Here is a 71,559-nt window from a genome sequence, read left to right on the forward strand (position 1 = left end):
TGTGGAAACAAATGCCAAAACCAAACTTAGAAGCCAAGTTCAGTAGACATATCTCAGACAAGCTGAATGTGGAGTTGACCTTACAGTTGTAATTATCCATGTTATTTGCCATATTGACAAGAAAAGACAAGAATCATGTAGTCATGACATAAACGCAAAACTGATGTTAACAAAAACTCAGTATCGATTATTTAGGAAAAACTGTTAGTGAACTAAAAATAGACGACAATGTACTTCATCTGATGGGAAAATGTTGATCAAAATGCTGTGCTATGAAGTGAAATGCCTCTCACTGGCCCGGGTATTCGGACATGTGTCCCCAGCTGGTAGCACTTGTGGGGCAGATCTTCGAGGACTGTAACCCAGAACCCCAGGCTGAAGCTCCCTGCCACCCAAACACACCGGGGCGGTGTACTCAGGCACAGTTCTCAAGAACTGCAAACACACCGGGGCAGTGTACTCAGGCACAGTTCTCAAGAACTGCCGGCTGAGGCCATCCAGCTGCAACTCCTCCCCACAAGACTCCTCCCCTTAGTCTTTCATCTGAAGTTGCTTCCGTCGGGTATTTGGTCTCAGCAAGGAGAAAGGCGGCTGCAGGCTTGCTGACTTAGAAGCCTTGGGTGCTCTGGATGAGAAAGTTGGCTGATAACGTCCGTGGGCTGATAGGAAGCCTCTGATAGAGCCGACATCCACCACTGTGAGACGGCATCGGAAGAGACGTGCAGGCAGACTTCCGTCCCAGCCCTTTTCTGCACACAGCCTCTACCCCCACGGAGACTGTGGCCCTTCAGTTCTCATTAAAGGAACAATTCTGCTTCTGGGGATGCCTGTCTCTTTTATTTCCAAGTCGCCTCTGTCAGTCTCAGTCTAACAGTTACTAATACACTCACTGTCCTTGACTGAGGAAAACTATAGCCGAATTCAGTACAGAAGGAAACTGACGCAAGTTAATGAAGAGTATCTGCCAACAGCACTTTCAGAAAACATCGCTTTTAATGGTGGGATAGTAAGCGCTTCTTTCCCTGTGAAACCAAGAGGATGCCTGGTACCGCTGCTTCGGCACCAGGCTGAAGTTCGTTCTCAGAATGACAGTCGGTGGGAAAGGGGTTTTTATTTACAACGTAACAAAATTGTCAATGTTCACAGGTAATAGGACTGTGCATGCAACAAATCTAACAGAACCCAGGATGTAGAATGAATCATATTTCAGCAAGTCCAGCTGCATGAAGAGTCCAAATCATAGCTTCTTAAGCTTTGTTTACTCATGACCCCAGGTATTAGGTATTTAAGCCAAATATATATGTCAAACATTTACTGGTAATAAATCATAAAGAAATGTATTTTTAAAGCAATTCTTTTATACATATATTATTTTACCATTTACTAAATTAAAGCAAGTTTGAATAATAATGAGAAGGGTGTGCTTATTTGTTTTTTACATAAAGAATTACCTCCCGGCTGAATATTTACACACATTCAATATTTTTCAGAGCTTGTTAATAATTTTATAATCGTTAGTGTAGAAAACACTGCTTCACATAACTATGTCATCCAAAGTGTCAGAAGTATTTTGGTGTGAATTCAGAACCTGGAAATCCTGTACTGATCCCAAGTGGACGTTCATTCAATGAACCAGCAACTCAAGCGGCCATTTAAAAAATATGTGTTTACTTCTGGGGGCCATGGAGCATGCATGGAGACCACAGAGCAACCAGCAGGGCTTGGTGCTCTCCTGCTACGTGGGTCCCATGGATTAAATTAGCTCTTCCTATTGGGTATAAGTACCTCTCTCCACAGAGCCACTTGCCCGCTCCTTTAAACAACTTTGGGTTTTGTTTTGGTTTCATTTTGGTTTGGTTTGTTTGTTTGCACATATTTAAATATGTGTAAACTTCCCAGCACAGTACAGTCCAGATATGTGTTAACCTGACGCATGCTGAGGAATGATAGCAGGGCAATGCTATCTTTGTTTTCCATAACTAAACCATTACTGATATACAGTAAAAGTAGTGCAGTTTATAAGATATAACAGTCTAGTTTCTGAGCTTCAGGAAAAGCTTATTGGTACTGGGTGGATTGGTGGCATACACAATGTAAAATACACAGGATGTATTTTAAAATACAGGGTGTTCAGGACCAAGGCTACACCATGCAACACAGGCAAACACTGCCAGAAATGTTCTGTATTCATTACATGTTGGTTTTATTTTGAATTAATTTGGAGTCAGCACACATTCAAAAACATTTTGCTGTTGCCAAAGTTCTTGCAATCTGCACCACCAGTTACATGCTCCTATTTGAAAGGTGTGGTACAAATCCCATGCACTAAACGTAAACAAACATGTTCATTTATGATGCACATGAAATTAGCTATAATGATATTATAGATATCTAGAGACAAGCTGAGAGTACCCTCATAACCTTGGTGTATACAAAGTTTATGAAAGGGTTGTAAAAATCCCTAGCCATACAGAGGAAGACAGATGAATTGTTCTATACCAAATCTGAAATGATAATTCATAAGAAGGCACTACCAATGACCAAGAAGGGAAGCCAGAGTAAAGAAGGACATTTCACACATATGTCCAGAATTTGAAAGAACTACAAAACAGTATGAGAAAGACTGAGAAACTTGAACAAATATTTCACATTCTAGAAATGATCTAAAATACCACGTAGATATAAAAAAAAGTCTTTTAGGTATAGTGGTTCACACATTTAATCCCAGAACTTGGGAGGCAAAGACAGGCAGATCACTATGAGTTCAAGGCTAGCCTGGTCTACAGAGCAAATTCCAGGCCAGCCAGAGATATATAGTAAGACCCTGTCTCAAAAACAAATTAATAAACCTCACAATATGAAAAAGTTCAGATGTCATAATTCATCAGAATGGCTAAAATGTATAAGATGAGCACAGAATCTGCCGTGGGTAGAAGGGCAAACGAGGCTCTCATACGCTGCCTAGTGGAGTTCCCACTCAGCCGTCTCAGAAAATTGTTGCAGAATATTACTTTAACTATGTAAAGGTGTGTGACATTTGCTCATGCTGCATTTGTTTAATGATGTAAAGATGTGTTGCTTTGCCTGCCTAAGACACATGATTGGTCTAACAGAAAGCTGAATGGCCCCTAGCTAGGCAGAGAAGGAATAGACGGGGCTGGCAGGCAGAGAGAATAAATAGGAGGAGGAATCTAGGCTCCAGAGAGAGTGAGAGGGAGACGCCAGGGGCCAGTCAGCCACTAGCCAGGCAAACATGGAGGAAACAGTGCAAGTAGGACATACAGAGTGAAAGAAAGGTAAAAGCCCTGAGGCAGAATGTAGATGAAGAGAAACAGGTTAAATTAGTTATAAGAGCTGGTGGGACAAGCCTAAGCTAAGGCCAAGCATTCATAACTAATAATAAGTCTCCATGTCATGATTTGGGAGCTATTGGTAGCTCAAAAGAAGGCCTGCTACAGAAATCAGCACTCTCTGGATACAGTACTACATAGTCTACAAGCCAGGAATTCCACCCCCAAGTGTGTGCACAGTAGGAGTGGGTGTGCACATCCACAGGAGGGCATGCAGAATGTTCACAGCCATGCTGTCTGTCTCAGCTCCAAAAGCGTATTAACACACTTCCCTTCGAGAGTCTCCTCCTGACCTGGGACAGATTAATCTGTTTATCCATATATGTTTTTCTCAGGGCACAGTGTGATTGATGTGACATAAATGCCTGAGGCACTGATACATATGGAATTAGTTATGTTTTGGGGAAGACCAAGGTCTGAGACCAATAAGAAACTAAGGGAAAAGTTGTCTGTAATAAAGAAAGAAAAAAAAAAAACCTCACTTCTTGTTTCAGGGAACTTTGTTGACCCACTGTCAGACTGGAAATTCAACTTTTAAAAAATTAAATTTAAATTTAAGGGCCGGGCAGTGGTGGCACACACCTTTAATCCCAGCACTCGGGAGGCAGAGGCAGGTGGATCTCTGTGAGTTCGAGGCCAGCCTGGTCTACAAAGCGAGTTCCAGGAAAGGCACAAAGCTACACAGAGAAACCCTGTCTGGAAAAAAATAAATAAATAAAATTTAAAAGCAATCTGCTCCCATAATAATTTGAAGGAAAAAAAATAGTACAGAAAGACGTAACACAACTGTTGGTTTTGTGCACTCTCTGAGGAAAATGTGCCCTTAGAGGTTTTCATAAACACGTTCATTCCATTTCTTACCTCTGCCCTGGAAGGGCCGCACTACAAATACCAATCCACACCTCGTTTTCTCTCTCCCTCACCAGATGCTCTTGCCCTTTGCATACGTGGGGCTTCACTTCACCATTAATGGTGTCGTTGTACAGTCCCACAGCCATAATCGTGTGTGATGCCTCCCTGTTCAAACAGCGATGAATGACAGACATCTTTCATAGAACTGTCTTCTAGTAGTTTCCTTAAGGTGATTTCCCAACAGCAGAAATGTGCGGTTGGGAGCACGTGATTGTTAAAAACCTTAACTTTCTCACTTTGGCTGTAGGGGAGGAAACTAATTAATAGTTAAATTTAGGTACTCCTACTTCCTTTTTCTGATCAAGATGCACTCTGCTGTCTTAGAAGAGCGGTGTCCCAGATAGTCTCACTGGAGCCGGTGTGAGCTGTGTACTGACTACCGTGAGATCAAGAAGAAGAGCTAACTGCTATGTGAGAAAATGCCGGCTTCAGTCTCTCCCTGGGTGGTCTTCACGCTGCTGTGGCTGACTCCACGGGTTGTGAGTGAGTAGAAGGCTCAGTGTGGGTCTGGAGTGGGTCGGGCAGCATCCATCTCTCTCCAGCACAGGCCTGGTTGTCTCTTGAGTATCAGCACCTCAGAGTTTCCCCACAGGAGGCTGTATTCCCCAAGTTTACCGCGCAGCAGCTCGGGATTTCCTCTCCTGAGCCCAAGGAAAGGAGTCACAGGTGGGAAAATCCTTCAATCGGCAGGGGAGGAAACTGTAACAAGAGCAATAACTCAAGTTTCACTTGTTTTTTTTTTTTTTTTCTTTAACAAATACTATATGAGGCACAGACAATGAATCACACTTGTTTGGCCACACTTTTTTATTCAAATGAGAGCTACATTTTAATCCCTCGTGTGACGGACTACTCCCGGTCACATAGAGGGAAGCTCCTTCTGCACACGTGTGCCAGCCACAGCCGGACTGCGGAAGTCAGAGGTGGACACACGGTTTCCCAGAGGGAAGGTGCCTGTAGCAGGCGATTGTGTCACTGCCCGGGGACATGCGTTTCTGTCAGTTCATACCTGCAGTGTTTGCTTTTCACTAACTTTTAAAGGTTGGAATTAAATGTGGGTCCACCTATTCCAAAAAAAAAAAAATCTTAGAGCCATCTATGTGCAACATTGTACCCAATGCTGAGGATGACGGGCTGTTTCGCGCCCACAAAGACAGCTGCCGAGGAGCTCTCAGCAAAGTCAGAGCACAAGAAGCAGCTCGGGAGATGCAATTCCAGTGGAGGACACAGACAGATAATCCCGGTGGAGGGCACAGACAGATAATCCCGGTGGAGGGCACAGACAGATAATCCCGGTGGAGGGCACAGACAGATAATCCCGGTGGAGGGCACAGACAGATAATCCCGGTGGAGGGCACAGACAGATAATCCCGGTGGAGGGCACAGACAGATAATCCCGGTGGAGGGCACAGACAGATAATCCCGGTGGAGGGCACAGACAGATAATCCCGGTGGAGGGCACAGACAGATAATCCCGGTGGAGGGCACAGACAGATAATCCCGGTGGAGGGCACAGACAGATAATCCCGGTGGAGGGCACAGACAGATAATCCCGGTGGAGGGCACAGACAGATAATCCCGGTGGAGGGCACAGACAGATAATCCCGGTGGAGGGCACAGACAGACAAGTTCCAGGGGAGGGCACAGACAGATAATCCCGGTGGAGGGCACAGACAGATAATCCCGGTGGAGGGCACAGACAGATAAGTATCCACACACATGACAGCTGGTAAATAGCTCTGCAACTCAGGAACTGAGCAGCGGATGGGGCAAGGACCCCAAAGCTGCAAGGAACTGTTACTGCAGAAAGAGAAGCACAGCCAAGCACCGCACAAGAGGAGCAGGAGAGGAGAGGGGGAGGGGAGGAGAGTGTCAGTACAGTGCACAGGGTCGGGGGTGGGGGGTCAGAGTTTGGATTCCAAACCATTGTGCTGCTACCTACTGGCCACTTAACCAGCTTCCATTTCTCTCTCTCTCTCTCTCTCTCTCTCTCTCTCTCTCTCTCTCTCTCTCTCTCTCTCTCATCTTTTTTCTCACATAGCATATCCTGATTATGGTTTCCTCTCTCTACTCCTCCCAGTTCCTCCCCACCATACGAATCCCCTCTCTTTCTGATTCTCATTAGAAAAGAACAGGCTCCTGAGAGATAATAATGAAGTATAATAAAATAAAACACAATAAGATAAAACAAAAACTATTACACTGAAGTTGAACAAGAAGAAAAGACCCAAGAGAAGGCACAAAAATCAGAGCCCCACTCATTTTCACGCTCAGGAATCCCATAAAAACACTAAGCTGGAAGCCATACTATAGACTCAGAGGACTTACACACAGTGCAGACCCATGCAGGCCCTGTGCGTTCTGCCTCAGTCTCTGTGAGGACACACGCGCTCTGCTCACATTGATTCAGAGGGCCTTGTTTTCTGGTGTCCTCCATCCCCTCCGGCTCTTTCACTCTTTCTTTCTGCCTCCTTTTCTACAGGGTTCCCTGAGCTCTGAAGGGGAAGGATTTAATGGAGACATCCTATTTCTTTCTTTCTCTCTCTCTCTCTCTCTCTCTCTCTCTCTCTCTCTCTCTCTCTCTCTCTCTCTCTCTCTTGTTCTCTCTCTCTCTCTCTCTCTCTCTCTCTCTCTCTCTCTCTCTCTTTCTCTCTCTCTCTGCATAATGTTGGCCTGTAGGTCTCATTTGTTCCCATCTATTGCAGGAGAAAGCTTCTCTAATGATGACTGAACAATGCACTGATCTATGAGTATAGCAGATTATCATTAAGAGTCACTATATTCTTGGTCACTCAGGCAGTGCAGTGCAGTGCTGGGTATGGGTTCTATCTCATGGAGTCAGCCTTAAGTCAAATCAGTTACTGGGTGCCACCCTTGCCCTAGCATGTCTTTCAAGCAGGACACCATGGTAGATCAGAAGGTTTGTGTCTGGGTTGGTTTACATTTCTCTTTCGGTAGTGTGCAGAGTACCTTCCTTTACCAAAGATGCTAGAACCTAGGAGTAAAGGCTCTACATAGGCACCCGCTCAATGTCTCCAAATTCAGTGGGCTGTGTGGGTGTTGTCTCCATCAATGGGGCCTTGCAGCCAGTTTGTGGAGAGCAACCTATAGTCTTGTCAACAGCCTGGGTTGTTTTGGGGATTCCCATGGGACCCCTTTGGCCAACAACTCAATTAGATGTAACCTAATCCTAGTACTAGACACTTTGCTTGGTGACAAGAGATGGCCTGTAGGACTCTGTCTCCCCCAGTATTTGGTGATTTCATTTAGACTGCCTCCATATACACATATATTCTAGGAAGTTTCTAGTTACTAGTTTTCCATACTGGCCCTCAAATGCCACTTAATTATAGCCTCTCCCTGTATTCCTTCCTTCAACTTCATCCCTCTCCCCCTCCCCACTTGGTCCTCCCATTCCACCCCCCCTTCCACCTCTCCATAATTATCTATTCTACTTCCCTTTCCTAATGAGACCTACCTGTACCCTCTAGTTCCATACTCTATACCTGCACACTGTGGTTCTACAGATTGTAGCTTGGTTATCGTCGACTTAACAGCTAATATCCACATATTAATGAATATATACCATATTTGTCTTTCTGAATCTGGGTTACCTCACTCAGAATGACTTTTTTCTGGTTCCATCCATATGCCTGCAAATTTCATGATGTGTTTTTTGTTCTGTTTTGGTTTGGTTTTGTTCTTGTTTTTAATGGCTGGGTAATTCTTCATTGTGTGAATGTGCCACATTTTCTTTATCCATTCTTCTGTTGAGGGATCTCTAGATTATTTCAAATTTCTGGCTATTATGAATAGAGCAGCAGTGAACATGGTTGAGCAAGTGTCTCTGTGGTAGGCTGAAGCCTACTTTGGATGTCTGCCCAAGAGTGGTATAGCGAATAGTGAAGTAAATTGATTCCCATCTTCCTAAGGAACGACCACACTTATTTCCATAGTAGCTCTACAAGTTTGCACTCCCACCAGCAATGGATGAGTCTTCCACTTATTCCACATCCTCACCAGCACGAGCTGTCACTCGCTTTATTGATCTTAGCCATTCTGACAGGTGTAAGATGGAATCCCAAAGTAGCTTTGATTCGCATTTCCCTGATGGCTAAGGATGTTGGACATTTCTTTAAGTTAAACAGCTTTCTTATCTATGAAATGGTACCTAAGTTACAGTGTTGCTGACAAGATTCCATGAAATGATCTGGGTGGTAGTGGCACACGCCTTTAATCCCAGCATTCGGGAGACAGAGCCAGGCGGATCTCTGTGAGTTCGAGGCCAGCCTGGTCTACAGAGTGAGTTCCAGGACAGGCACCAAAGCTACACAGAGAAACCCTGTGGGGGGAGGGGAAATTCCATGTAAAGACATGTGTAATTGCACACCAAGTAGAAAGCCCTCAAACACAAAGCCATAATGACCATGATATGTTGGTAATGGTGATTAATCACACAGTCTCAATAAAGCATTTGGGTTTAAGTTCCTCTTCTATCATCTCCAGGTAGACAGGGGTGATGTGTTCCTCACTCACAGATGGATTTTCATTACATTGCCCAGTGAATGGCTGGCATTACAGAAATGTCTTTCAAGAGAAAGAATCAAATCCATCCTTTCTCTGGATAATTTATAAGTTAATAAACCTGCTGAGTTTCGCCACCTTTCTCTCCTCATTACTCACATCTCCAACCTGACCTATTTCTCCTAGTACCAGCCTAGTTTATTTGTTTGTTTGTTTAACTGATTCATTATTCAAAAAAGCTCACAGCTCTTCCATTCCAGAGCAGGCCTTCCAATCGAGAGCAGGCCTTACAAATGAGCAGGAAGGAAGCACGCACACAATTCAGATAAACCTGGATAAACACTCTGAAGAAAGCTAACCTTTGCCATCACCCAGTTACGATATTCCCCATCTTCTCCGTGGAAGGCTTCTCTCTACCAGAACACTCCATCAAAGCTTCAAGTTCTGACTTCATCACACTCCCTGAGCTCTTCCTATGGCTCCCTGTGACTTCTACAAGAAAACTGGAGCTACTCACTTGGCCCTGCATTCCTCCCCAACTGTATTTCTCCCATCCTCCTCAGACCACTCCACCACACCTGCCAGACCCGCTCAGTCCACTTCCGAACACCAACGTCCCTTCTTCTTCTCCTTCTTCTCCTTCTTCTCCTTCTTCTCCTTCTTCTCCTTCTTCTCCTTCTTCTTCTCCTCCTCCTCCTCCTCCTCCTCCTTCTTCTTCTTCTTTTTCTTCTTCTTTTTCTTCTTCTTCTTCTTTTTTAGTTTTGCACCTTTCCTGGAACTCACTTTGTAGACCAGGCTGGTCGAACTCACAGAGATCCGCCTGGCTCTGCCTCCCGAGTGCTGGGATTAAAGGCGTGCACCACCGCCGCCACCACCACCACCGCCGCCACCACCACCACCACCCAGCTAACGTCCCTTCTTTTGTGGCCCTCTTGCCTGGATCACCCTCCCTGGGCTCTCATGCCAGACACAAGTATTAATCTTCACTTGGATGGTTCCTGTGGTTCTTGGTCATAATTTCCTTCAATTATCATCCATGGTATTCCCATCTCCTTGGCACGTACACACAACACACACACACACACACACACACACACACACACACACATTCTCTCTCTCTCTCTCTCTCTCTCTCTCTCTCTCTCTCTCCACATTAAGCTGGCTAGCCCATGTTTCTTGCTATCATTGCATCTTACCTCTAGTATTCTACTTTTTGCCAGAAAGTAGCATTTTAAAATTTATCTTTAAAGTTCATGGGCAATATCTTCATACATATAGACATTTGACAAACAATTGTCAACATTTTCATAAATGAATTTTTAACAAGAAGTAGTAAAATGGACATGGAAATACATTATCTTTTTGAATAAGAAAAACAAGTCCTTACTCTGTGCTTTCATCTCTAACTCTTGGTTTTTAATGTTTATTTTTGTTTCCAGCTCCTGTCAGGAGACAATATGGTGAGTCCTTTCTTCTGCTTTATGAATCCTTAGTAAGAGTTTCTCCCTAGTGTCTCACGTTTTCCTGCTGAGGCCAATAGGGACTGGAGAGTGAAGTCTGACCCCCTGGCACTGCTCCAAGTCAGAGCAACTTCGCGATGTCCTCTAGCACTCCCTGGGTGAGACGGTGAATGCACAGGCGGGGGACCGCTCTGAGGCCTTGCCTTGGATCCTATTGCCAATGGGCCCCACTTAGCAATGGAAATCATCTCTGCTTCTGACGTAAATATGAAGGACTCAGGAAGGATTCCTCTCCAATCACTCAACTATGAAAACTATGAAACATTACACTACGAAGCCTACTGTAAAACTGTTTCCTCGGCTCCTTTAAGAGTAAAATCCTCCAGGAAGTGCATGGAAGGAAGAGTGACCAACAGTTGGAGCCTGACAAGGGCAAGTGCAGAGTGTTCTAGTCAGGGCTCTCTAGAGGACTGGAACTGTTATCTCGGAATATTAATGTATTAATTGTGCTGTAAAATAGTAACAACAGCTAAATCACAGCTGAGACGCTGAGAACCCAGAAGTTACACAGTCGGAGTAGTCCCAGGATAGCTGTCCCTTACCAGGGTGAGGAAACCAGCAGTTACTCAATTGGTAAGGCAGGGTGCCTCAGGAGTCCCAGTCTGGCACCCAAAGTCTGGCCAGTCCCTGGAGCCTCTGGTCCCTAGTCCACGACAAAAGCTTGGAACATTGGTTCTACTCTCCGGAAAGGCAGTAGCAGCAGCAGCAGCAGAGCAGATCCACTCAGAGGGGAGGGCCGAGAGAGCCAAAGGCAGATGATCTTCCTCCTGAAATACCCTTTCTATCTGAGCTGCTACCTCAGAGTGCTGCCCACAATCCAAGTGGGGCTTCTTACATCAATCAAGACAATCGAGACAGCTCTTCAAGTGAAGTTCCCTACTCAGGCGATTCTAATTTGTGGCAAGTTAACATTAAAACACATGTTTTCTCAGTACTGACTCATTACCAGTTTCCTGTGTCAGAGGGGTTGGATCCAAAGTAATATCAAGAAGTCTTCCCCTTCTCTCCACACCTGGCCACTCAGTCATGCCTTATCTAATTCCCCTGGGGGGTGTCAGCAGATGACTGTCTATATCTTGTTCTGACAACTAACGATGATGGGTTTTCTAGTCATTTAAAGCATCCTCTATGAAACAAGGCAGTTTGTGTTGATCTCTCGGGCTTTTCTAGTGTCAAAACCTAATAATAAAGTTATTTATTCTTTTAGGGAAAATGCAAAGTTGCGACTTTAATGATTCTGTAGTTCTTTATGGGCTTATGAATGATGAGATGGCAAAGGATGAGATGACTTTATCTAGGACGGACTTCCAGAGCAGGCTAGCTAACCATCAGTGTTACAGTAAACCCTGCTGTCTTTGCCCCCAGAAACTGTCTTGCTCGTTGCCATCAATGGACAATCACTCTTCCCTGTGGGTGATGAGTGCTCCTGGATGACATGCAGCCTTCAGCCATCAGTGAACTTGGGGGTGGGACCCTTCAACAGTCCAAAGCCAGGTCCTTCCTGTCTATCCCACAGGGCCCTTCTGGAGCTGAAACTCGGCTATAGACTCATTTCTCTCATCCTCAGAAACTGCAACCGAATCTGTGATTTCTCTGAATCCTCCATGGACCGCTTTCTTTCAAGGAGAGACAGTGACTCTGACGTGCTATAGATATGGCTTCAAGTTACCCCAGAAAACAAAATGGTACTGGAATGGCGAAGCCTTAAGAGAAACCAAAGTTCACGCCGTAAAGGTCTCTACGTCTGGAAAGTACCGATGCCAAGCTGATGACTTACATCTAAGCATCTCTGTGCACTTACACTTTTATAAAGGTGAGATGGAAGAGAAATAAAGTTTCAGACACCATTTCAGTCCAATTTTCTCTACAGATTTAATTATTACTCACCACAAATGAACAAACCATTTTTCACAATTATCTTAAATTAAAACATAAAAATTAATGAAATTTAAATTGTCTATATAAAATCTATTCAGCCTAGTAGGCAGTAACTTCAACTAGTATATATAGAAGGTCATAATTGTTACTAACAGCTAATTTAGTTCTGGATGAGCCAAATACACCCACCCATTTCTATTAATGTAGTCCTTAAAGTTAGGCCCAAAGCAGAAAGATCTTTGTGACTACACAGAGACTTGAGACCTACCCTGTGTTTACAGACTCCCAACTTGAGATTCTTGAGCCCCAAGATACGTAGTGTTTATAAACTGCTCATGGAGAAGCAATTTATTTGCATGGTTCTTGAATCCATTTTGCTTACTAGGAATAATAAGTACCGTGGGGACTTTCATGTTTATAAACACATGTAACTGTTAGATAGATAGAAATAAATTGATTGATTTTTATAGATACACAAAGAGAGTGACAAGGGAGGGAGGCACTTTCTCTTTCGGTTATGAGACCTCCTGAAGTTGAAGTGGTGTCAGCCTCGTGATAACTGCCTTTGAGTTAGTGAACACGAAGAGATACTATTAGCAAGGAAAGGGGGAAAAGCTCTGCTCTTTGGTCTAATGAGTTCCTTGAACATTTACCTACTGAAGCATACAGATCTACACACCCCAAAATGAAGGTCCCTAAATGAACAGGAAACCTCATTAAATGATGTCGCTGGTGTTGAGGGAAAGCTAGGGCTACCAGAAATCAGCTTCGGGGGTGATGCAACCTGAGAAAGCCCTAGTCAAATGAAAGGCAAGCTAGCGAGTAGACAGTTCATTAAAATCCCCTAGGAGAGAAAAAACACATGGGAGAAGGAACGGGAAGACTGCATTCACGATGATGATGGGGGCTTTTTAACTTACCTTCTGCTGTCCAATTTTATCAAACTGCAGGAATTTATTTTAAACTCAGAAAAAGAACTAAGGATACTTTCTCCGATCCTGTAAAGCCTACTTGGGATAGTAATGAAAAGGAGAACCAGGAGAATGAACCAAGTGATGGGCCTGGTTTGTTTTACAGGTCCACTGGTGCTTCGAGCTCCACCTGATGTGTTTGAAGGAGAGCCTGTGACTCTGAGGTGCCACACAGAGGAAAGTATAGCACAAAAGACCTTGACATTTTACAAGAATAATGCCATTCTGAAACCATCTGATCAACGTTCTGAGCTCCTTATTCTTCATGCAAATCAGAGGGACAATGGTGAATACCACTGCAGGGGAAAGAAGGAGTGGCATTTGCTCAGCACTTCTTCCAATTCTATCAGTATCCAAGTCCAAGGTACAACTTTAATTATTCTGAATGGATTAGTCAGAGGCAGCCTCTCTACAGTTGTAGAGGTAGAATAGGAAGAAAGGGTGGACTGGAAGTCCACTGAGAGAAAACACAGTCTTTTGGAGGAAGGATGCTGGTAACCAAAAGCAGCACCTCTCTCTTGCTGGCATTTGGTGAGCAGCACCAATCCACATGCTGGTACTCAGGATGAATCAGGGTTTTCTGCAGAGTACTTAACTGCTCAGTGGATGATTGTGATCCTTTCTAGAGTTATTCCCACGTCCTGTGCTGAGAGCCAGACCATCTCAACCCGTAGATGGAAGCCCAGTGACCCTGATCTGTCAGACTCAGCTCCCCGCACAGAGGTCAAATGTCCAGCTCCAGTTCTGTTTCTTCAAAAACTTCCAGGCTCAGGCTCTGGGGTCAGGCTGCAGCAGCTCCTCAGAGCTGCACATTCCTGCCATATGGACTGAAGATTCAATGTCGTACTGGTGCACGGCAGAAGCAATGGATGCCCAAGTAAAAAAAGGAAGCCTGGCAATTAAAATTCCTGTGCAGAGTGAGTATCATTCTGAGATTTCCCAGGTATGAACTGGAAGTTATGCAGAAGCACACACCAATTTGGGTCACTGGTCTCTATAGAAAGTATTTTCTCATGCCTGTGGAAGTTGTATGAGAGAAAATATTCAACTTACATGAATATCCTTAGATCCAAGGGGGGGAAAAGTTTGTTTGTTTTTTTTTCTCTCAGTGCCTTTAGATAAAGCCGCTCCTCGTCCCTCCCTGCCATGTTTTCCTTCCAGTGCTGTAGTCCTAAGCTGTGGACTATTATCTGACCGGGATAAATGTTCTGCTCAGCCAGACAGGTTTCTAAAACACTAGGTGCCTGATACAGACGGCTTAAGGACAAGAAAGACAAAGGGTGAAGTCTTGGGGATAAGCAAATCCATCCTGATGCCCTTAGAGAGATGCTGCTACACACTCGACCACTTTTTCCTAAGGCTCTAAAATAGCATTGCTTTCTTAGGCATGATCGTTGGCCAATAGCTTTGCCTGACTGAATTTGGCCCATCACACAGGGAATCTAGTTGAGCACAGTAGGGGACACATGGTCTAGAATACCCAGATTCTGAGTGAGGAGGGAAGAAAAGTGATCGTTACCCATGAATTTGCTCCCATTCCCAAGAAAACAATGTTTCTCCTACACTGACTAAACTCAGCTCTTCAGTTCCTGTGGCTACTGGTTTAAGGATGGATAGTTCAGAGAAATCAGAGCAGTGTTATCCAACAGTCATGTCACAGTGGTCCCTAGCACAGCCTCTCCTTCAACAGAATGGTTAAACCATACACGCTTCCCACCCTCTCTATTCAACTATCAGACTGTGTTCTTCAAGACCGGAGAATGGTTCAAAAGGCACCGTCCTAAGCCAGTATACCTAAAACTGTTCCCAGCACAGACAGCCCTTCCTTGTCAGTCTGTCCTGGACTTACTCTCTTTGTCCACCTGACCAGTTAAGAAGTTAAGAAGTGCTGACTCGAGGCCAGCTTATTCCCCATGTCAACTGTCATTTCCAATCAACTGTGCTGTCACTGGACTCGCGACAGTCATGTGTGATGCCAAGTCTCCCTTTTCCCTTCACGTCTCCACCACTTGTCCTAAGTGTAGAGCACTAGGTGACATCTCTGGAACTGCCCTGTCAGGATGGGTAGACACAAGGTCAGGTTGGGCAGAGTCACCTATATTCCTGGTCCATAATCTTGACCAAGGCCATTGAGGAATCAGGCAGAAAACACAACCTCCACCCTCTTCCCACTTCCCAGAGAGAAGTCTGACTCTACTCTCAGGCCACTTCCCACATAATAGAGCAGCTTTTGTCTTCCCCACCCTTCATCTATGAGCATCCCATCACCAAACGTCCCACACAAGTCATTCTTATTTATTTAGGGGCTTCTGCGGACTTCCAAATACACAGTGTGCCAGCCTTGACGTCGGTGTTTGAAGGACAGTTGCTGTTATTCAACTGCTCAGTAAAAGGGGTCCCAGGGCCCATCAGATTTTCCTGGTACAAAGGGGACAAGCTGAATAAAGAAACAAAGACTCCTAAGTCCTCAGAAGCAGAATTCAAGATCTCCGCAGTGAGCAGCAGTGACGCGGGGGATTATTACTGTGAAGCCAACAACGGCCGCCGAAGCTTTGTCAGCAAAGCCGTGCCCGTGACCATAAAAGGTGCGTGTTGCCAGGCATCATCTGAGGAATGGACCCCCCAAACTGGACACAGAGATCCTTAGTGGGGACTCGAGACAGTCGGGTGGAAGCAGATGTTGTCAGTTACCAATACTCAGTGCTCTGAATCCTACAACCATTACTCAAGGGCTAACAGGAAAGACTTAGAAATAGATAGAAGGGGCTGAGCACAGTGGGAACTCTCAGAGAGTGGGGTGGAAGAAAATGCTCAGTGATTAGGAATACACCCTTTGTAAATTACAAATTCCTTCTCAGTTGAAAAGAAAAGGCTCTTTATAAGGGAAGAACAGATGGGATGCTAGAACCAATGCACCTTGGGAAGTGCCTCCTGAACAAAGCTTCTTACTGTAAGCATAAGGGTTTTCAGTGACCCGTGATGACCACACTGCTGCATCTTCAAGCCTCCGTGGCACGCTCTTTTCCTACCCTCAGGCTCCTACAGTGAGATTCTGTGGAGACTGTAGTAGAGCTTCACCAGGAGGCCAAGAGAGCCCCTCCCTCTGGCCCAACCTCCATCTATTGGTTTTACCATGAGACTGAAATCCTAAGGCCCCCAGCCCTCAACACCTCTCTCTGTTCACTGAACATGTGATTTATTATTCCTGTGCCCAGGCAATGGAGCAAGGAAAGGCTGCTGTCCATCAGAGTAAGCAGCAGCCTCCAGAATCCGGTTATGTCCAGAATTAGGTTGCATGCTCCTAACAAGAGCTCCCATCCACAGCGACGCCTTACCTCTTCCTGCTCACCTTCTCACCTGTAAATAGAGAGGGTCATTCTGGGTACCTTGGAGAAGGAAGGACCTAAGAGAGCACCCTGGAAGAGCATGAGAATTCAGAAGGGAAAAGCTCCTGGAGCAAAGCACAGGCATTCCCCTGAGAAGAGAAATAGAGAACAGACTGCCACAGAGTCTTAAAATCAGGAAAGCAAATGAGTCACAAAGGAGCAAAGAGTTGATCAGGAAAAGGGTGTTAGTCCTGTGACAGCAAAATACAGAGGTCTCCCCTGAAGGTATCATTTCTTAAAATGGAGACGAGTCATCCAACAAGAGGGCCAGGAAGGACAAGGCCAGAGGATGGACAGGAAAGGAACAGATGAAGGACCAGTGTGGAAGGCAGGAGATTGCTGATGACAAGTCTTAGAGGTTGAGCTGTCCCAAGATCTGGTAGACTGGAGACTAGGCATCTGTACTAGCCATGCATTGAGATCTACAGAACCAAACAGGAGTAACTGTCAACCCACTTTCTCTCCTTCAGTCCCGGTGTCCCAGCCTGTCCTCACCCTAAGCACTGGCAAGACCCAGGCCCTTGAGGGAGACTTGGTGACACTTCACTGTAGATCCCAGAGGGGTTCTCCACATATCCGGTATGAGTTCTATTATGAGGATGTCTTCCTGGAGATCAACTCTACGCTTTCTGGAGGAGGAGCATCCTTCAGTTTCTCTATGACCACAGAGCGTTCTGGAAACTACTACTGCACCGCTGACAATGGCCTGGGGCCCCAGCGCAGTGAGGCTGTCTGGATCTCCGTCATTGGTAAGACCTGGGTTCCTGCTGATTCCCACTGCTGCACAGATCTCTCTCTCACCAAACTCTTTGGAAGTCTGCCCCGACACCTCTATTCCCTACCATAACCACCCTAACTCTGCTTTAGACACCTTCTCAGCCAACTCATTGTCTGTCGGCTTCAGTGCTTACCTAGCCCAGGCTAGACCTGACTTCTACCTAGCTCAGAAGCCTCCATCCATAGCTTTCAATAAATGTGTATGGTCATCTCACACTATCCCCTTGTGCCCTGTAATGTTTAGTCCCCAAGCTAACTTCTCTTCATCGACAGAGGCACCCACTTCTCTACAATCACTAAATAACTTCTCAACAGTGGCATGAACAATTATTATACAAGACCTTAGTTTTTTCAAAGAGTTCCAAGCAATCACAGCTCTCAACATAGGGTGGGAAAGGACTAGATTTGAAAGAAAAGGAGGGAAGGGCTTTCTGGGGAATTTTCTGGGGAAAATCCATTCCTGAATTTTCTAGGATTTTCATGACCCTCTTTCTAGAAGCCCATTTAGGCAAATGAGCTTGCATTATGTAGTTTTCTAGACCTTTATTGAAGGGTGGCAGAAAGGGATATGTCAGGTCCAAAAGAAACCAGGACAAATGGCTAACCGAGATGCCTATTAGCATACCAAAGTGCATGCTGGCCTCTAGGCTTTCTCAGCAAGCTCCTCTTGCAGAGTCCTGTGCGGGCATCCTGGCTCCTCTCAGCTCTTCTCACCCTGCCCCCTACCTTAAACTTCTCTATGCCCATGGCTTCCCTTCCCCCCAGCTTCTCACCCTGTATACCCCTGCTATTGGGGCCATGCACCCTCTTGGTTCTCTTTGCCCTTTTGGCTCTTGGCCTCTCCTGGTCCGCTTGCCCCGTTCTCTCCTGTTCTCTCTCTCTCTCTCTCTCTCTCTCTCTCTCTCTCTCTCTCTCTCTCTCTCTCTCTCTCTCTCTCCCCGTCCTACTCTCTTGCTCCCTGCCCCTCCCCCCTTGCCTTCCTTGAATGGCCCAGTTCACTCTGATGGCCATATTCAGTCCACTCCTTTCTCTTCCTGCTCTGAACTCTTCCAGATGCCTCTGGCTGTATTATCCCTCATACCAAAAACAAAAACAAAACAAACAAACAAAACCACTTTCTCTTCAACTATACCTTAGAGCGAGTGGCCACGTCCTCATTTCATTCAGTATACAGATCATGGTTGGTAATTATCAAGGCCACTTGTTAACATCACCAAGGAGTCACTAGAGGAACAAATTTGCTGCTATTTGTACTTGGATCTTTGTTTAGGAGAAAGTAAAAATCCAGTTGTTGTTGTTTTTCAAAGCAGTAGGACATACTGTTGAAAAATACTGAATCACTTGTATCACAAGGAAAGGGGCCAGGAGTCCTAGGTGGGTGAGAATTTGTGGCAAGGCTGTCTTGAGAGTAAGAAAAATAAGAAAGACAGCATAGCCAACTCAGGGAAGAACTGGATTTCTCACAATGGAATATGTTTCTCAGCATAGCATTGTTGTTGACAATTTTGACACCCAGTGAGGTAGACGTTCCCAATGCCCTGTTCTTAAGTCCTCCAATGATCTCCATCCATATTTTCCTGTCTCTGTTGCCCTTGGTGCTGAGTGCTCTGATTCAGCTTCCCCTGCCTCATGACTTCTGCCTCATAACACTTCTGCTAGCCCCAGAATCTACTGCCCTGGGCCTCTACTGCACTGAGTTCTCTGTGTATTAGTTAGCATCTCATCACTCTGATAAAGCATGGTCCAAAACCGACTTGGGGAGGGAAGGGTTTCTTTCAGCTTACAGTCTACAGTTCATCCTCCAGAGACGCCAAGGCAGAGAGAGGCTTGAAGTAGAAGCCACAGAGGGATGCTGCTTATGGGCTTGTTCTCCACTGCTTGCTCAGCCGGCTTTCTTTAGTAGCCAGGTACCACTTACCCAAGCACAGTACCCCCGCCTGTGGAATAGGCTCTCCGCCATCAATTATCACAATCAGAACAACGCTTCAGTAGGGGCTTTCACACTGCTAAGAGTGAAAGCAGATTATAAACCAGTGTGTACATTGTGATCTCACGTATGTGTTTGTGTGTTTGTGTGTTGATATGAGTGTACTCATACAGAGGAAAGATGCAAAAAAAATCTTGTTGTAGTGGTGCAGAGCTATAATCTCAGCACTTGGACTACAAGCTAATGTTTCAAGGGCAGCCTGGGCTACCTAATCAGACTATCTCAAAAGAAAAAAAAAGTGGAGGGAAGGAGGGAAGAAAGAAAAGGAACGGACAGAAAAACATGAAATACTCAACAGATGTGAGCTCTAGAAAATGAAAATCCATGATAAGAATTCTCAATGATAATTTATTTTTTAATATATTGGGGTTCTTTTTATTTAAAAATAAAAGCCAGGCAGCGGTAGAGCAGGCCTTTGATCCCAGCACTCAGGAGGCAGAGCCAGGAGGATCTCTGTGAGTTCCAGGCCAGCCTGGTCTACAGAGCAAGATCGAGGACAGGCACCAAAACTACACGGAGAAACCCTGTCTCAAAAAAACCAAAAAAAAAAAAAAAATTAATATTAAAATAAATAAATAAATAAAAGACACTGGTGTGAACTAACTCATTCTCTCCCTTAGTTCCAGTGTCCCGCCCTGTCCTCACACTCAGGGTCCCTGGGGCCCAGGTTGTGGTGGGTGATATGATAGAGCTTTGGTGTGAGGCTCTGGGAGGCTCTCCTCCAATCCTGTACCACTTTTATCACCACAATGTCACCCTGGGGAGCAGCTCAGCCCCCTCTGGAGGAAGAGGGTCCTTCAACTTTTCTGTGACTGCAGAACATTCTGGAAACTTCTTCTGCGAGGCTGACAATGGCCAGGGGCCCCAGCGCAGTGAGACACTGGCTCTGCGTGTCGTAGGTAAGTGAGCTCTTCAAAACTAGCAGTCCCGGGGGCAAACCGTCTCTCTGCCGGGGCCCAGGAGGCGAGGTTGGGTATTTTGCACAGAAACAGCTGTTGTGTGACGTCACAGCAAGCCTTCTGCCTGCCTGGTCTCTGTAGGGAGCTTTGGGTTTTACGTGTCGGTGAATTTGCCCCTTTCCTCCATTAGCTGTGACGGTCCTAAACTTGTGTCCCTGAAGACCTCCCCCTGAGGACCTGTGTGTGTCACAGCCCACCCTTTCTGAAAGCTCCTCAACCGGACGTCTCTAGAAGGGAACTACTGACATTCCACTTGGCTTGGTCTTCTTCAGGCTGTCTCTGCCCTGTGAGACACTTCCTTTCATCCAGACACATAGGGAAGAGTCCTAGGGGTTTTCCCTGACATTTCTCCCCCCTCCTCACCGTCAGTCCTATCGATGGTCCCTCCCAGGTGTTCCTTAGATCGTCTCTCTCTCTCCTGCCAATGTCCAGTCAAATTCACCATGAATTCAACTACTGAAGGGCCACTCAGTGACCCACCTGCCCCGCTCTCACCCCACTTCAATCCATCTTCACGTCTTTCCACGGTTTGATAAAGACAGATCAAACCTCTAGTGGGAGAGTCCTGACCGGACTCTCCGGGCTCCTATTTCATCACACTTACTGGGCCCTTCTGACTGCTACCCTACCTGTTGCAACAACTCCAGTGGACCAGCCTAGTGCCCATCTTCAGTCTGCACACGCTACCTGCCTCGTCATTTACTTCTTCATTTGGTCCCTCTGTACTAGCTCTGGCCCCCTATTCCACAGCAGGTCCGGGCATTTTCTGTCACATCCACTTTTCCTAGAAACCCTCTCATTTCTCAGATGCCCAGCTTTCAGTTGTGGCTTTATTTTCAGATTCCTCAAACGTGTTTGTGTTGGCACTTCAAAATATATACAGCATTACACAAACATTCTCATTTCCCAAGGTTGGAATACATGATAGATGAGTCCTGAGGAATCTGAGAAGGCCACTAAAAACTAATATAAAACGTTTTGCAGTCGGAAACGCCTTTAGTGTGGAGGGCTGTGTTCAAACAGAAGGAACCAAGGGCTGGTTTTCCTCCCTCAGTCCCAGTGTCCCACCCTACCCTAACCTTCAGGGTCTCGGGACCCAAGCTGTGGCGTGGGGCATGGTGAAGCTTCACGGTGAGACCCTGGAGGGCGCCCCCCTCCCCAATCTTGTACCATTTTATCATGAGGATGTCACCCTGGGGAGCAGCTCAGCCTCCTCTGAAATGGGAAGTCCTTCTAGTTCCTTCTAAATATGGAATGCTTAGGGAGCTACTCCTGTGAGGCTGGCAATATCCTGGGGTCCCAGCACAGGGAGGCAGTGACAGTCAGTGTCACAGGGGTGTTGGACCAAGCAAACACTGGTCAGCACCTACTCCTTCCAGCAGCTGAAGGCAGGGGCTGTTTCCTGACTTGGTATCTCAGTGCGGTTCCTTTCACAGAATATCCTTTCTAATCTTTTGACCCCTCTTCCTCCACCCCCACTTTCTTTTTCCCAACGAGTCACCTCCTACTTTCATATCTTTACTTATTTTTTTGCCCCACTGCATTAAATTAGGGTTGCCTGTATAAACATTAGTTGGAGACATTTACTTAAACAAGGGTAACTTACCAGATGCTGCACTACTGGGGAATGAAGCATAAAGTATTTTTATAGCAGGATCATATTGTGCATTTAGCTATAAAACCTCTATTATTTTTAAGTTTAAAATAAATTCTATGCATCTTGTCTGTCTTTTCTACTTCTTTACCCAATCTATCAGGTTGTCTCTAGTTTTCATTGTTACAGAAACATTACCATAGACATCCTGCATGAACTAGATACATGTAGTTTTATATGTGTGTGTATGTGTATATATATATGTTATATAATATGTTATCATATTGTATATATAATATGTATATTATTGAAAACAATTTTTTCCACACACATACCAAAAAGAAAAGCCATAAAAACACAAAATCAGAAACCATAATATACAAGCAAAAGACCAGTAAGACAAAAAAAAAAATTGCCCAAGCAAAGCAATTTGAGATGGTCTACAAAACACCATTGAGTTCTTGTGTGTTGGTCGTCCGCTGCTGGGCATGGGGTCTGTCCTTGAGTATGGTTGCCTTAGTCACTGCTCTGTTGCTGGGAGGAGACACCATGACCAAGGCAGCTCTTACAGAAGAAAACATTTCATTGAGACTTGCTTACCATTTCAGAGGCTTAGTCCATTTTCATCAGGGTGGGGAACACAGTGGTGGGCAGACATGGTACTGGAGCAGCAGCTGAGAGCTACATCCTGATCTGTAAGCAGGGAAGTGTGGGTGGCATGAGCTTTTGACACCTCAAAGGCTGACTCCAGGGACATAACTTCCTCCAACCCCAGTGACGCTCAGCCTCCTAATCCTTCTAACCCTCTCAAATAGTGCCACCCCCTGCTGAATGAGCTCTCAACTATGTAACCCTCCCGATAGGGGCCGTTCCTACTCAGACCACCACAGTGCGCAATGTATCTACGGAGACTCCTTTGGAGAAAACTAATTTCCCTTTGCAAGCAAATGTCAGTTGGAGATAACGTCTTGTTCAGGGATGGAAGCCTGTGTCCATTTCCCCCTTCTCAGTGTGGGCCTCTATCTGGCTTAAACTGTGAGGCCCTGTGCACGCTGCCAGGGTCTCTGTAAGTTCATCAGTCCTGTTGTGCCTGGAAGACACTGTTTTCTGGGTGTCACCCACCCCCTCCGGCTCTCACAATCTTTCTACCTCCTCTTCCCCACAGCTCCCTGGACCCTAAGTGGCATGATGAAGACATCCCACTTAGGAATGAGTGTTCCAGAGTCCCTCATTCTCTGCACATTGGCTACTTGTGGTTCTCTGTGTTTGTTCCCGTCTACTGCAGAAGGAAGTTTCTCTGGTGGTGGATGAGGGAGGCACTGCTCTATGTGCAGAGCAGAATGTCATTGGGAGTCATTTTATTACTGTGTTACTTTAGCAGAACAATAGTGTCTGCTTTTCCCCCATGTTCATGGCCTGTCTAGACTCAGGTTCTCGGCCACCAAAGCAGTGTCAAGTGTGGGTTCCACTTCATGGCATGGGCTTTAAATCCAATCAGATAGTGATTGGTTCCCCCACAAAGTTTGTGCCAATTTTGGACCAGCCTATCCCGAAGGCAGGTCACCATTGTGGAGCTCGGGTTTTGTAGGTGGGTCGGTGGTCACCTTTTTTCCTCTGGAAGCCCTGAATACACATTTTTTTTTTACCCACCTGGTCCTCCAAGCAGATTGTGAGCTCAAAGTTTATGTGTTTTTAATTTGTTGTTGTTGTTGTTGTTGTTGTTGTTGTTGTTGTTGTTGTTTCAAGACAGGGTTTCTCTGTGTAGTTTTGGTGCCTGTCCTGGATCTCGCTCTGTAGACCAGGCTGGCCTTGAACTCACAGAGATCTGCCTGGCTCTGCCTCCCGAGTGCTGGGATTAAAAGGGTGCACCGCTGCCGCCACCTGGCGTATTTTTAATTTTTTAGATATTGTGAAACTGCCATTCAAAAAAATGCCTTCAGTTTGCATTGCCACAACTTCATCATATTATCAATGTGTTTAAGCATGAAAGGAATAATAGTTTATAGCTGGGTCTAATTGTACATTTAATTAACTATGAAGATGACTCTTTTATATATTTTTTTTGACAGATATTTTCAGTGATTCATATAACACATTTCACTTTTCTGTTGAATATTTTTGTACATGAAAATCTCCTTGTGGGTCAAAGTAATTAGCTTTTAAATGCATCAAATGTTTTTATCTATTTTATTTGCTTGTAATACCATTTGTCCCTTGTAAGGATAGCACATATGTTAGAAGCAGATGCTTCTACTGAAGTTTTATTTTAACTCAGTTCCAGTGTCCTGCCCTATCCTCACACTCAGGGTCCCTGGGGCCCAGGCTGTGGTGGGTGATATGGTGAGGCTCTGTGAGGCTTTTCTCCAATCCTGTACCAATGTTATCACAAAAAATGTCACCCTGGGGAACATCTCCACTCCCTCTGGTGGAGGGGTGTCTGCCAACATCTCTCTGACTGCAGAACATTCTAGAAACTTCTTCTGTGAGGCTGACAATGGCCTAAGGGCCCCAGCACAGAAAGAAAGTGACTTTTTTTTTATTCAATCCCTGGTAAATTTCATATGCTCAAGCCAGAGGGGCAAGAATATATACTTCAACACACAGAGCTCACGATGGCTGATTAGGAAAGTGCTTCTCAAAGACAGGTAAGTACTTTGAGCTCACGGCTCTCCAAACCGTTGTGTTCTGAAGTGGTTCTTAATTGGTACATGGGAGCCAGGCTTTACAGGGCATCTTGGAATTTACAGCTCATCAGGCGTCTGCCTCCTCTCTCCAACCAATCTATCTTGACTCTCGGCCTTTCCTTGGGCACAAGGATGAGGCACCGAGACACACTTCCCCACAAACAAAGCCATCTCTACTGTGCCACATCAATCACTACCAAGCCTCAGGACTTCTGGTCACAGAGCTTCCTCACCTCATGCCAAAAGCCCTGCACACCTCTTCCTGGCCTTATGCCTGGGTATCCTCTGCCCCCCAGACACAACCAAGAACAGAAGTGTTACTGTGGCTGCTGGAATCGCTGGCGGACTGCTCATTGTGGCTGGCGCGGCTGCTGGAGTACTGTTTTATCGCTGGTTCTCTAGAAAAGCAGGTGGGTGGCTCCCTAGGCATGCCCTTCCCATCTCTGCTCCTGCATGCTCACACTGACCATGTGACCATCCCTAGGCTCTCATGAGTGCCTCCTCCTCCATCACATGATCCCCTACCTTTCCCTCTGGGTCCTTCAGAAGTCCTGTTTACCAAATACAAAGCTGCACCAACAGCCACATCGAGAGCAACATGCCTTGATGAGATGCTGTCTATCTAACCTCAGACAGGGCAGAGGCTCTCCTCTGGGTGTTCATAAGATTTCCCAAGGAATGAGAAGAAGAAGAAAACTCTAAGAGATGGGAATCAAACAGAACCCAAATAAGATTTGGTCACGGGCCGGGCGGTGGTGGCGCACGCCTTTAATCCCAGCACGCGGGAGGCAGAGCCAGGCGGATCTCTGTGAGTTCGAGGCCAGCCTGGGCTACCAAGTGAGTTCCAGGAAAGGTGCAAAGCTACACAGAGAAACCCTGTCTCGAAAAACCAAAAAAAAAAAAAAAAAAGATTTGGTCACTTACTGATTTTTAAAATATATAGCATTCTTATTGATGATCAAATCTATTTTCCTGTCTGAGGCTATTAAACTATCTATAGTCATTAACGATCACTGTCATTTAAAACCTAGGTTAATGGAGTATGGGTTAAGAAGGCTCTTTTCACTTGAGGCCAGCGTAAAAAAAACTTCAGCAGTTTTTACTCCTCTTGGCATAGCAAGGATTCAGATCTCAGCAACAGAAGTTCCTGGCAGTCTCTGTGGGCGCCCAAGGTCCCCTCTTCCTGAAACACAATGTCTTCCTTTACAGGGGGAAAGCCTGACTTTGATGACTCCAGGTAAGAAGTTGGCCTTATTTCTGGAAGTAATGAAACACCCATAGGACAGAAAAATTAAATCGAATCTTATTATCACCGAGAGCACAATCTCTACTATGCGGCCGAGGTGGGCTGTACCCAGCTGATGCTGCCCCTGCCTTGGGATGTCTCCAGCCGATTCCCAGACAGCTAAGCCTCCTTCTCACATCAAGTGGTGAATGTTTCTCATGCATTAACTCACCTCCTCATACCACTGCTGTTAGCTTGGCTGTCTGAACTGACCACTGTGGCAGTTAACAGGGAAGCGGAGGCTCCCTCTGGGAGTTCTTATTCTCATTAAGAGAAGAATTTAGAAACGGGTTCAGAAGGAAGCTCAATAGCAAGTTTATAAGAATTTAAGAGAAAAACATAAACAAGTTAGGCGAAAATCCTGGCGGTACCAATGAGGAAAGATGGAGAAAAAGTTAAGCCTTTTAAGTTGAGCAGCATGGAATAGAAATTGTGTATTAAAAAAAAAGAAAAGAAAAGAAATAGCACACCCAAGAATGGAATTAGGCCAGTGATCTGAGAAGAGAGTCCAAGAGACAGCCGACCATGTGGTAGACAGTCTCTTTAACCCCCTCCCTCCCATTTGTACGTCCTGGGCTGTGTTCCACACACGTTCTCTTCCGTTTGTTAGATGATGCCTTCCGGTCCTCCTCTGCACACTTGGCTTCTTTCACGTTAACATGGAAGTGCTTTTTGAGTTCCTTTTCTGCTGCCACATAGACATTGAATCCATCCATATCCCGAGATGACGTAGCTTAATTAGCCTAGAAATCCCTGGGCGTGGCCAGCCTGATCAAAATCCTTCCCAGTGACAGCCAAGAAGACGGAGCCACAGACCTCACCCACCTCGAGAAGTCACTCTGTCAACAAGTAGTGTCTGTGAGGACGTGGCCACCGTCTTGTATCCCGAAGGCTCACTTTAAGAGTCATCCAAAGACAGTTTACAAACTGTCATTGGGCCTCCCATGGAGACCATGTTCAAACCACCAGAGTTCCTTGGGGACTATCTGATCTTTGTTTCTCTGAGACTGATATCTCTGAGAAGGGTCTCAGGGCTGGTTTAAGTCTTGGCTCTCACCCTTTCTAGTTTAGTGGTGTTGGCAAACCACTTAGCTTTATAGAACACCCGTTGCTTACACATATAAAATGGGAACAAAGCAGAACTAAATGTTTCTAAGCATGAACATGGCACCTCTTGCATACCATGTGGCCATAAACCTAGAAAAAGGAATAATATTGACTGAAAACTCCTTAAAAGGAATGGTCATCTCCTCTCTCACTTCCTGGAAAACATCAGTGTTTCTATATCTTACAGGGACCCTTCCTATCCAGAACCCCAGGAGCCCACCTATTACAACGTACCAGCCTGTATAGAACTACAACCAGTATACAGCAATGGTGAGGACAAGGGCCCTCCAGTCTCTGATTTGGCAGAAATCACAGGGTGCATATTAGAACAGGATCAGAAAGATGGCAAAGCCTGGGGGGGCTATAATCCTTCCAGAGAACAAGCTGGCCCAGGGAGCAGGGAAGTAGCTGAGAAAAGAGGCAGGCACCTTATCCTCTGAGACTTTACCTTCTTCCTAAACAGACCCTAAGGAAGAAGTGATTTACACAGAAGTTCGGAGAACCCAACAGAATTGTAATCATGCAGGTAAAATCTAGGGGAGTCTTGATCCTTTACTATTGCTCAGTCTCCACCTCCTCAGCAGGGCTGGGCCAGCCAGGCACAGGGCCTCTCCTCACCAGGATGCTAGGATTCCTTAACTTGCATCTTCATTGTTGGGAGCTAATCCAAAGCTACCATACAGTACTGCCTTCCCCATCGCCCATGCATGAGCTCAGGATAACTGAGTTATAAAAATCATCATGTAGCCCCCTCTGAGCTTCCGTGTCAGAACCTACAAGGTGGATGGGACGGCCATCCCTGCTTTCCTAGTTTGGGCAGCTAAAACAGAGCTCTGTAGATTGGGCATCTGAAATAACAAATGTTTGTTACAGTTCAGAAGACTGAAAACCAAACACCAAGGTGCCAGATGGCTGAATGAAAAATGAGGACATTGTCTGCTCCAAGGTATGGGTGAAGAGAGAGAGAACAGCCAGAGGCATCTGGAAGGGTCTAGACTGAACATGGCCAACAGACTGAACTGGGCCATGGGGAGGGGTGGACATTGGGGAAGGACAATTCCCACCCAGAGAGATCCAGGAGCAGAGCCAGTCAGGAGCCAAGAGGGCACATCGCCAAAATAGCTGGGTTATATAAGAGAAAAGAGAAGCCAGGGGAAGGGAAGCAAAACCCAAGGGCTGGGTAGGGGTTGACTATGCCAGCCAGGAGGACTCTATAACAGGAACTTGTGAGTAGGGGCTAAGGGAGCCTGGCAGCCAGAGTCCACTTTGATACGTTAAATAGGCACCTCAGTTAGCCATTTGTCCTGAGTTTTGTTTTTTTTTTTTTGAAACTTAGCATTCCAACTTTTTGTTGATGATAAGGGGTGACATCATCTCTTCTATAACTACTTCATGGGGTGAAACAGGGGTGTCATTGTTGGGACCCAGGAAGTCTGGAATGTTGGTCAGAGCCAGGAAGGAAGCGAGGCATGAAGGCTGGGAGACAGCTGTTTCTCCCCTACACCCCCTTGCTTGTTACCCAGGTTCTGAGGGACCACCTGGGGCTAGGGAAGTGCAGGCTGCTTTGGAACAGTCTAGGATGCAGGTTCCAAGGAACATCTGGGGCTGGAGTGTTCCAGGGAGTTTTGGAACAGTCTGCACTCTTCAGCTGATGGGAAATCTGCTGGGACAGGTATAGGCTAGGGACCAAAGGTAAAGTTAAGGACCTTAGGGGAAATTTTTTATCTTGGGTGTACACTTGAAACGTCTAGACTCTAGTCCTGGTAATTGAAGAAGGGGAGGAACCCCAAGACCAAGGAAATGGGGAGCCCACCCTCAGGTGTAGGCAGTAGGTGGGGAAATAGTCTGTTGATGAAAAGGAGTATTTATCTGGAGTCCATAACCTTTGACCTGTAATAAGAATATTTTCAGTTTACAAAAAGATAAAAGTTTTAGATATGTTAGCATTCCCACTGTTTGTAATCTGTTCTGAAATTTACATTGTAGAAAAAGCAGTAGACTCACACCTTTGAGTCAGAGTAAAAGTTTGGGGACCCAGAGATATGATTCTGGGCTAAAAGCATTAACATTTTTCCTCTATATGCAGGAACCTGGATATATAGATTGGACAGGAGATGTTTTTAGCATGATTGAGAAGCACTTTTCAGTCTATAGTTAGAAGACAACCAAAGGAAACTTAAATTTGAGCTCGTGACTATGGTAATAGTAGCAGTGCTTTACCATGGCCTAGATTAACATTGTATCAGAACTCCACTGGTCAATGTTAAACCTCTGGACTTCAGAAGTCTTAGTGCAACAATAGCACAGAGAGGGAAAGAAATCAGAAACATTTGTCATTACTTTAAATCACTTTCTCGTGCCTTTATAATTTGGACTTATACACCTTAAATTACTTTCTTAGACCCTCACAACTTAAGCTTTTACATCCTCACACCTTGCATTTTCATATCCTAAATTACTTCCTTAGACCCTCACAATTTACATAAACTTTGAATGTTTTCTTTTCATCTAATCGTTTACCATGAGACACAGGTGGTTGGTTCCTGAGAGCAGTTGTTGCAAAGCAAGTTCCTTTAAGTAAAGAAATAGTTAAAAGCTACACTGAAACCTGTTGTGAGTGTATCTCTACCAGTGTGAGGTCTGCCAGCAAGGTAAACTGTGTCTGTGCCTGCCTTTCTCAGCAGGAAACCTAGTAGCTCCAGAAACAAGTGAGGTCTGTTGCCTAATTTTATATATGAAATGAATTGAACAGGCAGCTGCAGCCTTATGGGGAGGAGCTGGGTGCCTGTCGCTGTTAACATAAAGCTACAATTAGCCGTCAATACCATCAGAGATCTGAAAAGGATAAATTATAGCAGGAAATACAGTCCAAATGGTTTATGTATCAAGTGAAACAACAGAGACTTACTGTTACCTGGATGGTTATCCTAGGCTCCTGTGGTGTTGTCTTTGCTGGGGGTAGAAGTAGTTGGTCTTTGGCTGTCACACAGGACAGACAACATTACATCTTTGACTGCTGCATCGAACAGCATTGGCCTTTGACTGCCAGACCCAGAAAGTCTGAGAGATTTTTCTGTGAAGGAATTTGGAAAAACTGACCAACTTTGGCAAGGCAGAGTAAAGCAGTCAACCAAACCAAACCAACAGTGTCCACAGTTCAAGCAGAGCCCTGGCAGCAGACAAGGCATGGGGCAGTTTTTCCAAGTGGTTAGAGTTACACCAATCCAGGTGAAGTCATCTGTGCCCCTTCACCTTCTTTGGAGACCTAAGAGCTGGCATTTCTGTCCATCATGGGAAGATTTTTCTATTAAACAGTTTAAATGCCATATTCAGCAGATCTCTGAGGAGTTTGAGGACCATTATTTATTAAGGATACCTGAGCTAAACAAAATTTACATGTTTTTAGTTACTAGTTTTAAGCTTAACCTTGAAAACAAATACAGGATACTAAATAAAGTTTGTCCTTGTAAATGAATTACATTTGTACTTAGCATAGCTTATGAGCATTGTGCATTAAGGAGTACATTAAATTTTTGATCATTTATAAGATGGCTGAGCATTAACTTGCACATCTTGATTACTTTTAACAGTTTTACAAGTTAATGGCCTTATAAGATCAGGATTTCACAGCTTTATCTCTGTTAAGTTTGAGCCTTAGAAATTTGTGTTGAAGATTTAATTGAAGATCTTTTAGCAACAAATAAAACCTTAAGCCATAAATGTAGTTCATTGAGAGACTGGAAACTTTACAAAACCGAAATCTTTTTTTTTTTTTTTCATCCTTTCATAGTGCACCATTACAGAATACCATAGTTTCTTGTATGACTCAGTTAATCCAAAGAGCTAAAGCTTAGAAATGCTAGCAAAGACAGGCTAGACACAAATCTTCAAGTCAGTTTCTGACTATTAACCTGAGTAGACCTTAGGAATTTATAAACCTTATTTATCAAACAAATGTTGTTCCTTATTTAAAATTTTTCAGAAGCCTAGTGCTGAGCAGTTAGCCAAGACATAAGTGGCTAGACATACATCTCTAAGTCAATTTCTGTTAACCTGAATAGACCTGTAAGAAATGATTTAGGAATAACCTTAGGAATTTATTATCACATAAAAATACATCCTAATCCAAAATATTTTGGAGACCTGCTGTTGCCTCCTCAGTCTAAAAGGGAGATACAATGATAAATGGAGATCTGTAGGACTGAGAAGTTTTATAATTGCTGCTTTATGCCATGTGGTCATCTAAATCAAGATGGCGGTAAAGTTGCATTGTATGTACTTTTTTTTAACCTTAGTAAAGATGGCTACCAGCCACATGGTTGCTATTTTAAAACATCTATTTTCTAGTAGATCTATTTTTTTAAACAAACGTTGAATCCTAGTTACATACACAGAATATTCTAAACAAGAATTCAGTCACATATATAGTATGTTGTAGCAAAATGAGATTACCCAGGTATAGTTTTTTTTTTTAAACTATAAACCTTTTGTTACAAGTTTTAAGCTAAAATTGTGTTACAGATTTTTAACCATACCCAATGAACTTACAAATCCTGAGATAGTTTACAGCATAGTCTTAAGAGGGTTTTGTTTTTGTTGGGGGGGGGTTGTTGGCTTATTTATTTTTGTTTTTGTTTTTTCAGAGCAGAGAAATAATAAAGATAAAGGTGTTTTAAGAGTGGAAAGTAGAAAAACCTTAGAGATAAGAGACTTTTGGAAGTGTAGAGCAGAGAAAGTTCAGGTATAAGAGATTTGGGGATCATTTGTTTGTGTGCCTACGGTAGAAGCTGCTACCATAGGAGAGAACTGAGAATCGAGTGTGCCATCTTCAGCCACTGACTGAGCTGTACTGAGGCCGAGCCATCTGAAGCAAGACAGTGAGGTTTTAATAAAATCTTTGAGTCTGGGGAGGAAAAGAAAAAGGGTCATACGAGGCCCAGGAGGGTGAAAAGAAGCTGTGGGACTTTCGGGAGGGGGCTGAGAGAGAAGAGACAGAGTCACAGAGGCCCGGAGGGGCTTGAGGAAGAAGCCACAGGACTGTAGCTCCTGGGGGGCTGAGGGGGGAGGCGCTAGGAAGCTCTGAGAGAGAGGGGATGAGGAAAGTGTCACAGGCCCAGGAGGGCACGGAGAAGCTGCAGGTCTATCCCTACAGAGTGGGGAGGCAAGGAAACTCCAGGAAGGAGCTGAGGACAAAGGGAGCAGAGAAGGGTTAAGTGTTGTGGTGACAAGAATTACAATGTGGAGCATCCTCAAGTGGACTGAGAGAACTGTCCCAAATCACAGAGAAGAGGCATCCCTTTTCCACATGATAGGGGCCCAGTTGGGCAAGAGGAGCATCCTGGTGCACCTGGGTGGTTTTTGTTGCAATTAAAAAAGCAGGCAGCTCCCGGGTGACACTTAACCAGTTGAGGAGGAGAGGAGAACGCAGCTGAAGAGGCAGACTGGAAGAGGCATTGGGGAAAAGGGAGTGGGCAACTGCCTTTGGTAGAGAGATGCCCACATGGGTGTGGCGGGCCACAGAGATGAAGAGATACGCCCAGGTCCCAGGTTCCAGGAGCCAGAGGACAAGGGTCCAGGAGGCATAGCAGGTACAGGAGCCAGTGACACTGACTGAGTCGGCGAGGGGAGGCAGATGGGAAGAGCAGGTGGAGGGGAGAAGCAGCTGAAGAGGCGGACTCCGGAATTGGAGTCAAATTTGGGGGGTGGCAGCAGAAACAACTGATCCGTACAGACCCGAGACGAGTCACATCAACAACTTGGTTCGGAAAGGCCGAGTCCCTTGGAACTCATATACGCCGCTCTGGTTTCAGCACCAGATGAGTGAAAAACAAGGACATGACTGCTCCCAGGTGTGGTTGAGGAAGAGGTTTTTATTGTAGATATGAGGGAGAGAACAGCCAGAGGCATCTGGAAGATTCCAGACTTGACGTGGCCAGCAGACTGAACCTGGCCGTGAGAGGAGAGAGGAGAGAGCGAGAGCGGAGGGGGTATGCAGACCAAGAGAGATCCAGGAGCAGAGCCAGCCAGGAGCCAGGAGGGCGCATTGCCAAAATGGCTGGGTTATATAGGAGAAAAAGAGAAGCTGGGGGCAGGAAAGCAAGGCTCAGGGGTGGGAGAGGGTAGGGGTGGGATTTGCCAGCCAGGAAGACTGTGAGTTGTGAGCAGAGACTAAGGGAGACGGCTCCTGGAGTCTGCTTTGAGATGTTAGACACCTCAGTTAGCTATTGGTCCTGTGGGCGCCATGGGCCCTGACCCCCGACTGTGAGTGGCTGCAGCCTTGCTTGCCTGACCAGGTGTCCTTCCTATTCAGATTCCCTGCCGGTGTCCTTCTCGGCTTAGGATCATCGGAGAGCTTACCGGAGGTTCTTTGTTCCTACATCCTGCTTGTGATGTAAACAACTTAGGTGCATCCTGTATTTGGTGTAAACAACTTAGATGCAAGAATGCAGAACTTTGGGTCTAGAATGTAGACCATTGGTAGCGAACTTCTGCCCTCAGGGGATCCTCCATTTGTGTTGTAAGCCTGTATTTAAGGTTTCCTCCCTCTTTCAATAAACGGCATTCGACATCCAAACGTACGAATGACTCGCTGTCTCTTGTCTCTATTTTTTAATCCGCAGCCCTTCGCTCAGACATGGTGAACGGTTAGTGGTAACGCAGGCGCTACTGCTACATGGTCCCAGGTTTCCTTGAGACCTAACAATGGCCAGGTTTTCTTTTCTTTTTCCTTTTTTCTCTATTATTCACTTGTATTCAATCATTTAAGCACACCTTCTTTTTAAAGTGTTGTATTAGATACACGCACGTCTATGATGCCTTTGGATCCAGAGCCCCTGCTCCCTCCCCTCCGGTCCCTCCTCTAGCCCCCCCTTTCACTTGCTGTCTTCTTCTTTTTAATCATCAACTGCCAATCACCATGTTGAGGGGTTTTGTTTTTGTTTTCATGGGCTCTCTCTACATAGACTTGGCTTGCCTAGAACTTGCTATATTTACGAGGCGGGCCTCAAACCACTGATAGCCACCTGCCTCTGCCTCTTGAGAGCTGGGATTAAGGGTTCAGCATTTTACCTGGTCTGTGTCTGTACAACGTCTGTCACCTTCCCGTGTGGACAGCGTCTTTGTTCTCCCCCACTGTCTTCATTGTATGTGCTGTAGTCATTCACGCAGTGTAGTCCTAAGGGGGAAAGTGTGTATTTACTTACAGACCTTAGAAAGGAACCCAGCACACGGAAACTGCTCAGGGGGTGCCACTGTTACGTTGCCTGAGCAGCCAGCCTTCCTGAAACTGTACTGAATTTGGCCCCGGAAACATCCTTTTTGGTGATCTACTAGTTACATGACCTCGGGACAGTAATTTAAGGTCTTTATGTCTCAGTTTTACCACCTACAAAGTGGGGACAATAATGCTTTCCTCAAAGGGGGTTGTAAGGTTAAGTGATCTCATAGGCATTAAAGGAGTATTGCAGAACAGATATTAGATGCAAAGTGTGTTTGACTTTGTACAAAAGCTGGAACCTCAGAGAGAGAAACCCAGTGGATAAAACCACACAGCACTTTTTATAAGGCAGACTTAAGAAGAGCCTTCTCAAGGACTTGGTCCTCCCCCTTTCTTGTCCTGGTAGAAAGCAAGCGATGCTTCCTCACTGGAGTCACTCGCAGGAGTGGAGGTTTATGGGTGGTATAGCGAGACTGCCAGCCTGCAGCCATGGCCACAGCTGCTCTCCCCTGCTGGACATCTACTTCCTCGGGTCACACTTCTCCCCCTGGAACTATACTGCGCAAATGACTACAGCATGTATAAGGAAGACAGTGGGAGAGAACAAAGACGCCGTCCACACGGGAAGCTGTGCGACATTGTACGGATATATACATGGAATGAGCACACTGACGTGTAAACACACGCATCTTCACAGTAATCCTATACGTACATAGTAAGATGGCTCCCATCATACAGATGGCAGACGGAGGCCAGAGAAGCTGAGCGATGTGCCCCTGGCCACAGTGGTACCAAGCAGACCCAGGGCCTCTTCACAATGTATGGCGCAAATCTAAAATCGAACAACTCACAGGATAGAAAACAAGTTTCCTTCCCTCAACAGCCCTTGGCAGCATGATGAGGCGCTGTTAAGGAGGCTGGTCAGGAAAAGAAGGGAGAGTGGAGGGTGACCTCACTGAACAGGACACTGTTCAGTCCCCCAAGTGGCACCCACATTTTAATTCTTCTTTTCTTTCTACAGTGGCCTCTGAACTCAGGGTCTCCACAAATCCAGTGAGTCTTCTGACGGCTGTGGCTTCTCCTGTGGGCTGCCGGCGCTGCCCTTACCCCGATGCTGTGTCCTATAGGGGTCTCCTGTTATCTACTCTCAGGGGACGCTGGCAAGCACCCTAGCTCCTGGCTGCAGAAGCTGCCCTCCTCAGAACCTCACAGATGAGTCCACAAATCTCCCAGCTCCTGCCTCAACTAGTGTACCCCAGCATTCTCCTTGGGGGGGAGGGTGCACTGCAGTGAGCCTTAAATGCATCCAGAAGTCTTTGCACCAAGTGGCCAGGACTTGGGGCCCTACTTGGCTCTCATCCATCCCTAGACTAAGTGCTGCACAGGGCGTCTTTTTAATCTAATGAGAAGCTGCTCTTGACCTAGGGAAAGTCATCTCTCCTGCTTCCTCAGTGAGCTTCAGTTTCCATGGCTGCTGCTGCTGCCTCTCGATTTGGACTGCTCAACTGTAGCTGGAAGCCCTGCTCTGGAGATGCATGGCGTCACCCCGGTGGGGTCCTCTGTGCTGCTCTACCAAATGGGAAGCACCCACTCTTTGGACAATGGACTCATGATGGACTCCTTACGACAGAGCTGCATTTCACAAACTTTTGATTGTCTAGAACTTAAGGTCCGCACCTGATATTAGTGTAACTCCTTTCCTGCTCAACAGCTAACCACCCAAGTCAAGTGAATACCCCATACCCCAGGCCTTTCCTCACCTGGCAAAAGGAACCCCGCAAAGTCAAGACCAGGAGCACCGAGGACTGGATAATGCGTCTTCGACTGTAGAAAGTACTGTGTAATCATGAATGAACAAGGAGGAAGAAAGCAGCATGGGATTCTACATGCCTCCTCAGAAGCACCCTGCTCTTTCTTTCCCCTGAGGGGGAATGAGAGAAAATCCTGTTCACCAAGAGTTAGGGCTCCAGATCTCCATGTGCTCATGATCACCCGAGAACCTTCTGGACACGCAGGTGCTCACTATCTGGGCCCGGGGAGAGCCCAAGATTCTGCATCTCTAATAAGCTTCCAAGTGGTGCCGATCCTTTAGTGCAGGGATCACACTGAGAGCTGAGGCCCCACAGGTCTTGGCAGAGACTAATGAAGCAGATCTGGCTACTCCACACGACATGTTCACAAGGATCACACTCAATGCCCTTGCACCATCCTTTGGCCAAAAGCACTGTGGTGGTTGGAATAAGAATGACCCCCATAGGCTCATACATGTGAATGCTTGGTCACCGGGGAGTGGCACTACTTGAGAGGGATCCTAGGAGGTGTGGCCTTTATTGGAGGAAGGATGTCACCAGGAGTGGGTTTGGGAGTTTCAAAAGCTCAAGCCATGCCCAGTTTCTCCTTCTGCTGCTGGATATGGAACTCTCAGCTACTCCACCAGCACCATGGCTACCATGCTCCCTGCCATGAGGATGATGGACTAAACCTCTGAAACTGTAAGCAAGCCCCAATTAAATGCTTTCCCTCTCAGGAGTTGCTGTGGTCCTGGTGTCTTCACAGCAATAGAGTACTGACTAAGACAAGCACCCCCAGAGAACTCTGAGATATCTTGGGTTTTGCCAGCTACCGTGGCAGGGAAAGGAGACCGACGCCATCTTTGTTTCTCCTCATAGTCTGAACAATTTGTGAATAAATATGCCCTCTACATTCCGATTGCGCTCTCCATTCCTGAAGTGCTGTTCCCCTTTTATTGCAGTCATACTTTCTCTCGACCTCTGACCTTGTTGATCATTGTTTTAGCCATTTTTATCTGAAAAAGCAGACACCAAAAAAAAATGTGAGCTTATAGGAAAAGAGGAGAAGACAGGGAGATGGGAAGAAAGATGTAAGGCCCATGCTCCGATTCCAGGAAAGGAAGGGGGTCACAGTAGCCTAGGAGGTTAAAGAGATTTTGAAGACATGTAGACAGATAAAACATAACATTATTTGCTTCAAGCAAAGGCTTCTACCCACAGGCACCCAGGCACAGGCAGGCACACATGGGCTACACACAGCAGGTGGCACAGGACTCGTGGTGGTAAGCACCGAGGCTTACCAACAAACACGTAAGCTTACTGTCAAAGGTGGAAGCTGAGGTCTCCGGTGTCTAACCACAGGTCATTTTTACACAGACTCCATACAAAAGTGGCACTCTGACCTGAATAGTTATAACAACAAATTGCATCACTGTTTACTTTGGGGGTTCCCAGAATGTCCAGAGTCAGCCATATTTTGGCTGATTCATACTAGATATCCATATCACCACCATGTTGTCTAAACAGAAGCTGATGGCCTCCATTCCCTACAAAAGGTAGAGAAGAGAAGGAGAAAGGAATCTATGAAGAGCGACAAGTCACGTGATCTATAGTCAACAAATTAAAGGTTGTTTGTTTGTTTGTTTGTTTGTTTGTTTGTTTGTTTGTTTTAAGATAGGGTCTCACTATGTAGCTCTGGGTGTCCTGGAATTCACTAGGTAGACCAGACTGGCCTTGAACTCACAGATATCTGCCTGCCTTTGCCTCCCAGGTGCTAGGATGCCACCCTGCCCAGTGCATGGGTGTGGACTTCCTTTGTTAGAGTCTTATGGACAAAAAAAGTTGGGGCAAAAGAGAAAATGTGGAGACAGGCTGGGCCTAGAGGTTGGAGATGGCATGGTGGACAAAGTCAAGTAGACAGAGGGGACTGGGCTGGTGTCCAGGACGTGCTTCCTGTTCCCATCGGGAGCTTGTGAGTAGATACATCTGGGTGGGAAGGTTGGATATGGCATGGTAGAGTCCTGTGGTTCGGGGGACAGGTAGGGAGAGGATCCTACCCCAAGCCTAGAGTTCCTTTGCAATGAAGATGTGGAAAACCAGATTAGGCTGGTATACTGGTTGAAAGACCAAAGCTAAATCTTCTGGATCGTGGAAAAGGTATAAATAGGGATGTGGTGGTCTGAATGAAAATGGTCCCCATAGACTCATAGGGAGTGGCATCTTTGGAGATGTGGCCTTTTTGGAGTAGGTGTGGTTTTTTGGAGGAGAACATGGGAAGTCTGGGTACATAGTAGGGTTGTGGAGGAAGCCCAGAATTGATCTATGCATGGTTTCAGGTAGAACAAGTCCTGACGGAAGCCTAGGTGTTGGCTGCAATGCAGGCACGAGTCTTTGGTCTTTTGTTTTCCTTTTTCAATCTTTCAGGCCCAATGCCTTGAAAACAGTTTTGTTTGTAACTAGAGTTCAAGACCCGAAACATGGCCCCTGTTCAACATACCAGAGTCAGCCACTTACCCAAAAGAAAGCAAACAAAACAGCTATTTGGAGAAGGCACAAAGCTCTGCAGCCTGCCTTCATGGTGCTGGCATGAGTTTTAACTTTAAAGAGAGAAAGAATTGAAGCAGGGATGAGAAGCATGCATAAGTAAGCCATCTTGGCCAAAGTGTGTTCCAGTTGCTAATTCTCTAGGTTGTGATTCACCAATGTGTCCTAAAAAAAAGTCCTTATGGCTCAAGGGAGCAATCTTGTCCCCCATGAGATGATTGCTCCTATTTGGGCAATTTCATCATGAGGTGTTATGGAATATTAATCTAAGATGTGCTATATCTTTTATGCTGTGGAATATTTGCTTAGTGATGCAAAGATGTGTTGAATTCTTTTATGGTGCATTTGTTTAATTCTGTGAAGCTGTGTTACTTTGCCTGTCTAAAACACCTGATGGTCTAATAAAGAGCTGAACAGCCAATAATGAGGCCGGAGAGAAAAATAGGTGGGCCTGGCAGGCAGAGAGGATAAATAGGAGGGGGAGAGAGAGAGCAAGAAAGGGAGGACACCAGGGGTCAGCCACTGAGCCACACAGCCAGTCAGGGAGTAAGAAGGAAAGAAAGAGATATAGAATAAAGAAAAGTAAAAGCCCAGAGGCAAAAAGGTAGATGGAATAATGTAAGTTAGCACAGCTGGCTAGAAACAAGCCAAGCTAAGGCCAGGCATTCATAAAAGTAAGAATAAGTTTTTAACTTATTTATTTTTTATTTACTTATTTAATATAAGTTATTACTGTATTTGTTTGGGAGCTGAGTGGCAGGCCCCCAAAGAGCAAAAAGTTTAAAAAAAAAAAAACTACAATGGAGTGATCTCTTGCAGATTCTGCTGTTCCTGGAATCCCAGATGTATACAGATTTTGGATCTTGATAGGAGTGTAAACAGGGCATTGTAAAAGTTGACAGCAAGATGATTTGATGGCTCTTATCTTTGCTCCTTCAGTCTTGAGGTGATTCTCCAGCCTCAGCCTCCATGTCCAGAATTATAGCTATGCATCTCCTGCCTGCTCAGACAGATGATCTTGGGTAATCAGCACGGCTCTGTGCAGAGTTAAGCACAGAGTCTGGCCCAAAGTTTAAAGCAGAGGGAAAAAGACCAGTGCAAAATGGAGGCAGGAACGTCAGGCTTTCACTCAGCTCTGAGGGGCCTTACAGGCCTGAGTGAGGAGCCAGTGCTTTCCATCAAGAGCGATTTCTAAGTGTCTATTATGGACTCCCTTTAATAGATTTCTCCTGCTAAATAGCATCCAGAAATGGAAAACTCTCCGTTTTGTCACCAAAGCTATCTATTTAAAATGAGGCCAAAGAGCTCTGTTCATTCAACAGTTCCTATTTCACAAATGTGCACCATACAGTCCACTAAAATGCATGAAATTCACTGAAAGTTCATAATTGGCTGGGCTTTTTTTCTTTTAATATAACAGTCAAAGCCTTCACAACCGTTCAGTTCATGAGATCTTACTGTTTTGTTTCCTTTATTTTTCAATTTTCATGCGAGCATGTATCATAGGTTGAGCGTTTCCCCCACCCTGTGACTCAGTGCTTCCTTCTCTAGTCAGTCCCCTTTGTTCCCCAGACAGTTTCGCTTCCACTTCCGTGACACATATAAATGTAATTTATGCATCTCTATAAAATCTAGGGATCACAAATATGATTATCTTCATTTACAGCCATTTTCCAGCCAATGACATCATTTTGTATTCCTTATGACTAGAAAAAAAACCATTGCATATAGACACCACATTTTCTTTATCTGTTCATCTGTTGTTAGATGCCTGGTTTGGTTCCGTAACTTAGCTGTGGTGAGAAGTGCTGCAATAAACACTGGTGACAAGTCTCTCTAGGATATGTCCATCTGGGGGCCTCCTGGTAAACACCTAGGAGTGATGTAGCTGGATCATATACAAGCCCTACTTTCAGTTTTTTGAGAGCGCTCCTTACTGACTAGTCTACACAGCCGGGCTAGTCTACAAGCCGGCTAGCAATGTATAAGAATTCCCTCTTGTCCACATCCTCGCCAAATGTGATTGTCATATTTTTAAAAATGTATATATGGGTACTTTACCTGCATGTTGATGCACCGTGTGTGTGTACAGTGCCCACGGACACCGAAGAAGGGCATTCGATCCCCTGGAACTGGAGTTAGAAATGGTTGTGAGCCGTAATGTGGGTGCTGATAATGGAACCCGGGTCCTTTGGAAGAGTACGAGTTGTTTACTGCTGATCCATCTTTCCAGCCCTGCTATTTGTCTTCCTAATGGCTGACTTTCTCTCTGGGGTGAGGAGGTGGGCTCTCGGTGTAGTCCTGGTTTGCATTTCCTCAAAGCTTACTGAGGTCGAATGATTTTAATATGTTTACTGGCCATCTGCATTTCTTCTTTTGAGAACCGTCTCATATCATTTTATTAGGCCACTTGTTCATCGGGTTGTGGGTCTTCTCCCAGGCTCTTAAATGTGACACGTAGCTAGGAATGTGGTTTTGGTGACAGAGAGCTTGTCAAATGCTTGGCATAAACCACGTTGTATTTGCATAGAACCTTTTAGTTCTCGAAACTGTTTGTCCCTTTTAAAAATAAGGATTTCGTTTGGTTTCCTGAATCTGGCTGATGAGAACCTTAGCTCACTGGGGATTAAAGACTCCTCCCATACAACAGTCAAATTTGTTTTTCTGAACGTGCATCCTACTCCACAGTACCGCACACTCCTGAGCTGGTTCAACACTCCCAATCAAGGATCACCTCCTCTGTTTTCCATGGTTCTGCCAAGAACCATTAGGAAACAAGGTTTCACCTGAGGTCCCCAGGCCAGGCAGCATCTCAAGCAATGCCCATGAATGATAAAGAGTTTTCCCCACATTATTCCTCTCATCACAAAACCAACTCTTTTCATATTTTAAATGAAAACTGGCAATAAAACGCCATGCACGGTTTTAGGGCACACCCAGGACCTCCAGGGGCCTCTGCTTAGTGACAATTTGCTTGGAAAGGAGCCCCCAGCCCAGAAGAGGCATGCACACTAACAACTCTCCTTCCTCAGGGGAGAACCCCAGGCCAGTGTGGCTCCCTCCAGCTCAGACTCCAGAAGTCTAGCTGGACCCCTCTCCACAGGATAGCTTCAGAGGCAGTGTGACCTCCCGTGTTCCGGGTGCCACGCCCTCACGTCTCTGCTCCAGGACAAGTTTCCACATCTGTCTCCATCCCTTTCCGCTTCGTCCCCAGTCCCTTCCTGTTGACAGAGAATAGGGGCCTGTTGGCGGATCATCCCGTTTGCAGCCTAGAGTCCCCTGGCTTGGATCCTCAGCCTCCTCTTCACCACAAGATAGTTGTCTCTCCCCCCATCCTGAATCTGTAAATTATAACAGAATGTGGACTCTTTCTCTGGGTTTCCCAAAGACATCAACTCTACCAGCCCTTCCGGGATGAAGGGCTCCAGTTCTCCCACCGCCCTCCCTTCCAAGGAGCCCAGGAGCCCACTAAGGAAGCTGATGATACCCAAGGACCCAGAAGCCCAGCCGAGGTGGGGATGTCCCGAGTGGACCCCAGCTGCTGTTCAGACACAGAGGGAGCATTACCAAGACAACCTAAGAGAGGGAGGAAAGGGTCCGTGCTGGAAGGCCTCCAGGACAACGGTGGAGCTCCAAGCAACTGTGGGGGGAGAAGGGAGGGCAGGAAGCACTCTGCCCTTTCTGTCACACAGGACACAGTACGCCTGCCAAAAGCAACTGCCGAGGATGGACAAGCAGCCTGGCCCTGGGAGCACACCCCCGACTCGGGAACTGTAACTCAGTCCCATCTCTGCGCCTGTCCCTCCTCCCCCGAGACAGCCGCTCTTCCCCAGGACCTCAGCTACTCAGTACCAGCCTGTGACGAGGCACAGGGCCTTACAGCCCACTGGGCAAAACCCTAATGAGTCCGTGACTTTCCCTGTCCCCTGCCTCAGTCAACGTGACAATTTCTTTTTCTGATTTTCCAGAAATATCAACCGAGTTGAGAAGGGAGTCGAAGAGGAAGCTGTGGGTGGGAAGGGTTCTCTGTAGACGGCGTTAACGCTCAACTCCACAGCCAAAGTACTTACCGCTAACCTCTGACACTGGCGCTAACCGTCCTCTGTGTGGACTCAGGTCAAGACAAGGCCCCCAAAGAGACTGGTAGGCTCCTGACAGCCCCAGAGCCGGCAGCTGCCCTGTGAACCACTGCCAGCTCCATCCTGCTGCCCGGAGGGTGAGAGAGAGCCACACTGCTCCTGGCCACAGCAATGTGGACCCAGGCTCCCCACCTTGGCTGAGGTGAGGCACAGGCTCTTCCCACCTGGACACCCCACGACAAACCTGCAGGGGCAAGCATGCCATGCTAACCCTGAGCAGTGACCCTCCCCCTCCTAACAAAGCGACGCCTGTGGCTGCCCAGTCAGAGTGCCCCAGCCTTGGGTCTGCATGACCAGGCCTGGCCCTGCCCCCAGGGAGTCGGGTCTCCTGGCCCTAAACCATTTTAGGGACATGATGACACCTGCCCATTCAAGAGGCCAAGTGAGCAACAAACACCACGTGGGAGCCAAGTTTCTTCAAAGAAACTTGAGAACGAGCATGTGGGAATCATGGTTTTGCTGTTCAGAAAAAGCAATCAAAATGGAATCTGCAGGGGGATTAAAGAGGATAGAGGGGAGGGGGAAGGGAGGAATGGAAGAAGGAGGAGAAGGAGGAGAAGGAAGAAGGAGGTAGGAAAGGAAGGAGAGGCACGGGCCGCTGTGTAGTATCGCCATGCTGGGTTGCACTTTGCAGCTGAAAGTCTGAGCAGCAGATAAGAAGCATCCCGTCAAAAAATTAGGTGGCTATAGCTGTGTGGGTTTATTTCTGGGCACACTAGTCTATCTGGTTGGTTTATGTGCATTTTGTCAACTTGACACAAGATAGCGTCATCTGAAAGGTGGGAACTTCCGTGGAGAAAATGTCTCCTCTTCTTGATTGATGACTGGTGTTGGAGGGCCCAGCCCGCTGTGGGTGGTATCACCATGGGTAAGTGGCTCTGAGGTGTTTAAGAACACAAGCCGAGTAAACCAGGAGGAGCAAGTCAGAAAGAGCACTCCTCCATGGCTTCTGCTTCAGTGCTTGCTCTAGGGTCCTGCCTTGAGTTCCCTGAATGATGGTCTACAGGCTACATGATGAAATAAGCCCTTTCCTCCTCCAGTTGATTATGGTTGGTCTTATCATAGCACTTGAAACCCTAGGACTGTTTACATTTATGTTTTTGTGACAGATCCATGCTGGTTTTGTTACTTTGTTTCTGTAATATAATTTGAGATAAGGTGTTGTGATGCCCTCACCATTGATTGCTTTTTCTTATTAGGAGGATTGCTTTGGCTATTCTGGATCATTCTTTTTTTTTTTTTTTTTTAAGAATATCTTTATTTGTTGACAATTACACACTTGTATACAATGTCCACTCCCATGTCCTCACTTCCTCCAGACACCTTTTCCAACACACCCCCTCCCACCTTCATGGCTTCTTCTTTTGGGGGGTTGGGTAACCTCCTGAGTCCAGTTAGTGCTGCCTGGTATAATATTGACTGACCTTGTTGGCTTGATCCTGTGCAGGCAACCATAGCTGCAGTGAGTTCATGAGTTCAATGGCCATTTCACATCACAGGCCTCCTCCCAATCCATTCTTTCTGCCTCCTCTACCATGATAACCCCTGAGCCTGGGAAGCAGGGGTGATAGAGATTCCCATTTCGGGACGAGCACTCAGCAACCACTTATTCTCAGCACTTCGACCATTATGAGTCTCTTCATTAACTACTGTCCACTGCAGAAGCTCCTCTGGACAAGGTTGATAGCAGCACTAACCTATGGGTATACACAAATGTTTAGAAGGCAGTTTAACCACACATTCATTTAGAAAAGCAGTAATGGTAAGTTCCCTGCTAGGGCCTATGACCTCCAAAGTCATGAACTTTCGACCATGTTTGCAGTCCTAGGCATGAACCCCCTTCTTTGGAGCAGGCCTCAAGTCAAACCAGAAAGCTTTTGGCCATCCCTGTAACATTCGTGCCACTCTTGGTCCAGTGGGCACATCTCTCTCACCTGCCATGTCAACACTGTAGCATCAAGGATTCACTCCTGGGTAACACCATTGCTTCCCCCCACCCCAAAGCATCTTCCAGCGCTATAAAAGCTACCAGCAGGGAGAGATTTGTCACATCGGTTATGGCTTCATTTCTCTGTCTTGCAACTACAGTGTGGTGTGCCTTCAGCAACAGGGTCTTACGTCTCGTTACAGCGGGAGGCCAAGAGAAATAGCAATAGCCTATATTATTTAGGGTATCCTTCGGCCTTCCTGACCCCAATAATTCACAGAGAGGTATCCTGTTCTTGGCACTGAGATTTTCCTTTATGTCTCTCAAAAGAAGCATTGTCCACCCATGCAGGATACCTATTTTTAAACCCTTATTCTTTTTAATGTAACTTTTAATTAGCTTATAAAGTAGTGGGTTTCTAAAGGGCTTTTTACAGCTACATAAGTTTTGGTTAAAACACTCCCCACCTGTTCCCCAACCCCAATCCTCACTTAAACATTCATATGACATATGTTCTACAGTTTCCTCTCAGCTTTTAAGACTTCTTCTTCCTGTCTCAAAGGCCTTTTCTAGATTCTTGATCTCTATGGATGGCATTCCAAAGTAAAATACAATCCAAAAATTTGAAGATAAGGGCCACATATGATAGAGAGTTTGTGCTGTTTGTGTTGATGGGCTTGGATTACCTCCCTTAGTGTAACAGTTTTCAGTTTCATCCATTTACCTGAAAATGTCATGATTTCATTCATCTTTTACAGTTGAATAAAATTCCATTGCAGAGATACACCATATATTTATTATCAATCATCAATAGATAGCTATATAAGCATATTCCATTTCCTAGCTATTGTGAAAAGGAGTGTTAAAGGATATTTGTTTACACTGTGTGAAGATGTGTCATTGTTATTGGTTTAACAAAAAGCTGAACAGCCAATAGCTAGGCAGGAGAGGTTAGTGGGACTTCTGGGGGGAGAGAGGAACTCAGGGTTAGAATCTAGGCATGCAGGAGACACCAACAAGACACTAAGGAAGTCAGACATACATTACAGAGGATAGGTAACTAGCCACATGGCAGAATGTAGATTAATAGAATGTAGATTAACAGGTTAATTTAAGTTATAAGAGCTAGTTGGGAACATGCCTAAGCTAAAGGCCAAGCTTTCATAATTAATAAGTCTCCATGTCATTATTTGGGGGCTGGCTGTCCAAAGAAAGTCTGATGAGAAAGACCTCCTACATTTGGTGATCCAATGAGTGGCACAACCACACAGATGGAGAAGTCACACCAGCTGACCAATGGCCACAGGCACTGCCTGGGTCTCTCCAAGAGCACTCACAACAGTCTGCTGCTGCTACTCTCGGGGGCATGAGGCTAAGTTCTCACAGAACCCAGGGTGGTGGGGCCAGCATCCAGCACCATGTGCTAAGTGGAGACAAGCAGAGCGTAGCCTAGCTGGTTAAGGTTTGACTCATGTGGTTAGAGAAATGCTGCAGATGTCCCCTCCCCACAAAAGACCAGGTCAAGGCCAGGAAAACATGTGGACAGATACAGTATACTTAAAAATGTGCTTAGGTGCTAAAGAAAGAAAAGAAAATTGGTATAGACAGTCATATAAAAATTGTTTAATAAAGTCTTTAAAGAAAAAGTAATATAAGAAGAATAAGCTTGTAGATATAACCAACCGTCTTATTAAATAAGAAACACAGAAACAATGTAAAAGAGAAAGCCGAGAAGTCAGAGCTCAGAGCTAAAATCTCACCCTTCCTCCTGCTGTCCCAGCTTCGCGAAAAGAGAGCTACTTCCTGTCCGTTCGTATTTTTAAAGTATGTTGTTCTGCCTTCTCATTGGTTGTAAACCCAAACACATGACTGCCTCGTCACTGTCTGAATGTACAGCCCCCTAGGTCTTAAAGGCATATGTCTCCAATGCTGGCTGTATCCCTGAACACACAGAGATCTTATGGGATTAAAGGCGTGTGCCACCACCGCCACACTCTTGCTATGGCTCTAATAGCTCTGACCCCCAGACAACTTTATTTATTAACATACAATCAAATTAATATTTCAGTACAAATCAAAATAATATTTCAATACAATTAGATTACCACCACATAAGCTATGTAAGGATGGGAGATACACAGGGCATCTGGATTCTGTATGGTGCTTTGTTGACTTGAAATTTTAAAATACTAATGAACAAAAACCAGCAGCTGCTGAGAGATATTGGATTGTGGGAAAAACTACTGAGTTAAGCCAGCCTATATATTTTAAGAATGTCTTAACTTTAGAATGGAAGTCAGATGTGTTGTCTTGGGGGAGAGGTTATGCCTTTGCAATAGATTCCTTCAAAATTAATAAAGATCAGATTTGACCAGGAGAGACCTCCTGAAAATCTTAGTTACAGACATGAAGAAAGGAACCAAGAAAAACTACAAGACAGGTGACATATATGCTAATCCCTCAACATGGGAACATCTCTGAGACTGGATTAAACATGATAAATTTTGTTGTCTACAGAGTCCTCATGACTTATTATTATATGCCATCTTTTCATATGGCATGGATGGAGATTTATATTACAGATTGGTAATGCAGTCCAATCAAACTTATAAAGTAGACTGATGTCTTTTACCTGCTCAAACATAGAACAGAAAACCATCTTTAACTGACTTGTACACACCACACATTCCATATTTGTGTTGATGCAGAAATGTATGTTACCTTTAAAAGTTTATGTGCTTTCAGAACAAAAACCATCAATGAGGACAAGTAGCCCAGGTGATCCAGGCTTTCAGAATGCCTCTGTTACAGTTTCCTCAAAAATCTACATCCAGAACAACTTCAAAGTGACCAGCTCAGATGGTTCAGCCTCACAGACTACTCCAGCCAGGACTTCAGATAAGCCCTGAATTTTCCTATTACACAGAGACTGGAAAGAGCTAGCTCTCCCAGGACTTGACTATTATCCCAATTTTTCCAGGGTCCCCTAAAGATGCTATCACCCCCAGACAGTGGTAAGTAATTTTAAGAACACAGCACCCACATTTCCAAGAGGCAGGCTGGACAGTTTTTGGTCATTCAATGGTTATGGATGTTTGATTAGGGGGGTTGTTTGCAAATTGTGATTGGTTTAACAAAAAGCTGAACAGCCAATAGTTAGGCAGGAGAGGTTAGGTGGGACTTCTGGGGGTTGGAGGAGAGGAATTCAGGGTTAGAATCTAGGTGCAAAACACCGAGGAAGTTGGACATACATCATGGAGGATAGGTAACTAGCCACGTGGCAGAATGTAGATTAATAGAAACAGAATGTAGATTAAAAGATTCATGTTAATTTAAGTTGTAAGAACTAGTTGGGAACAAGCCTAAGCTAAAGGCTAAGCTTTCGTTATTAATAGTAAGTCTCTGTGTCATTATCTGGGGGCTAGCAGTTCAAAGAAAGTCTGACAAAAATGTCTGGCTACATAAGAGCAATGAACAAGGATGTATAAATATCCCTACATGAAAATATGGAGTCCTTCAGCTATGTGAATGATACAAATGTGTCATGTGATAGTTCTGTTTTTAGCTTCTTGAGGAACCTGCACAGAACAACAGTTTTGTAAGTTTCTTTTCTGAATTTTTCAACAAAGAAAATGGTATAACTATCTAGTCTTCAACCTTCTGAAATGTTTATTAGCAACTTGCATTACTTCTTTTGAGAACTTTATGTTCAGTTCTATGGCCCATCGTTTGCTTGATGCTTATTTTCTTGAGTTTCTTTTATGTATTCTTGCTATCTCTGTTTAGGAATTGCCTCTATCAGACTGGCCTGTAAGCAAGTCTGTGAGGGCATTTTCTTTATTACTGGTTGACGAGGGAAAGGCCATCTCACTGTGGTGGTGCCATCTGTAAGCAGAGGGCGTCCTGGATTGTGTAAGAAAGAAAGCTGAGAACTCCACGAGGAAAAAGCCAATAAACAGTGTGCCTCCATGGCTTCTGCTTCAGTCCTGCCTCAATGTTCCTGTCTTGAGTTCCTGTCCTGACTTCCCTTCATGATGGACTACAACTGTAAGCTGAAATAAATTATTTTCTCCCCAGGTTGCTTTTGGTCACAGCAATAGAAACCTAACTAGCACATAATCCTTTGTTGAATACACAGCTGAGAAATACTTTCATTCTGTAGGCTGTCACTTCACGTGATCGACAGCTTCCTTGGCTATACAAAAGTTTTTAGTTTTACAAAAGATCTTTATTGATTATTGACCTGATTTCCTGAGAGATAAGAATCATATTAAATGTCCTTACCTATAACTATATCTTGAAGTATTTTCCCTACATTTTCCTCTAGCAGTTTCAGCATTTTGGGTCTTACATTGAGGTCCTTAATCCACTTGGAATACATGTTTGTGTATGATGAGAAATAGGAATAAGTTCCGGTCTATATCTATATGTAGATATTCAATTTTCCCAACACCATTTCTTGAAGATGCCACTTTTCTCCCCTATGTATTTTTTGGCATCTTTGTCAAAAAGTGGAGTAGCTGTAGTTGTATGGTTTTGAGCCAGCACCATGCTATTTTTATTACTATGGCTCTGTTGTATAACTTGAATCGGGAATGGTGATACCTCCAGCAGTATTTCTTTTGCTCAGGATTGCTTTGGCTATCCAAGGTCTTTTAAATTTCATATGAATTTTAAAACTGTTTTTTCTACTTCTGTGAATAATCACAAAGGAATTTTCATCAAAATTGCATTGATGAAAAGATATCTATACATTGCTTTTGGTAATCACAATATTGAATCTTCCAAGCCAGAAGCATAAGAAGTCTTTCCATCTGATAGTGTCTTACTCTGTTTCTTTCTCCAGTGTTTTCAAGTTTTCATTATAAAGGTCTTTTACATCATTGGTTGAGTTTATCCCAATGGTATAATTTGGGGGATAGTGTGAATATTATTGCTTCCCTGAATTCTTTTTTTTTTTTTTTTTTTTTTTTTTGGTTTTTCGAGACAGGGTTTCTCTGCGTAGTTTTGCGCCTTTCCTGGAGCTCACTTGGTAGCCCAGGCTGGCCTCGAACTCACAGAGATCCGCCTGGCTCTGCCTCCCGAGTGCTGGGATTAAAGGCGTGCGCCACCACCGCCCGGCTCAAGCTATGTTCTTCTTATTCAATGTTTCTTCAGGACTTTTAACATCAAGGGATTTTAGATCTTGTCACAAGCTTCTTCTGCATCTACCAAGATGACCATATGCTTTATGTGCAAGAGCCTATTTACTTAATTTATAATATTTTTTGATTTATTATATTCCAAGTCATCCCTGAATTTCTGGGATAAACTCAACTTGATCATGGTAATGATCTTTCTGATGTGTTCTTGAATTTGATTTGAAAGTATTGTATTAAGAATTTCTACAAAAAAAAAGAATTTTTGCATCTAATATTGTCAGGGAAATTGGTTTGTAATTTTCATATTTTGGTGAATCTTTATTTTTTGGTGTCAGTTTCATTAATGAGTTTGGTAATGTTTCTTCCTTTCCTGTTTTTTAGCATAGTTTAAGAAGCATTGGTATTAATTCCTTGAAGGCCTGATAAAATTCATCAGAGAATCCATTTGGATGCAGACTCCTTTTATTTGGGAGATTTTTAATTTCTGCTTATTATAGATTATTTTCATTTGAGTCTAGGAATTTTTATTTCCTTCTTGATTTTTCTCATGGGCCCATTCATCATTCAGTACTGTGTTGTTTGATCTAATGAGTTTGTGCTCCAGGGTTCCTCTTCCTGTAGATTTGTAGCCTATTCCCTAAATAGGACATTAAATATTACAGCTGTTGTAGCTGGGCTGTTCTCACCCAAGAGGAGGCCAGGAGGAGGTCTTTATGGATTTGAAGTTCTTATTAAGTCACCCAGACCCGGTCCGGGGCATACACTCTTGTGACTACTAGTCTAGAGACAGGCCTGAGCTCAGTGAGCACCTTCTTTATTTGGGTGACCTTTCATGGTGTTGAAATCATCCACTATGACCACTAATTGACCTTTTACATCTATTAGTGTTTCTTTTATGAAACTGGGAGCCCAACATTTATATATATATATAAATTTATATATATATATATATGTATGTATGTGTGTGTTTACTTAAATATATATCAAGAAACTATAGCAATTGCATATATAATTATGTAATATAGTATATTATATATTTAAATATATAATATTGTATATATTTAATACCATAGTAATATATATATATATATATATATATGATTGCTATAGCGTCCTGATTAACAGTTCCCATCATTAATATTTAGGGATATTATTTCTTCTGACTAATTTGGGTTTGTAGTCTACTTTCTTAACTGTTAGGAGACTTATGCCAGCTTGTCTCATGCCTTGCATTCTCCTGACAGGCTGACTTCCATCCTTTGACTCTCAGTCTCTGTGTCCTTACCAGTGAGGGGTGTTTCTAGAGGACGGACAGGGGAATCTATTGTTTAACCTAGTCTACCGATCTGCACCTCCTTGTTGCTGAGTTGAGGTTATTTACAGTTAAGGTTGTTGTTGAGAGATGGTAATTTCTATCATTTTATTGATGACTTTCTGGTTGCTTGTATTTTTTTGTTTCTTTCCTTTCTCAACTATTAGTGGTAAGGGTTGATTGAACAGTGTTTGACACATTGATTTCTCTCTTAGATCTCCTTTGTTCATCTAGTCCTTTCATGAACTGTTTCCAGTGCTCTCACGATTGAGGCTACCTTCTTTTCTCCTCTATGCTTAGGATTCCTTACACATTTTCCACAGTAATTCTTGGTGGTCACGAATGGTTTTATTTGTGTTTGTTTTAAAAGTCCTCACTTAACCATTAATTTTTAATGATTGCTTTTCTGGATATAGCAATCTAACTTAGTGACTATTTACTTTCAAGGCCTTAAATATATTACCCCATGCTTCCCCAGATTTTAGGAGCCTCTGATGTTATTCTGATGGGTTTGCCTTTGTGGAGGGATTGGCATTTTTCTCTTACGTTCCCCCTTTGTTTTGACATCCTAATTACAACACACATGGAGAGGTTCTTCTCTGGTCATGTTTTTGTCTGATCTTTTCTAGTTCGATGTCTATTCCTTTATCTAAATTTCAAGGAACCTCATTATTGTTGTCTTCCATTTCTGCTAAGCGTAGCGCTGGGTATTGTACAGCGCAATTAGGCGAGAAACATAATGTGCATTCAAATTAGAAACAATGGGGTGAAATTATCTGGTTTTGCATATGACACCCTTTTGTGTGTAGAAAATGCTAATATTTGCATTTTTAAAGATCCTGCTACAATTAATTAATAAATTCAGAAAAGTTGCGAAATGAAAAATCAGTTGCTTCTAAGAGACTGACATGCTGCCCACTGTGCTAAAGGGTGACCAGTTATTTCTATGGTCCAAAATTTATATGAAAAAGAAGTAAACAATGACATTTGTGAAATCAGTAGCACACAAAAGAATAAGCTTAAGCAAGGCAATCAAAGACTGGAACACTGAAGATACAATGAAGTGCTAAGTGAATTAAAGTAGAAAAATAAATGGAGAAATCTTTAAAATATTATGATTGTGGACTATGGTGGCTATTCTTGATTGTCAACTTGATTATATGTAGAATTAGCGGAAACCCAAATGGCTGGACACACCTATAAGGGTTTTTTTTTTTTCTTAATTAAGTCATTTAAAATGGGAAGACCCATCTTCAATCCAAATCCCTTGAGGTGAAAAGATTCACCTTGACCCTGGGCCACACCTTCTGCTGGCATTTGTCGCTGTGGTGTATTATCAGCTGCTTCTATACCTCTGCCCAGGGCCTCCATATACTGTGCTGTCCACATACTCATGGATGTGAGACCATCCGCTGAGGCATGGTCATGTGACCAGGGTCCATACACCCGTAAAGACAGCTGACTCTCCCTCCCCGGCCACTATCAGCTATCAAAAGCTCCTCAGCTAGGGATGGGGGCTCAAGAGCCCCTCCCCACTCTGTGCTGGGCTGCTCATTGGCTCCATCTCGTACAGTTCTTATGCAAGCCACCACAGCTGCCGTGTGTTCATGAATCCAGTAGTCCAGTTGTCTCCAGGAGACATCGTTTTTTCCCTGCTCCTCCAGGACGGCTGGCTCTTAGAGTCTTTCTGCTCCCTCTTCTACAACTATTCTTGAACCGTGGGGGAGGTTCAAGAGCACCCAACAGACACTTATTCCCTGTACTTCAGTTGTGAGTTTCTGCATTAAGTTTCTGCACGAGGTGAGTTCACTGCACAGTCTGATGGGGTCTGAGAGCTGCACTAATCAATAGGAATAGGTAGGAATTTCCTCCTATAAAATGCCCCCATTTTAAAGGAGGAAAAGGCAATCTGTTCAAAAGCAGAAGGAAATACATGCTAAGAGAGTACTTGCTTTCCAATACAACAGCACTATTGTGGGATTCACAAGAATTAAGTTTAACTGTATTAATTTCTCCCGGCAACTCTTAACTCTTCCTTTCAATGGCCTTGGGAAAGAATTAGGTACTACTCAGAGTCCCTCAGGGTAGGACTAAGGTTAGGGTTACAATATGACTGTGAAAGACAGTTCTAAAGCAATGCTTCTTCGCCTCCCTAAGCTTTACCCATGTAGTTCTCCCCTGTCTGTCTGTCTGTCTCCCCTGAGGAGTTCAGTCTCAAGGCACTTGGGATCCAGATGAATTAATTCATTTTCCATTTCCATTACACTAAACTGTGTAATCCTAAACAGACCCTTGATGGAAAATGAGTCTGGTAAATAAAGAGTTCCCTTTAAGATCTGCCGGGCCGATGAAATAAATGAGGTGGAAAAGCAGTTCTCACAGCTCAACATGCAACAATGGAACACCTGACTTTCCATCTTCCAGGACCAGATGCTGAGCCAAAGGCATGCAATGTCGCCATCTTGTGGCTTCTCTCAGAATTGCCCAAAAAGCAAAGTGATTGGAGGTCTACAAGGAACCTGTTAGGAGTGTCTGGGGATGCAGTCTGGAGTTATGAGAGTCAAAACTATGATTTATGAGAAGCCAAACAGTATCACAGATATAGATTGACCCCTGTAAGTCACTGCAAAACTGACTTGTTTTCACAATGATCTGCTGTTCGACCCCAGAGACAAAATCATCTAAATACCAATGTCCTCAACTGTACAGTGAAGACAATGGTCCCGAGAGCATTTACGAAACACTCACGGGGTATCAGTTGCCCTTCCCATCGTTCTTAACCCCTCTTCCCTTTCCCAGATGCCATTAAATAACACCTCCTGCCCTCAGTAGCTCTGGCCACATCGTCTCAATTCTCGGGGGAGCTATGAAATGTGCCCCAGTACCCTACATCTCTTAAAAGGGGGTTCTCAGTTTCCAATCTCTTAATGCTTCAGATCCAAACCTCTAAAATTTCCTATTATTTAGTAACGGATTTGGTGGCATCCTCCTGACAAATTTAAGTCAAGAGCCCCTGAGGAAAACGGCATACTATGCGGTGTCTCTATGCTATCCTCAGCCTCCTGATTTGAGTGAGAATGTCTCCCACAGGCTGGTGGGTTCGCATTGCTGGTCCCCTGTTGCTAGCACTGTTTGGGAGGCTGTGGAACCTTGAAGATGTAGAACCTTGCTGGAGCAGCACATCCCTGGAGGTGGGCTTTAAGAGTGCAGCCTTGCACGCTTCTAGTTCACTCTCAGCTTCCGGTTTGAGGTTGAGGATTTGATTGCCTCAGCTTCCTGCTCTGGCTACCAATGGCCTCTGCCTCTTGCTCCATTAAGAACCAGAAGCCAAAATCAATGCTTTCTTCCCTAAGTTACTTCTGGTCATGGCATTTTTATCACAGCAACAGAAAACTATCTACCACAGAAGTCGTCAGTACGAAAGACTGGGTACCGCTGTGAAGAACTTACCCATGTTTTTGAAGGAATGTGGAAGATTGGGAAGTTTGGACTAGAACGTGGTAGACTGCTCTAACAGAGCTTAACGGGTCACTGGCAGGAGCTTGGAAGTCAATAGTGCTGAGGACAGTGCAGATGGAGGAGGCAGATGGCCCCTTTACGCTGCCTCTAGGATGATCCCGTAATTCTCCTAATGCTGTCCCACTTCCTACCTGGATCACAGACCCACGGACTCAAGCTTTCTCTCCCAACGAAACCCATTTGTGTCGGCTCCTTTCCTGGACCACCCTACCTCCCCACCTCTTCTCTGATCTGTAAGTGATAAGAGGATGCGTGTCATGTCTTCTGAGCAACAGACGGCTTTCTCACACTTCCGGGAAGGATTCATCAAAGCATCCGAAGATGGAGTGTCCGGATTCTGTTTCCTGGACAACCCCCTCACTATGTACGTACGGTACATACATGTAAGGACACAACTGAAAATGGAGCTTTGTCCGGCTTCCTGTGAAAAGTCCCTGTGTTTACTACTTTCTCCGTGGTGACAAAATACTTCACAGAAACAACTCAAGTGTGGAGAGGCTGCATTTTGGCTCCCAGCTCCAACACCATCACAGCGGGGAAGGCATGCATGGTGGCAGGAACTGGAGGCAGCTGATCACCCGTGTCCACAGTCGGGAGGCTGAGAGCAGTGAGTGCTGGTGCTCAGTTCACTTTCTCCTTTATATTCAGTCCAGGACTCCAGCCCATGAAACGGTGCCATCCACAACCTCCATTTAGGGAGGTTCCTCCCACCTCAATGAACTGGACTTACAAAATCCTTCCCAGCCATGCTCAGAGGTCTGTCTCCAAGGTGATTTTAGACCCTGTCAAGTTGATACCAATACAAAACATCATAGCCACTAATCCCACTCATGAGGCCTCCACCCAAGTGTGACTTCACACCCCCAAAGGACCCACTTTCAATGGCCTCCACGCTGGAGATCATGTCTCATTATATGAATATGGAGGGGGTATAAAACAATTTATACCAATTAGCAAATCTTCAAATGCTATTACTTGTTAGATGGTCTTTTCTCTTCTGACACTTCATTGTCCTCTCTACCCTTCTGTTCACCAGTGTTTTCTCTTTGTTGTAAAAGCTCCTTATATTATGAAAATTAGCTACCTGTCTGCCCTGTATGTTAGAAATGTAAAGAGTGTTTCTGGGCAAAAGACCCAGTTCCCAGAGTCCTAATTCAAAGTGTTAGGCTTGGCCACCCAACACCATACACCAATTGAAGAACTAAGTAAAGGGCAGAAAGCAAGACTTCATCGGAGTTCACATTGGAGAAAGGAATGGATATGGGGTGAGGTGACCCTCCGTCTGTTTCCAGAGTACCGACATGAGCTTTAAGTTGAAAAAAACTGGGAAGAGGCTACGAGTGAAGAACTCAGCAGAGCCAGTCAAGGTGCGGTCTGGTCCTTCACTGTCTCAGGTCCTGTTCTGCAAGGTGATCCTAGGAAGGCTCTGTGGCTTGCGAGGACATCAGGTTCTCAGGAGGACCAGAACAGCCACACCATCATAGACAATTGGCCTTCCCCAAGGGCTGGCCTGCCCTGTGAGGCTCTGCTGGTCCCAGAATCCCAGTCTGTTTAGGGCACTAACAGACTTCCCGATGCCTCTTGGGTCTCTACAACAGAACGTTGTGGAGAGCGGGCAGTTAGATACCTCTTCCTCTTACCTGTGTGTCTGAACCTTGAAAAAGAGTGGGTGAGCATCCCCAGCTCGTGGGCAGAGTCCCCTTACGTCTACAGGCAGAGGTGAGAGGGCGACCCAAAGCAAAGGAAACAGATGGAAAACTTTGCATCTTCCTTTAGCTACCCTGTGGGCCCAAGCGCCAAGCCAGAACTTTTAACCAAAGCAGCTTCTAAGGACCCGTAATTAATATTGAACACACAGTCCAAGCACTGTGTTTAGAGCTTGCCATCCCCTCCAGGGCCTTAAAGGGCTCTAACTCATCTGTGACTACAGGGCGGGTCCAGTGGCAGGGACCTACGTACCGGTGTAGGCAGACTAGCAGGTGGGGCAGCTTCCCAGTCCTCAACATCTATTGTTCCCCCAGGGACTACCAGGCCCCTACTGTAACCTTCCTGACAGGAATTATTAAGACATTCTAAAGACACCCTCGTGCCCCTCCCTTCACCTATTGAAACAAAGAAACCGAAGCGACTGGAATTTCCCAGGAACTTCATAACGAAAGGAAGAAAAGGCTAGAACTCTGGCCAATCAGAAGAGAGGTTTCCCACAGTTCTCCCAGCTTGTCGGATAACCTTTCCGTAGACCGGAGCAGGGCAAAGGTGACAAGCTGGCCCACACATTGACTGGGACCACCGAGCGCATGCCCCTTGCCTCTACCTAACTTAAACCTCCTGCTAGGACCCCAAATATGGACTTAGAAAGTCACGAGAGCTTTGTTTCTCTTCCCAGTGTGGCCACATTAAATAAACCTCTTTTTCTGCTCTTCACTATTATTTTGTATCTTTTTTCCCCCACCCTTGGGAAGGCAGGCATTTTATTTCTAATAAGGAATATAAGTAAAGTTTTATTATAAAATATCATATTTCAGTTTTTAAATTACAGTCATCTTTTAATTTTACACCCTGACCATAGTTCCCCTCCCCCCTTCTCCTCCCAGTACCTCACCAGCCCCGCCGCCCCTCTTCACCAACCCCATCCACTCCTCCTCCATTTCTCTTCAGGAAAGGGCAGGTCTCCCCTGGACATCAATCAGCCATGGCATATGAAGCTGCAGTGCGACTAGGCACCTCCTCTTCTATTAATGCTGGACGAGGCAATCTGGTAGGAGGAAAGGGCCCTAAAAGCAGGTAATAGTCAGAGGCAGCCCCTGCTCGCTCTGTTAGGAGTCCCATAAGAAGACCAAGTTACACAACTGTAACACATGTGCAGAGGGCCTAGGTCGGTCTTTGCAGGCTCCCTGGCTGTCGGTTCAGTCTCTCTGAGCTCCTATGAGCTCAGGCTAGTTGGTTCTGTGGGTTCTCTCGTGATGTCCTTGACCCCTCTGCCTCCTACAATCCTTCCTCCCTCTTGAAGGGGCAGGATTCCCCAAGCTTGGACTGCTGTTTGGCTGTGGGTCTCTGCATCTGTTCCCACCAGTGGCTGGATGAAGCCTCTCTGATGACTACTGGGCCAGGCACCAATCTATGAGTGGAGCAAAATATCGTTAGGCATCATTACACTGACATTTTTTTCCTCCAGTCGTGTTTGCTTCTATCCTAGGTCTCTCAGCCACCCAGCTTTTGGCTCATGGCACGCTAGGCATACTCTGTCTCTTTAATTGGCCAGTTGAGAACACGTGACTTATCTTGGCTCGTGCCATGGCCCAGGTTTTGACCCTAACAATTCCATTAATACGACTGTTTATGAAATGTTGTGTGAGAAGTTTGAAAGCTTTCCTTGTGGTGAGATGCCTCGTTTTGTATGAGAGAGTAGATGGACTAGACGATCTGTGGAGCTGAGGCAGGACTCTGACGGCTACAAGGAAAGGGAAAAAGTGAACTCGGACAGGAGGCTGTTTTGAAGTGTCTCAACTGAGAACACACAGTACTGACCACGGCTACTGAGAGCTTCTGACTACTCCATGTGTGAGCAGAGCCTCAGACCCTTCCCATACACAGGACCCCTTGAATGCTGAACACCAGAAGGCCAGTCCCTGGCTTAGTGACTGTAGCCCACGAACCAGAGAGGTCTGTACAAGGGGAAGCACTGTTGGAAAGGAGCCACAATTCTTTTTCAAAAGTACTGGGAGTTTGTCTAAGACAGGAGCGGCTAAAGGGGGTGGAGGAAGCCATGCACCACCTCTACCTCCAATGACAAGAAATTATGGCTAACCGCTCTGGGATCTGCCTCCCCTTCCTAGCTTCTGGGGATCTGACCAGTCTTACTGTCTTCCCTGAGATCACTCTGGAAGAGATGAGGAGACACTGTCCCCACCTCTGGAGCCAAGGCAGTCATGCCAAGTTTTGCCACAGCTGCTGGTAGTCAGCACTACTGCCAGGACCTGGGCACATTCACCCTGGGGTGGCTGATACCCACCGACACCCATTGCCGGTAGTGATGCCGTGAGAGGACGTCTTCCATCATCCCGGGCCATCACTGGACAAACCTATAGCCGGTGTCTGCTCGTGCCAGCTTCTCTGGGCATAAGGACAAAAGCAAGATCTTTGCACTAAGAAGCTTCAAGCTAGTGGGAGGCGGAAGCAGAAGTCCGTTCCCGGCAGGCTGTGAGGTCCAGTGTAGAGGCCCCTGGAGGCATTACTCACAGGGAGACAGATCAGGCCGGACCATGTGATTCTGAAATGATACAGAAAAGTGTCCTGGAGGGTCGCAGGTGACTACAAAGGGCAGGTGCAGTCCACACTAAGGGTGAAGAGTGTAAATGTAGCCTTGAGGCCAGATCTCTGCTCCTGATTAGGCCGGGTAGCCAGAGCCTGAAGGAGCTGGCCTCATTTGGGTGGGACGAGAGCTCCTGAGGGCTGGGGCAGACTGGCCAAGCAACAGTCTTAAAACTAACTAAGCAGAAAAAGCAAAACAAAAAAAAAGCTGTAGAATTAAGACAGATGTCCTCTAGAGACCAGGCTCTCAAGAGGGATTCTGACGAGGAGGCCTCCCACAGGTGAAGGCCTGAGCCCTCAGGCCGCTCTTTGCCCAGGAAGATTCCACACCAGTCTCTTCAAAGACGCTCCTGTCTGCTGGGAACTCTTTAGCCTGGCCTCCCAGACACCAAGGTTCCGCAGACCTCCAACTCCAATCCTGGCTTCTGCTCAGTCTAAGCCTTAGAGGAAGATGCCTCCCACCCTTCATAGACAGTCCCTCCTCTGACTCCTGCCTAGCATACAGAGAGAAACTAGATGCCAAGTGGGAGCCGACAGGGACCATGGGTCATATGCCCTGGTGCGTCTCTTAACCCTGAGCCCACAAACTCATCTCCTGACTTGGTGAGTGTCTTAGTCACTGTTCTGTTGCTGTGAGGAGACACCATGACCAAGGCAACTCTTATAAAAGAGAGCATTTAGTTGGAGGCTCACTTACAGTTTCAGAGGGTTAGTCCATGATCATCGTGGCAGGAAGCAGACAGGCATGGCGCTGGAGCAGCAGCTGACAGCTTTACATCCTTCTCCATAGGCACCAGGCAGAGAGAGAGAGGGAGACACTGGACCTGGTGTGGGCTTTTGAAACCTCAAAACCCACTCCCAGAGACACACCTCCTCCAACAAGGACTCCACTTCTAGTCCTATCCAAACAGTTCATCAACGAAGGACTAAGCATGCAAATATATGAGCCTATGGTGTGGGGGGGCAGCATTTACATCCAAACCACCACAGTGAGCATGTGCAACCATGCCCCAGGCCTCCTTGGGAGTCAGGACCAGAAATAGCAGGACAGAAATAACCCCGGAACTTGGCCTTGTGTTCCCTAAACACATCCCAACAAGTATTGGGGGGCTGATCTCCTCCTGGAACAGTCTTCATCCATTCAACTTTCCACCATTTCATTAGTTCTATTCTCTAAGCCAGAGGACTACAAATTCCATTCAGGTTACCATGTCCCCCATGCATAGACCTCGACAACCGCTTTCCCATCTTAGAAGTTGCTAACACCCAATTTGGACATATGGAGTCACTGATCTGCCTATCTCCTTGCTGTCCAGGCTGACAAGACATGGGCGCAGAGCCCCTCTTCTGGAGACAGCAAATCACCCAAAGCCAGCCTTGCCTATCCACAGGCTGACGAGGAGGGCAGGAGTCACCATCATTCTTTCCCCTTACCAACATCTCCTGGGAATTCTCCCCACTAAATCCTGGCCCTAAGCACATGTGAAATTTCAGGAACTAGTGAACTGAGACACCAAGATGACCATCACAAAAAGACCCATTTTGCAAAATGGTGCAAGATTCTGAAACTCAGTACTGGTTACACACAGATGATTATTGAAAAAACAAAATATAACAGTCTTACCCATCAGTGGACCCTGCATCTCACAATACCAACCTCCCAGGTAAGGCCTGCCTACTACTACAATAGTGGTGTAACTGTTGTGATAGTAACCAACCACTTTCTGGTTGCATCTGAGGCCCATTCTACAGGGAATTCATTCCTGGCACTGTGTGCCTGGTCAAAGACCCACAGCTACAGAGGTCTTGGGCCTTCGAAGGAACCTACTTTTGTTCTGCTAAATAGACACATTGTCAAACAGCCTCTTATTTATGTGTATACCCGTAGACCTATGCTTCTCTCAGCCTTGATTGGATAGCTGCTTTTAGCAAGGAACAGCAGTTAATGCAGAAACTCATGGCTTCTTAAGGTGCTGAGAATTAGTGACTATTGAGTGTTCATCCCTGAGTGGGACATCAATATCATCCTGTCTGATGCTCAGGGAGCATAACAAAGGAGAGTGCAGAACGCAAGAGCCAGGATGGGGGAGGTCTATGGAACACTATCTGCTGGACCTGATACGGCTGTTGCCATCACAAACTCACAGCAGCTGGCACTGCCTGCGCTGGGTCTGTGCAACACCCAGCAATACCCGGGGAGGGGCTCATGGAACCTTGCCCCTCCCCCAGGGACCACTGCTGTTGAAGGCTGCTGCGGGGAAAGAGAGTCACTGTCGTGTGTGGTGGCCATGCTGCAGTAATTGGCTCCACCCATGCTCATGGGGGCAGCCCTCTCTAAGCTCAGTGGGTCACAAAACAAAACAAAAAGACGTGAAAGTGGGAAAGGAACTTGCTGGCAGGAAGGGGAAGGTGGTGGGGTTGAAGGTGTAGTTGTTTTTGTTGTTGTTGTTTGTTTGGGTTTTTTGTTTTTGTTGTTGTTGTTGTTTTTACTCTTTAGTCTTCGGGAGCTCACCACCCAGCTCCCAAATAAATACACTAAGACTTACTCTTACTTATGAATGTCCGGCCTTAGCCTGACTTGTTTCTAGCCAGCTTTTCTAACTTAACATAAATTAACCCATTTCTCTTCTTCTACGTTTTGCCTCTGTGCTTTTTACCTCTCTTTATTCTCTATGTCTTTCTTCCCTTCTTGCTCTGTGGTTGTTTGTGTGGCTGGGTGGCTGGCTCTGGCATCCTCCTTCTCCTTTTCTCGCTCCTCCCTCTTCTCCTGTTCTTCTCTCAAGCCTGGATTTCTCCTATTATGTATTCTCTCTGCCTGGCAGCCCTGCCTATCCCTCTCCTGCCTTGCTATTGGCTGTTCAGCTCTTTATTAGACCAATCAGGTGTTTTAGACAGGCACAGTAACACAGCTTCACAGAGTTAAATAAATGCAACATAAAAGAAAGCAACACATCTTTGCATCATTAAACGAATATTCCACAGCATAAAAAAATGGAACACATCTTTAATAGTCCACAACAGGAAGGAACATAAGAGAGGGTGGGAGGACGAGAATAATCAGACTACAAAATTATATACATGTATGAAATTGCCAAAGAATAAATTTAATTTAAAAAACAGAATGTAGAATTATAAAAGATTGGACTATTTCTTCAAACCCCATGATGCCCACAGGGAGGCTGGAGAATGAAATAAGGGGAAGAAGAGGAGGCACCAATACCATGTACTGGGGCCTCAGGACGAAATGAGGGGTGACCAAGTGGGGTCAGTGTGGCTGCCTTGTTCTTGTTCAGGAAGAAGTCCTAGGTAGACCTCACGGGCAAAGTGTGTGGACAGGAGAGGGAATAACAAATACACTAAGACTGTGCTATCTTTGCTGTCCCAGGGACAGGAATGGGGACTGCAGGCTGGTGACAGGGATGCTTAGGAGCACAAAGAGAGGTGACAGATCATAGGGATGCAGCATCATGGAACTGGGAGGATCCTGAGGGAGCTGTCCAGTGTCCAGGAGACAGAGGGAGGGAGGAGCCCTGCGTTAGTGCCCATGATCCACTGGAGTCACTAGCTGGCCCCAGGCCTGCCTAATGTACAGCAACAGGACAAGACAGATGGCGTTATCGAACTTGAGGGTCACAGCTCGTGGCAGGTCAGGTCCAGCCACCCCTCCTCAATAAGTCAATTAAAAGAGCAGAAAGGGGAGATTTATTCATTGTGGTCACACTGGGAAGAGGGACAAAGAGATCCAGGGAACCCTCTCGTCTGTCCTCGGGGTCCTGAAATAGAATGACAATCTAAATAGAGGGCCAAGGAGAGGAACAGCAATGCAGTTCTGGTCAAGGTTGTGCTCGTCCATCATTGACCCATCCTGTAAGATGGCCGACAAGTCTGTTAGGACGGTGTGAAATCTCTTTCTGAGAGACAAGTTCCCCCGGCGACTGCAGGCTTTTCTTTCTGCCAGCATTAAACTCCGTTTCTTTGGAGCCCCGTTTTGGTCGCCTGACAGGACAGTCAGACTGACAGACACAAGGACCAGTGTCGACCATCGTCATTTCTGCCGGCCTGTTACTGTGGGGCAGACTCCTGAGAGAAGGGAGCGGGGGACACAGAACCAGATGCCCATGCATAGACCTCAACCTCAGACCAAGCTAAGCTGTCCGTTTATGGTTGCATTCAGAGGGGATCAAACCCTAGGAAAAGTGGTTGTTGGGGTGAGGTTTACAAGGGATGCACAGCTCTGGCTGTGGCAGTGGTCTGTGTCCTGACTGTGTGCCTGGTGGGTTAACTGTTTGCGTTCATGAAGCTAAGCGGCACCTTTAGTTTCCTGCCCTGTGTTATTGTTCACACTCCGGGAGGCCTTTAAAATAGACTGTGGAGAAGCGGGGTGCGTTTCTGAGATTTTAATCTTCTTCCTTAGGACTAACTATTCCTAGGTATATCCCCAGGTGTCTACTGAGGTACTGAAGAGCCCTTTTAGAGCCCTCCCTACATGACAGAGACGACAACATCTGGCACTATTGAATCACTTCAATGATTGCCAGTGAGCTAGAGCACTCTCTAGGCACATCTTCTGTCTGTAAGCTACCTACACATATCACTGCTTATCTCCGCCTTCCTCCACCAGCTGGACGCACTCTGGGAAGGGCAGCCCACTCACTCCTGTCACAGGGCTAGGAACCCCGCATGCAGAATATTCCACCAGGGGGCGGTAGTGGCTCAAAGATATGCTTCCTTTTTTTTTTTTTTTTTTTTTTTTTGACAAGGTTTCTCTGTGTAGTCCTGGCTGTCCCAGAACTTGCTCTGTAGACCAGACTGGCCTCATACTCACAGAGATCCGCCTGCCTCTGCCGCCCAAGTGCTGGGATTAAAGGTGTGCCCACCCCACCCCCCAGCTGTTTGCTTTCCTTTTAAAGCACACCCATCAACACCTTCTGTCATTTGTTTTCCCTAGAATCCAACATCTACTGACCACCCGCCCCCAGGGTCTCCCTCACACCCTCCTCTTGGCGTCATTCTCTCACCTCTGCTCTGGAACAGGCAACGGGAAAGCCCGGCCTCTAAGAGGAGATTTAGAGAGTAGGAGACCTGAGAGGGCGTAGGTGGGGTGACTGGCTGATGGGACAGGGAATGTGCACCGTCACCGGTGTTTTCTGCTCCGTCTCCCCCAAGGGCTGTAACTGGCTCTGGCTCTTGCCCTGGTGTGTTTACTGCTGAAGGTCCCCAGGGGCTCATTTGGAGGCAGAGAACTAAGGGAGCCGCGGGTAGGAACAGAGAAGGCTGAGAGAGCAAGCCAGAGGCTGTGTTGACAAGGAGGCCTTTCCTGGAAGAAGCAGCTCTTCCTCTGCCCCCCATTACTAGGGCCATTCCTTCAAATGCAGCCCCACCAACGAAGGGGAGACGAGACACCGGAAAAGACCAGTTTCAAGATGCCCTCCTTGCTGCCCCTGATAATTGTGGATTGTGCCCACAAACCTAGTTTCTCTAGGACAACTGGGATTTCTGTAAGCACGGAGGGGGAGATGCTCCTGTCTCCTTATCAACCCTGGGATCTCACCTGACACAGGGGTCCAGCCCAAGAAAGCCCCCCCCCCCAGGAAGTCAACCCAGGAAGTCACCGGCCTACAGCAGGGCATGGACAGGGAACAGAGGCAGAAAAAGCAAGGCCTGGGGAGGCAGGAAGGGACCGGTACCTCCTGCTGCTCTCCAGCCCCATCTTCCTCTACTGCCTTCCCCTTAACTTGGCCTTGCCCTCCAGTCTCAGACACCCAGGTCCCCAAATCCAGATGGGCAGAGGTCAGTGTGTGTCCCCAGCTGACCACGGAAGCAGGCCTCTCCCCTGAACTTTAGTCTTTCTTAGTAACTGGACAGCCGCCAAGAGCCAGGCTTTCCCTGTCCAACTCAGACTTCCTGCTACTGCGGGCCGGGGAAATCCCGGCTGGGCTGTGCCTCCCCACCCAGAGCCCGGGTCCTGAAGGCAGGGAGGGTTGGGGCAGCCTGGTTCCTGGGGAGGGGCACCGGGAGAAATGGGTTCTGGGCACTGGAGGAACCAAGGGGAAAGGAAGCCCAAGATGAAGATAGCTGGCCTCCTGACACTCTTATCTGGATTTTATCACTGTGCGCCACCTCAGGGGACACCAGGAGAGCTGCTCTGGGCCAGTGGAGGAGGAAGATGGCTTGGAGACCCAAGGGAGGCCGATGTGACCCTGAAGAGAAAGTGATGCCTGTGGAGGAAGATACCCAGACTGGCTGAGATGAGGGACCAGGCAGGCAGGCAGCTCCCTCGATCCTCCTACTGGGAGCTGGTCCCTCCTCCACACTGCAGTAGGAAGTGGGGGGTGTCTTCCATGTGGCAGACATTGAGGCCCCACAGCAGAGGAGTTGGGCTGTGGAATGGCCCTGGGCACGAGGACGACTCTTTTTCCTTTTCCTACAGATCGTGTTCTGGGCCCTCACAGCAGCTCTGATAGGCTTTCTCCCATGCTCCTGAGGTGCATCAAAGGACTGTAAGCCCAACAAAGGACATCAGCTTTCTGCCCTGCCCCCCAACACACACACACACACACACACACACACACACACACACACACACACACACACACACACACACAGGCTTTGTAGTTACTGCCATCTCTTCCAAGAATCCCTCCTGGCCTGACCCCTCCCCACCTCCTCATCCTCTCCACCACAGCCAACCTTCCTATCACCGCCTGGCGTTCACCAGGAGGGCAAGTGTTCTATGACCTGTGCTTTCCTGGGTGTCTCAGGCCTCTCCCATTACAAGCAAGTCCAGGACAAGGACCTGGACCTTAGGTCATAAGCCAGCTCATGGGTAAGGGATTGAGGAACTTCCTTCCCAAGTCTGGAATCCTAGTCTAGCTCCCCCACTGAACCCATTCCCCCGTTCTCTGACTCCCACAGCCTTACCACGAGTCAGTCCTCCCCACACCTCCCAGGGGTCAGCTGACCAGGTGCCGGTTCTGGAGAGACGAGGTGGATGCCAGCCTTGCCCTCAGAGGGCGTTACCACAGCACGGGCAGGCTAGCATCCTGCTGGAAGAACCAAGGGCTCCAGCAATGAGTGCAGCAGCTCCAGCTTGGGGCTGAGCAGGGCCATCTGCACCGTTTCTGTCTGTCCTTCCTGGCTCTCTGGCTCTGGCTGAGCCATCTTGCCCAAGTCCCCGTCCTGCAAGGTTGGGGAGGCTTGGCTATCACCGCTGGCTCTATTAGCTCTCACTATGTACCAAGCTCTGCCCCAAGAGCCTCAAATGGACTGTGCCATTTAATCCTAGCAAATCCCCCTGACAAGGGAGATGACATCGTCAGCTCTATTTTCAGAAAAAGAAATTGAGGCATGGGAGGGTAAATAAATTGTCCAAATTGGTCCAGCTTGAAGGATTGAAGGATTGAAGACAGAGTTGATGCAAGACTGTACTTCATCTCCCATTCAACTCCATCTTCAAAGTCACTGCAATAATAGCTAACTCTGGCTCTTTGTTTTATTTTGTATGTGTGGGTGTTTGCCTATATGTGTGTCTGCACACACACACATGCTTGGTGCCCACAGAGGCTGGAAGAGGAATTGGATCCCCTGGGACCAGAGCTACAAATGGTTGTAAGTGGCCATCTGGGTGCTGGGAATCGAACCTGGGTCCTCAGAAAGGACAGACAATGTTCTTAACTGATGAGTCATATTTCTAGCCCCTATTTTGTTTTTTGAAACAAGGTTTCGGGGTCTCACGCAGCCCATACTAGACTGGAATTCACCATTCTATGACTGGCTCATCTACGCTGATTTTACTTTTCTTCTATCTGAGTCCTTAAACAATCCTGAAAACTACGACCATCGTGAGGGAAATGAGGCTCTGAAGGGCTGGGAAATGCCCAGCATCCTTCAGATCGTCTCCTGTGGAGCCAAACTTGAGTATATCTAACTTCAGCGCTCTCGTGTCTGTGATCACCCACCCATACTCAGTCAGTCAGGTCACCTTCCGGGTTCACAGTCTCCTGGTGTTCCCCTCCTGGTTTGCTGAGACTCCTAGCCACTCTCCATACCTCCCTTTCCAATTCCCAGTCACTATTCAATGCTCCGCCAAAGTACACCCAACACACTGCCTGGTGAGCCCCAGCATGGTGACCCATTCAATTCACCCCTGGGTTCTTTCTCCTGACAAAATATAGCCAAAGAACACCGACCACATCTATTCTGAGTCTTAATAATATTTGACAATATAATCATATGTATTTCTCTTTTCCTTCCTTTTTAAAAAAAAATCATTTATCCCTCAACAGAATGCAAAATTTTCTTAAGGGCAAGAATCTTGAGATGGCTCTTACCTATTCTGCCCACGCCCGCCCCCTTCAGATAGTTGAGTGCCCACGGTAAGTGCTCTGTAGGTGAACAGAGAAGTGGACAGCACTTCTCTTGGAGAGCCAAGAAGCCCCGAGTGACTCCACCTGCTCACACCTCCTGTCTATGCCTGTGCTCATTCCAACACAGCAGCTCCAGCCCCTTCTGGAGTCAGGCTGCCCAGGGATCCTGGGAGGGATGCCCTCAGGAGCGATCAACCCAAGGGCAGCTGTTCTCCGCCCCACCTTCCCTACCTGAGCGGCTGGCAGATTACCTGGCAGGAAGGAGAGGGTAGATGACGCCACGGGGAGCGTACACACGGGGCTGCCAACGGAAGCCCTTGTTTCTGACCCCTGCTGTCCCGGAAGCAGCCCAAGCGCTAGGCCTACCCTCCGAGGCTGGTAACCTACATGGGATGTCTTGAAAGCTTTAGTTGGTTTGGTTCGGTTTGAACAGGGGACCCACCTTTTCACTTGCGTTTCCTCAGTATTTCCAGGGAAAATGCACGTGAAGTGCTGTGTTGAGCCTTGGCTCTCAGGAGTGCTGTCTGAGTAGTGCCGAGGTCACTCTGCACAGGGCGGTTGCAGAGGTAGATAGGACTGGAAAATACTGGAAACGCTGCCTTGAAACCACAGGGTAACCCAGGGCTGCGGGATGGAGGTATTCCAGAAACTCAGAAAAGGGAAGGGTGCTGAGAGAGCAAGCTTCCTCCATAACTGCCCTGGCTTCCCTGCCTCTTCTGCCAGTTCAGTAAGACCCCAGGCTTCATCACAGGCAACTCACTTATCCTGTCTTATCTTTGCCCATCACCTGTCTCGACTTCTGAAACCCCAATGTCTGTTCTCCTTCCTCCTCTCCCCCATGCCAGTCACCTCCTCCCAGAGGCCTTCCTTGACCAGGGGCACCTTTTTTCCTCGGCTCCTTTTTTATGACGCAGCATCACATTACAATTGCTCAGGACCTTGCTTAGTCATGGCTTGCTGACTTTCCCCACCCACTTAGAGGAAGCAGCCTCACCACCCCTATGCGTGTAAGTGCTGAAGGCCAGACGCCTGACCTCTTTGGAAGTCTCCCCACCACATCAGAAAAACCTTCTTCTGAGCTGTGAGCTGTCTGTCAGCCCCTTCTCTGTGCTCAGTGTCCACCTTTGCCAAAGACAGCAAGCAGAACAGCAGGCCTCTCCTCTCCTCAGAGAATGTGCTAGAAGGTGACTAGTTAGATTCAAAGGCTGAATTGCTGGAAACCGGGCTTCCAAGGAACCACAGAAGGCTCTAACTTACACGTGCTCTGTCCTCCAGAAAGTAGGTAGAGGTGATCACTCATTCAGAGCCAGTGTCTGAACTGCAAGCCCCACAGCTGAGAAGTAGCCTTTGCAAGGAACTGCTAGGTGACTCCGTTTCTCTGATTTTTCCTGACCTCAGTGTTGGATATGGTGTTGAAACACTGCAGGCCATCATACAGCAATGATGTATTATTGTTTATTATTATTTATAAATGGTAAATTATCTTTTGTTTTACAGTTGTATATGTGGATACAATATGGCTCGTTTTCATTACAAATTCGTTTTCATTGCAGTTTCATTCATGTCTACAATGTCTGTTTTGTTTTAGTATCTTTAAGTCACATGTTTGAGAAGAGGGCTGTACACATGAGTACAGGTGCCTTCGGAGACCAGAGATGTCAGATCCCCTGGAGCTGGAGTTACAGGCAGTTGTGATCCTGCCCAACATGGGTGCTGGGAACTCAACTGAGACCCTCTGCAAGAACTGCATGTGCTTTTAATCACCAAGCCACCTCTCCCAGCCCAAATATGTTATTGTTTTTATAACGGCATACATGTCCACAGTGTATTTTGGTCAGACTCACCTCCCATCAAGATAGCTTTCATTTGTCTACTTACCACTGAAGGGAAGTTGAGTGAGACCTGTGCACAGTGACACATGCTGGAGCCTCTTCTGCTGTCCGGTTCTTTCACCTCCAATCCTACCCAAGGCCATCCATATTCAGTGGAAGAGGAGCAGAGGGTCCCTTCTCCCCAGTAGTGCCATGATAAGTGGGAAATAATTTGAGTGGCAGCATTTACTCATAACAAGAATGAAATGAGGTTAGTCTCTTGCCTTTCTCAAGTCTGTTGAGCTTTGGGCCTTTCAGAATCAGTAGCAATGTGAGTGACGATATCCCTACTCCAGGAACTAAGAATCTTTCGATAGGGATCAGAGGAAGCTCTCCTTGTTCCTGAAGTTTCCTGAACCCACATAAACTATTGTGAGAAACTTTACTTTTTTCTGTATGTTGCTCTGTTACCCACTGTGTTATAATGGGGCACCCCTAGATTTAGGGGACTAAAAACAGTAACAGATGATTACATCATCATTTTGTAAGTCTGGCATTTGGATAGGGCTCAGCTAAGTGTAGCAGGCTTTCTCAGACTGCCAGCCCCCAAACCATGACACAGAAACTTTTACTAATTATGAATGCTCGGCCTTGTCTTAGGCTTGTCCCACTAGCTCTTATAACTTAGTTTAACCTGTTTCTCTTCATCTACGTTTTGCCTCAGGGCTTTTAATCTTCCTTTCGCTTTGTATGTCCTACTTTCCTGCTCCCTCTGTGTCCGGCCGCCTGGCTGTCTCCCTCCTTTTCTCCCTCCTTCTCTCTTCTCTCAAGCCTAGATTCCTCCTCCTACTTATTCTCCCTGCCCACCAGCCCTGCCTATCACTCTACTGCCTAGCTATTGGCCATTCAGCTTTTTGTTAGACCAATCAGGTGCCTTATGCAGGCAAGGTAAAACAAATGCAACACATCTTTACATCGTTAAACAAATACAGCATAAACAAATGTAACACATCTTTTCTTAGTTATACAAATACTCTATTCCACAACAGCTAAGTAATTCTTCTGCCTCATATGGCATTGGCTAAAGTTTCCCAGGGACGTCCAGCTTGTGGCTGGAGTGGGATGGACAACCGGAAATGACTTTAATATACCTACATTTTCCTGAGATGAAAGACTGGAATCAGCTGGGTAACCTTCCCTTTCCATGTGGCAGTCTGGAGGTTTTCCAATGTGTTTCCTCTAATAGGGATTCTGTGCTTCTTAACTGTCAGCTCGGGGTGGAAGCTGCAAGTTATCCCAAAGGCTAGGCCCAGACCTGCACAGCTGACTTCTGATGTCAGTCTGTCATAGGCCAGCCAAAATTCAGAGAGTAGATTCCTCCTATCAAAAGAGACCTATCTTGAATCCATCATGTGTAGTAGTCTTAGAAGAAAAGGTGGGTAAGCAAAAAAGGAAGGGACATCCCTGGGATAAAGAAAGCCAGGGAGAGAGAGTCTCCTGAGGTGAAGATTGAAGCTTTGTACTTGTCTAAAAGAAGGAACCAAGCATCCCACCCCACCCCAGACATCTCTGTCTATCCCAAACCTAGCTCAGCCTGGCTGGATCTCAGGTATGCCTCCCACTATTTCTAAGTCTAGCCCGTGGTCTAGAACACTCTCTCCACAGCACCTGACCCTCTGCAGACCCCTCCACTACTGTCCTTTCACTGTCCTGCCTGTCAGGACCGCCTCCTCCAACAGCATGCCCGCTGTCCACTTTCTGGGCACTTCCTCTGCAGCAGGGGCTGGACTAACTGTTTTCTAGGTGAGGAAACTGAGATCTGCAGGCGAACGAAACACACCCAAGAGGTCCGGCTCAAAAGGCTTTCAGCCCTCCCTCTACTAGACATCTCATATAATTACCACCATGTAACCGAGCTACCCATAGTCTATGCCTGGACCTCACAGGCATCAGCAGGGAGTGGGGAGGCTAGAAACCTTCAGAATGCAGTCCGGAACACCTTCAGAGAGCAGAAAGGGGGAGAAGGAAACCAGTAACCCTAAATCCTTAGAGGAAAGAATGTCAGAAATCTTTGTTACGAAAGTTACAGAGCCAGGCTGTAATCCGGCTACCCGTAAGACTAAGGCAGGAGGAGATATGGATCAGCGGAGAAGCACTTGTTTAGCATGCATGAAGGCCCAGGGCCAGTCCCCAACATCACCAAGAAAAAAGTTACAGTCGAGGGGTTTTGTTCATCTATGTTACCGTATGCGTCATGGGATGCAGGTTAGCTCAGTGGTGAGGACAAATCGCCGTATACCACGACTGAACACTGCTTACACAGAGATAAAAAGACCTAAATGGGAGCGAGAACTGCCCGGTTCTTCTGACGGTGTGAAAGCACACTCACCACACCCCACTTAACTGGAAGTTAGGCTCTGACAATTTCAGTTCTGTGGAATGCAGCAGCAAATCCGGAAGTGAAAGGGACCTTTGAAAACCAAAAATAGCTGACAAAGATTGAATCAAAGCCAGGTCCTCAGGGCGCTGCAAGGGGCCCAGCTGGACTG

The 71,559-nt window shown here is 46.1% G+C and overlaps 1 protein-coding gene across 2 annotated transcripts; it reads left to right on the plus strand.

The window, feature by feature from the left end:
* Positions 1 to 4,527: 4,527 nt before the first annotated feature.
* On the plus strand, positions 4,528 to 36,856 carry LOC102917015 (Fc receptor-like protein 5). Of its 2 annotated transcripts, XM_076574366.1 has the most exons (13): positions 4,528 to 4,745; positions 10,226 to 10,246; positions 11,874 to 12,119; positions 13,262 to 13,519; positions 13,782 to 14,072; positions 15,459 to 15,740; positions 17,012 to 17,290; positions 24,839 to 24,952; positions 25,752 to 25,779; positions 27,122 to 27,204; positions 27,398 to 27,460; positions 27,808 to 27,880; positions 35,172 to 36,856. In XM_076574366.1, the coding sequence occupies exons 1-12, from the start codon at positions 4,682 to 4,684 to the stop codon at positions 27,852 to 27,854; spliced, it is 1,776 nt and encodes a 591-aa protein (XP_076430481.1). In that variant the 5' UTR covers positions 4,528 to 4,681; the 3' UTR covers positions 27,855 to 27,880; positions 35,172 to 36,856. The 2 variants fall into 2 exon arrangements, with proteins under 2 accessions (XP_076430481.1, XP_076430480.1); XM_076574365.1 differs by lacking the exons at positions 24,839 to 24,952; positions 25,752 to 25,779; positions 27,122 to 27,204; ... (1 more) ...; positions 27,808 to 27,880; positions 35,172 to 36,856 and adding an exon at positions 19,926 to 20,305.
* The last annotated feature ends 34,703 nt before the right edge of the window (positions 36,857 to 71,559 follow it).

Source organism: Peromyscus maniculatus, chromosome 6 (assembly GCF_049852395.1).
Source record: "Peromyscus maniculatus bairdii isolate BWxNUB_F1_BW_parent chromosome 6, HU_Pman_BW_mat_3.1, whole genome shotgun sequence".
Taxonomy (NCBI): domain Eukaryota; kingdom Metazoa; phylum Chordata; class Mammalia; order Rodentia; family Cricetidae; genus Peromyscus; species Peromyscus maniculatus.

Bases quoted from the DNA above. Each gene is read 5' to 3' on its own strand.
- LOC102917015 (XM_076574366.1), top strand. From the start codon at position 4,682: ATGCCGGCTTCAGTCTCTCCCTGGGTGGTCTTCACGCTGCTGTGGCTG. The intron at 4,746-10,225 runs GTGAGTAGAAGG...TTTTGTTTCCAG, and splicing joins GCTGACTCCACGGGTTGTGA to CTCCTGTCAGGAGACAATAT. The intron at 27,461-27,807 runs GTAAAATCTAGG...TGTTTGTTACAG, and splicing joins ACAGAATTGTAATCATGCAG to TTCAGAAGACTGAAAACCAA.